The following is a 72089-nucleotide window of genomic DNA, read 5'->3' on the forward strand; positions in this document are numbered from 1 at the left end:
CGCATGCTGTTGAAGCTAAATCATGTACAAAACAAGTATTTGAATCTCAACCATTTGTGTCGCATGGATCTGAAGCTAAGCCTTCTACTTCGCATTGATTCGAAGCTAAATCAAGTGTTCCGATAGGATTTCAAATAAGCCGTCTACTTCGCTTTGATTTGAATCTAAATCATGTGTCTCGCATTGATTTGAAGCTAAATCATGTGTTTCGCATGGATTTAAAGCTAACTCGTTTGTTTCGCCTGCATTTGAAGCTATTTCATTTAAACCGCAAGTATTTGAAGGAAAATCATTTTCTTCGCCTGGATTTGAAGATAAGCCATCTACTTCGCATTGATTTGAAGCTAAATCATGTGTTTCGCTTGTATTTGATGCTAACTCGATTGCAACGCATGCAGTTGAGGCTAAATTATGTATATCACAAGTATTTGAAGCTAAACCATTTGTTTCGCATGGATTTGAAGATAAGCCTCCTACATCGCATTGATTTGAGCTAAATCATGTATTTCGCTTGTATTTGAAGCTAACTCGCTTGCTTCGCATTCAGTTGAAGCTAAATTATGTATATCACAAGTATTTGAAGCAAAACCATTTGTTTCGCATGGATTCGAATATCAGCCTTCTACTTCGCATGGATTTGAAGCTAGCTCGTTTGTTTCGCATGCAGTTGAAGCGAAATCATGAATATCACAAGTGCTTGAAGCTAAACCGGTTGATTCGCATGGATTTGAAGCTATTCCTTCTACTTCGCATTGATTTGAATATAAATGTTGTGTTTCGCTTGGATTTGAAGCTAACTCGTTTGTTTCGCTTGCTGTTGAATATAAATCATATATATCACAAGTATTTGAAGCTAAACCATTTGTTTCGCATGGATTAGAAGCTAAGCCATCTACTTCGCCTTGACTTGATACTAAATCATGTTTTTTGCTTGGATTTGAAGCAAACTCGTTTATTTCGCATGCATTTCAATCTATTTCATTTATATCGCAAGTATTTGAAGGTAACTCATTTATTTCGCTTGGATTTGATGCGAAGCCTTCTACTTCGCATTGATTTGCAGCTAAATCATATCTTTCGCATGGATTTGAAGCTAACTCGTTGGTTTCGCATGCAGTTGAAGCTAAATCATGTATAAAACAAATATTTGAATCTAAACCATTTGTTTCGCATGGATTTGAAGCCAAGCCTTCTACTTCGCATTGATTCGAAGCTAAATCAAGTGTTCCGATAGGATTTCAAATAAGCCGTCTACTTCGCTTTGATTTGAATCTAAATCATGTGTCTCGCATTGATTTGAAGCTAAATCATGTGTTTCGCATGGATTTAAAGCTAACTCGTTTGTTTCGCCTGCATTTGAAGCTGTTTCATTTAAACCGCATGTATTTGAAGGAAAATCATTTTCTTCGCCTGGATTTGAAGATAAGCCATCTACTTCGCATTGATTTGAAGCTAAATCATGTGTTTCGCTTGTATTTGATGCTAACTCGATTGCAACGCATGCAGTTGAGGCTAAATTATGTATATCACAAGTATTTGAAGCTAAACCATTTGTTTCGCATGGATTTGAAGATAAGCCTCCTACATCGCATTGATTTGAGCTAAATCATGTATTTCGCTTGTATTTGAAGCTAACTCGCTTGCTTCGCATTCAGTTGAAGCTTAATTATGAATGTCACAAGTATTTGAAGCTAAACCATTCGTTTCGCATGGATTTGAAGCTAAGCCTTCTACTTCTCATTGATTTGATGCTACATTATGTGTTTCGCATGGATTTGAAGCTAAATTATGTGTTTCGATTGGATTTGAAGCTAACTCATTTGTTTCGCATGCAGTTGAAGCTCAGTATTGTATATCACAAGTATTTGAAACTTATTCATTCAGTCCGCATGGATTTGAAGCTAAGCCTTCTACTTCGCATTGATTTCAAGCTAAACCATGTGTTTCGCATGGATTTGAAGCTAACTCATTTGTTTCGTCTGCATTTGAAACTATATCACTTATATCGCAAGTATCTGAAGTTGAACCATTTGTTTCGCATGGATTTGAAGCTACATCATGTGTTTCCCTTGGATTTGCAGCTAACTCGTTGTTTGGCATGCAGTTGAAGCTAAATCATGTATGAAACAAGTATTTGAAGCTATACCATTTGTTTCGCATGGATTTGAAGCTAAGCCTTCTACTTCGCATTGATTTGAAGCTAAATCATGTGTTTCGAAAGGATTTGTAGGTAACTCGTTTGTTTCGTCTGCATTTGAAGCTAAAGCATGTATATCATAAGTATTTGAAGCTGAACCATTTGATTGGCATGATTATTAAGCTAAACTATGTGTTTCGAATGAATTTGAAGCTAAATCATGTGTATCGAAAGGATTTGAAGCTAATTCGTTTGGTTTCGCATGCAGTTGAAGCTAAATCATGAGTATCACAAGTATTTGAAGCTGAACTATTTGTTTCGCATGGATTTGAAACTGTGCCTTCTACTTCGCATTGATTTGAAGCTGAATCATGTGTTTCGCTTGGATTTGAAGCAAACTCGTTTGTTTCGCATGCATTTCAATCTATTTCATTTATATCACAAGTATTTGAAGGTAACTCATTTATTTCGCTTGGATTTGAAGCGAAGCCTTCTACTTCGCATTGATTTGAAGCTAAATCATATCTTTCGCTTGGATTTGAAGCTAACTCGCTGGTTTCGCATGCTGTTGAAGCTAAATCATGTACAAAACAAGTATTTGAATCTCAACCATTTGTGTCGCATGGATCTGAAGCTAAGCCTTCTACTTCGCATTGATTCGAAGCTAAATCAAGTGTTCCGATAGGATTTCAAATAAGCCGTCTACTTCGCTTTGATTTGAATCTAAATCATGTGTCTCGCATTGATTTGAAGCTAAATCATGTGTTTCGCATGGATTTAAAGCTAACTCGTTTGTTTCGCCTGCATTTGAAGCTATTTCATTTAAACCGCAAGTATTTGAAGGAAAATCATTTTCTTCGCCTGGATTTGAAGATAAGCCATCTACTTCGCATTGATTTGAAGCTAAATCATGTGTTTCGCTTGTATTTGATGCTAACTCGATTGCAACGCATGCAGTTGAGGCTAAATTATGTATATCACAAGTATTTGAAGCTAAACCATTTGTTTCGCATGGATTTGAAGATAAGCCTCCTACATCGCATTGATTTGAGCTAAATCATGTATTTCGCTTGTATTTGAAGCTAACTCGCTTGCTTCGCATTCAGTTGAAGCTAAATTATGTATATCACAAGTATTTGAAGCAAAACCATTTGTTTCGCATGGATTCGAATATCAGCCTTCTACTTCGCATGGATTTGAAGCTAGCTCGTTTGTTTCGCATGCAGTTGAAGCGAAATCATGAATATCACAAGTGCTTGAAGCTAAACCGGTTGATTCGCATGGATTTGAAGCTATTCCTTCTACTTCGCATTGATTTGAATATAAATGTTGTGTTTCGCTTGGATTTGAAGCTAACTCGTTTGTTTCGCTTGCTGTTGAATATAAATCATATATATCACAAGTATTTGAAGCTAAACCATTTGTTTCGCATGGATTAGAAGCTAAGCCATCTACTTCGCCTTGACTTGATACTAAATCATGTTTTTTGCTTGGATTTGAAGCAAACTCGTTTATTTCGCATGCATTTCAATCTATTTCATTTATATCGCAAGTATTTGAAGGTAACTCATTTATTTCGCTTGGATTTGATGCGAAGCCTTCTACTTCGCATTGATTTGCAGCTAAATCATATCTTTCGCTTGGATTTGAAGCTAACTCGTTGGTTTCGCATGCAGTTGAAGCTAAATCATGTATAAAACAAATATTTGAATCTAAACCATTTGTTTCGCATGGATTTGAAGCCAAGCCTTCTACTTCGCATTGATTCGAAGCTAAATCAAGTGTTCCGATAGGATTTCAAATAAGCCGTCTACTTCGCTTTGATTTGAATCTAAATCATGTGTCTCGCATTGATTTGAAGCTAAATCATGTGTTTCGCATGGATTTAAAGCTAACTCGTTTGTTTCGCCTGCATTTGAAGCTGTTTCATTTAAACCGCATGTATTTGAAGGAAAATCATTTTCTTCGCCTGGATTTGAAGATAAGCCATCTACTTCGCATTGATTTGAAGCTAAATCATGTGTTTCGCTTGTATTTGATGCTAACTCGCTTGCTTCGCATTCAGTTGAAGCTTAATTATGAATGTCACAAGTATTTGAAGCTAAACCATTCGTTTCGCATGGATTTGAAGCTAAGCCTTCTACTTCTCATTGATTTGATGCTACATTATGTGTTTCGCATGGATTTGAAGCTAAATTATGTGTTTCGATTGGATTTGAAGCTAACTCGTTTGTTTCGCATGCAGTTGAAGCTCAGTCTTGTATATCACAAGTATTTGAAACTTATTCATTCAGTCCGCATGGATTTGAAGCTAAGCCTTCTACTTCGCATTGATTTCAAGCTAAACCATGTGTTTCTCATGGATTTGAAGCTAACTCATTTGTTTCGTCTGCATTTGAAACTATATCACTTATATCGCAAGTATCTGAAGTTGAACCATTTGTTTCGCATGGATTTGAAGCTACATCATGTGTTTCCCTTGGATTTGCAGCTAACTCGTTGTTTGGCATGCAGTTGAAGCTAAATCATGTATATCACAAGTATTGGAAGCTAAACAATTTGTTTCGCATGTATTTGTAGATAAGCCTTCTTCTTCGTATTGATTTCACGTTAAATCACGTGTTTCGCTTGGATTTGAAGCTAACTCGTTCGTTTCGCATGCAGTTGAAGCTAAATCATGTATATCGCAAGTATTTGAAGCTAAACCATTAGTTTCGCATGGATTTGAAGATAAGCCTTATACTTCGCATTGATTTGAAGCTAAATCATGTATTTCGTGTGGATTTGAAGCTAACTCGTTTGTTTCTACTGCATTTGAAGCAAAATCATGTATATCACACATATTTGAAGCTAATACATTTGTTTCGCATGGATTCGATGATCAGCCTTCTATTTCGCATAGATTTGAAGCTAAATCGTGTGTTTCGCATGGATTTGAAGCTAACTCGTTTGTTTCGCATGCAGTTGAAGCTAAGTCATGAATATCACAAGTATTTGAAGCTGAACCATATGTTTCGCATGAATATTAAGCATGTGCTTCGAATGAATTTGAAGCTAAATCAAGTGTTTCGCTTGGATTTGAAGCTAACTCGTTTGTTTCGCTTGCTGTTGAATATAAATCATGTATATCACAAGTATTTGAAGCTGAACCATTTGTTACGCATGGATTTGAAACCACGCCGTCTACTTCGCATTGATTTGAAGCTGAATCATGTGTTTCGCTTGTGTTTGAAGATAACTCGTTTGTTTCTCATGTAGTTGAAGCTAAATCATGTATATCACAAGCATTTGAAACTAAACCATTTGATTCGCATGGACTTGAAGCTATGCCTTCTACATCGCATTGATTTGAAGCTGAAACAAGTGTTTCGCTTGAATTTGAAGCAAAGTCGTTGGTTTCGCATGCAGATGAAGCTAAATCATGAGTATCACAAGTATTTGAAGCAGAACCATTTGTTTCGCATGGATTTGAAACTAAGCCTTCTACTTCGCCTTGATTTGAAGCTGAATCATGTGTTTCGCTTGTATTTGAAGCTAATTCGTTTGTTTCGCTTGCAGTTGAAGCTGAATCATGTGTATCACAAGTATTTGAAGCTAAACCTTCTGTTTCGTGTGGATTCGAAGATAAGCCTTCTACTTCGCATTGATTTGAAGCTAAATCATGTGTTTCGCATGCAGTTGAAGCTAAATCATGTATGAAACAAGTATTTGAAGCTATACCATTTGTTTCGCATGGATTTGAAGCTAAGCCTTCCACTTCGCATTGATTTGAAGCTAAATCATGTGTTTCGAAAGGATTTGTAGGTAACACGTTTGTTTCGTCTGCATTTGAAGCTAAAGCATGTATATCATAAGTATTTGAAGCTGAACCATTTGATTGGCATGATTATTAAGCTAAACTATGTGTTTCGAATGAATTTGAAGCTAAATCATGTGTATCGAAAGGATTTGAAGCTAATTCGTTTGGTTTCGCATGCAGTTGAAGCTAAATCATGAGTATCACAAGTATTTGAAGCTGAACTATTTGTTTCGCATGGATTTGAAACTGTGCCTTCTACTGCGCATTGATTTGAAGCTGAATCATGTGTTTCGCTTGGATTTGAAGCTAACTCGTTTGTTTCGCTTGCTGTTGAATATAAATCATGTATATCACAAGTATTTGAAGCTAAACCATTTGTTTCGCATGGATTTAAAGCTAACTCGTTTGTTTCGACTGCATTTGAAGCTATTTCATATAAACCGCAAGTATTTGAAGGAATATCATTTTCTTCGCCTGGATTTGAAGATAAGCCATCTACTTGGCATTGATTTGAAGCTAAATCATGTGTTTCGCTTGTATTTGAAGCTAACTCGCTTGCTTCGCATGCAGTTGAAGCCAAATTATGTATATCACAAGTATTTGAAGCAAAACCATTTGTTTCGCATGGATTCGAATATCAGCCTTCTACTTCGCATGGATTTGAAGCTAGCTCGTTTGTTTCGCATGCAGTTGAAGCGAAATCATGAATATCACAAGTGCTTGAAGCTAAACCGGTTGATTCGCATGGATTTGAAGCTATTCCTTCTACTTCGCATTGATGTGAATATAAATGTTGTGTTTCGCTTGGATTTGAAGCTAACTCGTTTGTTTCGCTTGCTGTTGAATATAAATCATATATATCACAAGTATTTGAAGCTAAACCATTTGTTTCGCATGGATTTGAAACTGTGCCTTCTACTTCGCATTGATTTGAAGCTGAATCATGTGTTTCGCTTGTATTTGAAGCTAACTCGTTTGTTTCGCATGCAGTTGAACCTGAATCATGTATATCACAAGTATTTGAAGCTAAACCATTTGTTTCGCATGGATTCGAAGATCAGGCTTCTAGTTCGCATTGATTTGGAGTTAAATCATATGTTTCGCATGGATTTGAAGCTAACTCGTTTGTTTCGTAAGCACTTGAATCTAAATCAAGAATAACACATGTATTTGAAGCTAAACCGTTTGATTGGCATGGATTTGAAGCTATTCCTTCTACTTCGCATTGATGTGAATATAAATGATGTGTTTCGCTTGGATTTGAAGCTAACTCGTTTGTTTCGCTTGCTGTTGAATATAAATCATGTATATCACAAGTATTTGAAGCTAAACCATTTGTTTCGCATGGATTAGAAGCTAAGCCTTCTACTTCGCATTGATTCGAAGCTAAATCAAGTGTTCCGATAGGATTTCAAATAAGCCGTCTACTTCGCTTTGATTTGAATCTAAATCATGTGTCTCGCATTGATTTGAAGCTAAATCATGTGTTTCGCATGGATTTAAAGCTAACTCGTTTGTTTCGCCTGCATTTGAAGCTATTTCATTTAAACCGCAAGTATTTGGAGGAAAATCATTTTCTTCGCCTGGATTTGAAGATAAGCCATCTACTTCGCATTGATTTGAAGCTAAATCATGTGTTTCGCTTGTATTTGATGCTAACTCGATTGCAACGCATGCAGTTGAAGCTAAATTATGTATATCACAAGTATTTGAAGCTAAACCATTTGTTTCGCATGGATTTGAAGATAAGCCTCCTACATCGCATTGATTTGAGCTAAATCATGTATTTCGCTTGTATTTGAAGCTAACTCGCTCGCTTCGCATTCAGTTGAAGCTTAATTATGAATGTCACAAGTATTTGAATTTAAACCATTCGTTTCGCATGGATTTGAAGCTAAGCCTTCTACTTCTCATTGTTTTGATGCTACATTATGTGTTTCGCATGGATTTGAAGCTAAATTATGTGTTTCGATTGGATTTGAAGCTAACTCGTTTGTTTCGCATGCAGTTGAAGCTCAGTCTTGTATATCACAAGTATTTGAAACTTATTCATTCAGTCCGCATGGATTTGAAGCTAAGCCTTCTACTTCGCATTGATTTCAAGCTAAGCCATGTGTTTCGCATGGATTTGAAGCTAACTCATTTGTTTCGTCTGCATTTGAAACTATATCACTTATATCGCAAGTATCTGAAGTTGAACCATTTGTTTCGCATGGATTTGAAGCTACATCATGTGTTTCCCTTGGATTTGCAGCTAACTTGTTGTTTGGCATGCAGTTGAAGCTAAATCATGTATATCACAAGTATTGGAAGCTAAACAATTTGTTTCGCATGTATTTGTAGATAAGCCTTCTTCTTCGTATTGATTTGACGTTAAATCACGTGTTTCGCTTGGATTTTAAGCTAACTCGTTTGTTTCGCATGCAGATGAAGCTAAATCATGAGTATCACAAGTATTTGAAGCAGAACCATTTGTTTCGCATGGATTTGAAACTCAGCCTTCTACTTCGCCTTGATTTGAAGCTGAATCATGTGTTTCGCTTGTATTTGAAGCTAATTCGTTTGTTTCGCTTGCAGTTGAAGCTGAATCATGTGTATCACAAGTATTTGAAGCTAAACAATCTGTTTCGTGTGGATTCGAAGATAAGCCTTCTACTTCGTATTGATTTGAAGCTAAATCATGTGTTTCGCATGCAGTTGAAGCTAAATCATGTATGAAACAAGTATTTGAAGCTATACCATTTGTTTCGCATGGATTTTTAAGCTAAACCTTCTACTTCGCATTGATTTGAAGCTAAATCATGTGTTTCGAAGGGATTTGTAGGTAACTCGTTTGTTTCGTCTGCATTTGAAGCTAAAGCATGTATATCATAAGTATTTGAAGCTGAACCATTTGATTGGCATGATTATTAAGCTAAACTATGTGTTTCGAATGAATTTGAAGCTAAATCATGTGTATCGAAAGGATTTGAAGCTAATTCGTTTGGTTTCGCATGCAGTTGAAGCTAAATCATGAGTATCACAAGTATTTGAAGCTGAACCATTTGTTTCGCATGGATTTGAAACTGTGCCTTCTACTTCGCATTGATTTGAAGCTGAATCATGTGTTTCGCTTGTATTTGAAGCTAACTCGTTTGTTTCGCATGCAGTTGAACCTGAATCATGTGTATCACAAGTATTTGAATCTAAACAATCTGTTTCGTGTGGATTCGAAGATAAGCCTTCTACTTCGCATTGATTTGAAGCTAAATCATGTGTTTCGCATGCAGTTGAAGCTAAATCATGTATGAAACAAGTATTTGAAGCTATACCATTTGTTTCGCATGGATTTGAAGCTAAGCCGTCTACTTCGCATTGATTTGAAGCTAAATCATGTGTTTCGAAAGGATTTGTAGGTAACTCGTTTGTTTCGTCTGCATTTGAAGCTAAAGCATGTATATCATAAGTATTTGAAGCTGAACCATTTGATTGGCATGATTATTAAGCTAAACTATGTGTTTCGAATGAATTTGAAGCTAAATCATGTGTATCGAAAGGATTTGAAGCTAATTCGTTTGGTTTCGCATGCAGTTGAAGCTAAATCATGAGTATCACAAGTATTTGAAGCTGAACCATTTGTTTCGCATGGATTTGAAACTGTGCCTTCTACTTCGCATTGATTTGATGCTGAATCATGTGTTTCGCTTGTATTTGATGCTAACTCGTTTGTTTCGCATGCAGTTCAACCTGAATCATGTATATCACAAGTATTTGAAGCTAAACCATTTGTTTCGCATGGATTCGAAGATCAGCCTTCTACTTCGCATTGATTTGCAGTTAAATCATATGTTTCGCATGGATTTGAAGCTAACTCGTTTGTTTCGTAAGCACTTGAATCTAAATCAAGAATAACACAAGTATTTGAAGCTAAACCGTTTGATTGGCATGGATTTGAAGCTATTCCTTCTACTTCGCATTGATGTGAATATAAATGATGTGTTTCGCTTGGATTTGAAGCTAACTCGTTTGTTTCGCTTGCTGTTGAATATAAATCATGTATATCACAAGTATTTGAAGCTAAACCATTTGTTGCGCATGGATTTGAAGCGAAGCCTTCTACTTCGCATTGATTTGAAGCTAAATCATATCTTTCGCTTGGATTTGAAGCTAACTCGCTGGTTTCGCATGCTGTTGAAGCTAAATCATGTACAAAACAAGTATTTGAATCTCAACCATTTGTTTCGCATGGATCTGAAGCTAAGCCTTCTACTTCGCATTGATTCGAAGCTAAATCAAGTGTTCCGCTAGGATTTGAAGATAAGCCATCTACTTGGCTTTGATATTAATCTAAATCATGTGTCTCGCATTGATTTGAAGCTAAATCATGTGTTTCGCATGGATTTAAAGCTAACTCGTTTATTTCGACTGCTTTTGAAGCTATTTCATTTAAACCGCAAGTATTTGAAGGAATATCATTTTCTTCGCCTGGATTTGAAGATAAGCCATCTACTTGGCATTGATTTGAAGCTAAATCATGTGTTTCGCTTCGATTTGCAGCTAACTCGTTGTTTGGCATGCAGTTGAAGCTAAATCATGTATATCACAAGTATTTGAAGCTAAACAATTTGTTTCGCATGGATTTGAAGCTAAGCCTTCTACATCGCATTGATTTGAGCTAAATCATGTATTCCGCTTGTATTTGAAGCTAACTCGTTTGTTTCGCCTGCATTTGAATCCGAATCACGTATATCACAAATATTTGGAGCTGAACCATTTGTTTCGCATGCATTTGTAACTAAGCCTTCTTCTTCGCATTGATTTGAAGCTGTATCATGTGTTTCGCTTGAATTTGAAGCGAACATGTTTGTTTCACATGCAGTTGAAGCTAAATCATGTATATCACAAGTATTTGCAGCTGAACCATTTGCTATGCATGAATATTAAGCTAAACCATGTGTTACGAATGAATTTGAAGCTGAATCATGTATTTCGCCTGCATTTGATGCTAAATCATGTATATCATAGGTATTTGAAGTTAAAGCATTTCTTTCGCATGGATTCGAAGGTAAGCCTTCTACTTCGCATTGATTTGAAGCTAAATCATGCATTTCGCTTGGATTTGAAACTAAACCATTTGTTTCGCATGGATTCGAAGATCTGCATTCTAGTTCGCATTGATTTGAAGCTAAATCACGTGTTTCGCATAGATTAGAAGCTAACTCGTTTGTTTCGCATTCATTTGAAACTATATCACTTCTATCGCAAGTATTTGAAGCTAAATCATGTGTTTCGCATGTATTTGAAGATAAGCCTTCTACTTCGCATTGATTTCAAGCTAAATCAAGTGTTTCGCATGCATTTGAACCTAACTCGATTGATTCGCATGCAGTTGAAGCTAAATCATGTATATCACAAGTATTTGAAGCTAAACCATTTGATTCCCATGGATTTGCTGCAAAGCCTACTACTTCGCATTGATTTGAAGCTAAATCATGTGTTTCGCATGGATTTGAAGCTAACTCGTTTGTTTCGCCTGCACTTGAAGCTATATCACTTATATCGTTATTATCTGAAGGTAAATCATTTGTTTCTCATGTATTTGTAGCTAAGCCTTCTACATCGCATTGATTTGAAGCTAAATCATGCGTTTCGCATGGATTTTAAGCTAACCCGTTTGTTTTGCCTGCATTTGAAGCTATATCACTTATATTCGCATGTATTTGAAGCTATATCACTTATATTCGCATGTATTTGAAGCAAAACCTTTCTTTTCGCATGGTTTTGAAGCTAAGCCTTCTACTTCGCATGAATTTATAGCTAAATCATGCGTTTCGCATGGATTTTAAGCTAACCCGTTTGTATTGCCTGCATTTGAAGCTATATCACTTATATCGCAATTATCCGAATATAAATCATTTGTTTCTCATGTATTTGTAGCTAAGCCTTCTACATCGCATTGATTTGAAGCTAAATCATGTGTTTCGCACGGATTTGAAGATAACTCGTCTGTTTCGCATGCAGTTGAAGCTATATCACTTATATTCGCAAGTATTTGCAACCAAATCATTCGGTTTGCAAGGTTTTGAAGGTAAGCCTTATACTTCGCATTGATTTGATGCTAAATCATGTGTTTCGCATGGATTTGAAGATAACTCGTTTATTTCGCATGCATTTGAAACTATATCACTTATATTCACAAGTATTTGAAGCCAAATCATTCGGTTCGCATGGATTTGAAGCTAAGCCTTCTACTTCGCATTGATTTGAAGTTAAATCATGTGTTACGCTTGGATTTGAAGCTCACTCGTTTGTTACGCCTGCATTTGAAGCTTAATCATGTATATCACAAGTATTTGAAGGAAAACCATTTGTTTTGTACCTAAATCATGTGTTTCGCTTGGATTTGAAGCTAACTCGTTTGTTTCGCCTGCATTTGAAACTATATCACTTATATCGCAAGCATTTGAAGCTAAATCGATCGTTTAGCATGGATTTGAAGCTAAGCCTTCTACATCGCATTGGTTTGAAGCTAAATCATGCATTTAGCATTGATTCGAAGCTAACTCGTTTGATTCGCTTGCTGTTGAATCAAAATCACGCATATCACAAGTATTTGAAACTAAACCATTTGTTTCGCATGGATTCGAAGATCAGCCTTCTAGTTCGCATTGATTTGAAGCTAAATCACGTGTTTCGCATGCATTTGAAGCTAACTCGATTTTTTTCGCATGCAGTTGAAGGTAAATCATGTACATCACAATTATTTGATGCTAAACCACTTGTTTCGCATGAATTTGAAGCTAAACCATCTACATCGCATTGATTTGTAGCTAAATCAAGTGTTTCGCTTGTATTTGAAGCTAGTTCGTTTGTTTTGCATGCAGTTGAAGCTAAATCATGTATATCACAAGTATTTGAAGCTAAACCATTAGTTTCGCATTTATTCGAAGATAAGCCTTCTACTTCGCATTGATTTGAAGCTATATCATGTGTTTGGCATGGATGTGAAGCTAACTCGTTTGTTTCGCATTCATTTGAAGCTATATCACTTCTATCGCAAGTATTTGAAGCTAAATCATGTGTTTCGCATGTATTTGAAGATAAGCCATCTACTTCGCATTGATTTCATGCTAAATCATGTGTTTCGCATGGATTTGAAGCTAACTCGTTTGTTTCGCCTGCACTTGAAGCTATATCACTTATATCGTTATTATCTGAAGGTAAATCATTTGTTTCTCATGTATTTGTAGCTAAGCCTTCTACATCGCATTGATTTGAAGCTAAATCATGCGTGTTGAGGACTCATCAGATGGATGACGGAGATCCTCTGATTATTGCACTTGGTGCCGACTACCTCGAAGGACCACCCACTGTAGTGGGACTATTTGTAACGCGCAACCTAACCGTTACGCGTATCTCTCTATGTGTTCTGTTCTGTTCTGTCTTGTCTGAGAGTGTTCTGTCTATCGCTCTAAGACTGTTCTGTCTGTCTGTACTCTCTGTATGTTCTGTGTGTACTTCTGAGACTGTTCTGTCTGTCTGTACTCTCTGTATGTTCTGTGTGTCTAAGAGTGTTCTGCCTGTACTGTTGAGAATGTTCTGTTTCTAGAGGACCGGAGTCATGTCTAAGATCACCTCGGTCCTCCCTACTTCTCTTAACCTAGGGTGGGCGGCAAGGAATTACGGTCCAATCACTGCAATCCCAAATCCAGCGAGACTGCCCCAAAACGGTGGGCCGGGAGTTAGGAGGGAGAGTGACAAAATCTGCTCCTGCGAGACCTCCCGCGCTGATGGGCCTACGTGCCCGAACAATGCCAGACCCAACCGTCATTGACTGGACCGTAATCAAGGACCAGGAGACGTTATGACGGTGCCACATGTGCCCGGGAACGGCCCGGGACAGACCCATACCGTCCGGGTACCCAAGCACATGGCCCCTGCCATAAATCCTGGCCACTTGGCCCTAACATACCGCCCACCTTGAACATGCATCGCATGTTCAACTATGTCTATATTTGATAATCCATATAAGTGTAAGCTTATGATATGATTACAATCTACGTATTCTGTGCGAATATTACAATATTTACAATGATCGAGATTTACACTATACATAGTTGCGCTACACCTCGTGTGACATTTCTAAGTGATCTAACGGTATTATACACAATTTTGTCACGGGTCGTTTAATTGTTCCGGTTGACGTTCTGACTGTTGCGACACGAATCACTCCATCTGTACCAGGGTGTACCTGGACGATTCTTCCCATGCTCCACTGTAACGGGGGTAGATTGTCCTCCTTGATGATGACCAAGGAATCCACGGCTAATTTCGACGTGGTGGAATGCTGCCATTTGTGTCGTTGCTGCAACTGTTGTATACATTCCCGCTGCCACCTTTGCCAGAAATGCTGGACCATTTGCTGGATTAGCTGGTATCTGTTAAGTCGAGTGACCTTGATATCTCGTAGGTCATGAGATGGCAGTGTTGTAAGGGCAGTACCAATTAAAAAATGCCCAGGAGTCAAAGGGTTTAGGTCTGTGGGATCTGAGGATAATGGTGAAAGTGGACGTGAATTTAAACAGGATTCTATTTGCGTCAGTAACGTATATAGCTCTTCGAACGTGAGCCTCTGATCTCCTATAACGCGTGTGAGGTGGTATTTAGTAGGCGGATTGCTCGTGTGTACCTTCTACAATGCGCGACATATGCCCTAACGTCTCATATTCTGACATGAATTCTGTATACTGCTGTCTTTTGGTCGTAGTCTATGGGTGCGTTGGATAGTCATCCGCCCACCCTGAGTAGTCCGCCATTGTCCAGAAATACATTTAGGGACCGTAGCGCACTGGAATTTGGAAGTGCTTGTTGCGTTTGTACTAATCTGATCTCTGTCGAAAATGCCTCCTTTTGCGCAAGTAATTCCAAACGTGTTCTCGCTGCATTGATTTCTATTGTTTGGGGTTAGTTCCTCTATGTCCCAAAACCTCTCTAATTGAGATTGCAGGTCATTGAGTGTGGCTAAACAACACTTATTCTCTTGTGGTAATTTCTTATCTGCCCAGGTAGGAGTGCCTCCCAAAACCCAACCGAGTTGGGTCTTTTGCAAGAGCAGGTTGGGAGTTGATTTGTGTTGACCGACACATAGCAATGTCCAAAATAGACCTGCTCCAATGAGCATATCTATTGGCCGTTGTAAATGGAATTCTGGATCGGCTAGCTCTATGTGACTTGGAATTTCTATTTTTTCTCTATGTATCTGAAAATTGGGCATGTCTGACGTGATGGTTTCTATTGATAGGCATTGTACCGTGTGTTGAGATTTATTATATCGCGAATGAATTGTTAATGTTGCTCTACCTTCTATGGAATTTACTGCCCTTCCTAATCCTGTCACTGTTGAACTTATTGCAGTCGGTTTGATGCCGAGTCGTTGGCAAAATGCCGTGGTTATAAAATTTGCTTGAGATCCCGAATCTAATAATACCCTGCATTTATGTGACTGACCACCCTTGTCCTTGACATAAACTATTGCTGTCGATAATACGGCATGCCCTATTGTATTTGCTACGTTAGCTGTGAGTACTGGGGGTTCTCGCGAATCTGATTCTCCTGTATCCGCGTAGCCTTCTTCTGCGCGTTTGAATTCGGGATTATGTAATAAGGAATGATGCTTCCTTCCACACTGTTTGCAATGACTCCGTGTACACGCCCGTACCCGATGTCCCGATGACAAACAATTGAAGCACAGCCGCGCTTCTTGCACTATCTTTGTTTTTGTATTTAAATCGCTGTTCTTAAATTTCTCACAGTTATATATCGCGTGATTGGCCTTACATGCGGGGCACCCGGCTGAGTTAACTACATGCGAAGCTATGTAGTTGTAACGAGGGGTATTATTTGTTCCTCGAGGTCGCTGGTCGACCCTGGGTGCAGCTACCTGAACACTGACCGCGATATTTGCTAAATATTTGGAACGTTCTTCTATAAACGCAGAGAATTGACCAAATGTAGGCATTTCCGACTGAGATATTATTCTCTTTTCCCATTCTCTCATGGACACTTGACCTAACTTTCTGGACAATAATGGAACTAACATGGTATCCCAAGTTTCAACCGATTCACCCAAAGACATTAACGCTATTCTATGATTTGTAGCTTCGTCCAGAAATTCCCGCAATGTGATGTCTGATTCCCTTTGAATGGATTTTAAATCAAGTAATGAATTTACATGGTGCCGCTTGAGACTTGTGGAATCTTCATATCGCGACTTGAGTAATTCCCATGCATGTCTGTAATTTGTTCCGGACACGCCTAACGCTTGAATCACACGAGCCGCTACCCCCTTGAGTGAGGTATTTAAATAATGGAACCGTTGTATGTCTGTTAATGAATTATTCTCATGAATCACTGATGTAAATGTGTCTTTAAATTTCACCCAATCACTGTAATTGCCATCAAAGGAAGGCAGTTGCAGTGTCGGTAATCTAATGTTTATTGCGGTATCTGCAGTCTGCGCGGATATCGGGCTGTTCGTGGTTATCCTACTCTGTTCCGGAGTGGCACGGGCAATGACTATTTCGACTTGATCTATCAGATCAAAATACGCCGTCTCGAATTCTTCGCGCTCGATCGCGTGCGCTGCTTCGGCGTCCGTTCCAGCTACGAGTATTTCGATTCTCGTTTGAACTCTATTAAAATTGTCAAGGAGACATACATTTGCATCTAACCGTTTCTTAAGAGAGCCCACCGAAGTCGTGGTCGCGAATTTGCAAATAAATGTCTTGAACCGCGTGAGTGCAGCCTTGACCGTTCCGCGCTCGATCATCAACGGTTTGAGATCTTCCGCCATAGTGATTTACTGACGCAAATGGGACTATAAAGGTACTTATCACTTGGGCTGGGATACTTGGTACTGCTGTCGATGCCTGTTGGCTGCACTGGGATGCTGCGTTGTTCTGCAATGATGTTGAGCTGCTGCGTGATTGTCCTGCTGTGGTGCTGGACTTCTGTGGTGTTGCACTGCTCTGAAGCTATATGCACTGCCTGCTCTGGATGCTGTAGCCTCCGGAAGAAACTTCTCGTCACTGAGCTCCTGAGATTCCTGATTGAAGCCAGGTGTTGGTGCTCTCGTGATACACTGTACTGCGTGGCTGTAGCCTCTGATGATCTGTCACTTCGTCTATGCGTTCTTAGATCCGGCTCGAAGGACCAAATGCTGCGTGGCTGTAGCCTCCGATGATCTGTCACTTCGTCTGTGCGTTCTTATATCCGGCTCGAAGGACCAAATGCTGCGTGGCTGTAGCCTCCGATGATCTGTCACTTCGTCTGTGCGTTCTTAGAATCCGGCTCGAAGGACCAAATGATCTGTCACTTCGTCTCTGCGTTCTTATATCCGGCTCGAAGGACCAAATGTTGAGGACTCATCAGATGGATGACGGAGATCCTCTGATTATTGCACTTGGTGCCGACTACCTCGAAGGACCACCCACTGTAGTGGGACTATTTGTAACGCGCAACCTAACCGTTACGCGTATCTCTCTATGTGTTCTGTTCTGTTCTGTCTTGTCTGAGAGTGTTCTGTCTATCGCTCTAAGACTGTTCTGTCTGTCTGTACTCTCTGTATGTTCTGTGTGTACTTCTGAGACTGTTCTGTCTGTCTGTACTCTCTGTATGTTCTGTGTGTCTAAGAGTGTTCTGCCTGTACTGTTGAGAATGTTCTGTTTCTAGAGGACCGGAGTCATGTCTAAGATCACCTCGGTCCTCCCTACTTCTCTTAACCTAGGGTGGGCGGCAAGGAATTACGGTCCAATCACTGCAATCCCAAATCCAGCGAGACTGCCCCAAAACGGTGGGCCGGGAGTTAGGAGGGAGAGTGACAAAATCTGCTCCTGCGAGACCTCCCGCGCTGATGGGCCTACGTGCCCGAACAATGCCAGACCCAACCGTCATTGACTGGACCGTAATCAAGGACCAGGAGACGTTATGACGGTGCCACATGTGCCCGGGAACGGCCCGGGACAGACCCATACCGTCCGGGTACCCAAGCACATGGCCCCTGCCATAAATCCTGGCCACTTGGCCCTAACAATGCGTTTCGCATGGATTTTAAGCTAACCCGTTTGTTTTGCCTGCATTTGAAGCTATATCACTTATATTCGCATGTATTTGAAGCTATATCACTTATATTCGCATGTATTTGAAGCAAAACCTTTCTTTTCGCATGGTTTTGAAGCTAAGCCTTCTACTTCGCATGAATTTATAGCTAAATCATGTGTTTCGCTTGGATTTGAAGCTAACTCGTTTGTTTCGCATATAGATGAAGCTCAGACATGTATATCACAAGTATTTGAACCCAAACCATTTGTTTCGCATGGATTTGAAGCTAAACCATTTGATTCGCTTGTATTTGAAGCTAACTCGTTTGTTTCGCACGCAGTTGAAGCTATATCACTTATATTCGCATGTATTTGAAGCAAAACCTTTCTTTTCGCATGGTTTTGAAGCTAAGCCTTCTACTTCGCATGAATTTATAGCTAAATCATGCGTTTCGCATGGATTTTAAGCTAACCCGTTTGTATTGCCTGCATTTGAAGCTATATCACTTATATCGCAATTATCCGAATATAAATCATTTGTTTCTCATGTATTTGTAGCTAAGCCTTCTACATCGCATTGATTTGAAGCTAAATCATGTGTTTCGCATGGATTTGAAGATAACTCGCCTGTTTCGCATGCAGTTGAAGCTATATCACTTATATTCGCAAGTATTTGAAACCAAATCATTCGGTTTGCAAGGTTTTGAAGGTAAGCCTTATACTTCGCATTGATTTGATGCTAAATCATGTGTTTCGCATGGATTTGAAGATAACTCGTTTATTTCGCATGCATTTGAAACTATATCACTTATATTCACAGGTATTTGAAGCCAAATCATTCGGTTCGCATGGATTTGAAGCTAAGCCTTCTACTTCGCATTAATTTGAAGTTAAATCATGTGTTACGCTTGGATTTGAAGCTCACTCGTTTGTTTCGCCTGCATTTGAAGCTTAATCATGTATATCACAAGTATTTGAAGGAAAACCATTTGTTTTGTACCTAAATCATGTGTTTCGCTTGGATTTGAAGCTAACTCGTTTGTTTCGCCTGCATTTGAAACTATATCACTTATATCGCAAGCATTTGAAGCTAAATCGATCGTTTAGCATGGATTTGAAGCTAAGCCTTCTACATCGCATTGGTTTGAAGCTAAATCATGCATTTAGCATTGATTCGAAGCTAACTCGTTTGATTCGCTTGCTGTTGAATCAAAATCACGCATATCACAAGTATTTGAAACTAAACCATTTGTTTCGCATGGATTCGAAGATCAGCCTTCTAGTTCGCATTGATTTGAAGCAAAATCACGTGTTTCGCATAGATTAGAAGCTAACTCGTTTGTTTCGCATTCATTTGAAGCTATATCACTTCTATCGCAAGTATTTGAAGCTAAATCATGTGTTTCGCATGTATTTGAAGATACGCCATCTACTTCGCATTGATTTCAAGCTAAATCATGTGTTTCGCATGCATTTGAAGCTAACTCGATTTTTTTCGCATGCAGTTGAAGGTAAATCATGTACATCACAATTATTTGATGCTAAACCACTTGTTTCGCATGAATTTGAAGCTAAACCATCTACATCGCATTGATTTGTAGTTAAATCAAGTGTTTCGCTTGTATTTGAAGCTAGTTCGTTTGTTTTGCATGCAGTTGAAGCTAAATCATGTATATCACAAGTATTTGAAGCTAAACCATTAGTTTCGCATTTATTCGAAGATAAGCCTTCTACTTCGCATTGATTTGAAGCTATATCATGTGTTTGGCATGGATGTGAAGCTAACTCGTTTGTTTCGCATGCAGTTGAAGCTAAATGATGTTTATCACAAGTATTTGAAGCTAAACCATTTGTTTCGTATGGATTCGAAGATAAGCCTTCTACTTCGCATTGATTTAAAGCAAAATCATGTGTTTCGCATGGATTTGAAGCTAACTCGTTAATTTCGCATGCAGTTGAATCTAAATCATGTATATCATAAGTATTTGAAGCTAAAACATTTGATTCGCATAGATTCGAAGATCAGCCTTCTTCTTCGCATTGATTTGAAGCTAAACCATGTGTTTCGCATGGATTTGAAGCTTACTCGTTTGTTTCGCTTGCATTTGAAGCTAAATCATGTATATCACAAGTATTTGAAGCTAAACCGTTTGTTTCGCCTGGATTCGAAGATAAGCCTTATACTTCGAAATGAATTGAAGCTAATTCATGTGTTGCGCACGGATTTTATGCTAATCCTTCTACTTCGCATTGATTTGAAGCTAAATCATGTGTTTCGAAAGGATTTGTAGTTAACTCGTTTATTTCGTCTGAATTTGAAGCTAATTCATGCATATCACAAGTATTTGAAGCTAAACAATCTGTTTCGTGTGGATTCGGAAATCAGCCTTCTGCTTCGCATTGATTTGAAGCTAAATCATGTGGTTCGCATGGATTTGAAGCTAACTCGTTTGTTTCGCCTGCATTTGAAGCTAAATCATGTATATGGCAAGTATTTGAAGCTAAACCATTTGTTTCGCATGGATTCGAAGATAAGCCTTCTACTTCGCATTGATTTGATGCTAAATCATGTGTTTCATTTGGATTTGAGGCTAACTCGTTTGTTTCGCATGCTGTTAAATGTAAATCATGTATATCACAAGTATTTGAAGCTAAACAATTTGTTTCGCACGGATTCGAAGATAAGCCTACTACTTCGCATTGATTTAAAGCAAAATCATGTGTTTCGCATGGATTTGAAGCTAAACAATCTGTTTCGATATGGATTCTGTGATCAGCCATCTACATCGCATTGATTTGAAGCTAAATCATGTGATTCGCTTGGATTTGGAGCTAACTCGTTTGTTTCGCATGCAGTTGAAGCTATATCATGTATATCACAGGTATTTGAAGCTAAACCATTAGTTTCGCATTTATTCGAAGATAAGCCTTCTACTTCGCATTGATTTGAAGCTACATCATGTGTTTCGAAAGGATTTGTAGTTAACTCGTTTGTTTCGCCTGAATTTGAAGCTAATTCATGTATATCACAAGTATTTGAAGCTAAACTATCTGTTTCGTGTGGTTTCGGAAATCAGCCTTCTGCTTCGCATTGATTTGAAGCTAAATCATGTGGTTCGCATGGATTTGAAGCTAACTCGTTTGTTTCGCCTGCATATGAAGCTAAATCATGTATATGACAAGTATTTGAAGCTAAACCATTTGTTTCGCATAGATTCGAAGATCAGCCTTCTTCTTCGCATTCATTTGAAGCTAAATCATGTGTTTCGAAAGGATTTGTAGTTAACTCGTTTGTTTCGCCTGAATTTGAAGCTAATTCATGTATATCACAAGTATTTGAAGCTAAACCATTTGTTTCGCATAGATCTGAAGCTAAGCCTTCTACTTCGCATTGATTCGAAGCTAAATCAAGTGTTCCGCTTGGATTTGAAGATAAGCCATCTACTTCGCTTTGATTTGAATCTAAATCATGTGTCTCGCATTGATTTGAAGCTAAATCATGTGTTTCGCATTAATTTGATGATAACTCGTTCGTTCGTCTGCATTTGAAGTTATTACATTTATATCGCAAGTATTTCAATCTAAATCATGTGTTTCGCTCGGATTTAAAGCTGAGCCTTCTACTTCCCATTGATTTGATGCTAAATCATATGTTCCGCTCGGATTTGAAGCTAACTGTTTGTTCCGCCTGCATTTGAAGCTATATCACATATATTGCAAGTATTTGAAGCTAAATCATTTGTTTCGCATGGATTTGAAGCTGACTCGTTTGTTTCGCATGGATTTGAAGCTAAGCCGTTAACTTCGCATTGATTTGAAGCTAAATCATGTGTTTCGCATGAATTTCAAGATAATTCGTTTGTTTCGCACGCGGTTGAAGCTAAATCATGTATATCACAAGTATTTTCAGCTAAACCATTTGATTCGCATGGATTTGAAACTAAGCCTTCCACTTCCCATTGATTTGAAGCAAAATCATGTGACTCGCATGGATTTGAACCTCACTCGTTCGTTTCAGCTGCATTTGAAACTAAATCATGTATATCACAAGTATTTGAAGCTATACCATTTGTTTCGCATGGATTTGAAGATAATCCTTCTAGTTCACATTGATATTTAGCTAACTCGATTGTTTCGCCTGCACTTGAAGCTATATCACTTATATCGCTATTATCTGAAGATAAATCATTTGTTTCTCGTGTATTTGTAGCTAAGCCTTCTAAATCGCATTGATTTGAAGCTAAATCATGCGTTTCGCATGGTTTTTAATCTAACCCGTTTGTTTTGCCTGCATTTGAAGCTATATCACTTATATCGCAAGTATTTCAAGCTAAATCATTTGTTTCGCATGTATTTGAAGATAAGACTTTGTCATCGCATTGATTTGAAACTAAATCATGTGTTTCACTTGGATATGAAGCTAAGCCTTCTACTTAGCATCGATTTGAAGCTAAATTACGTGTCTCGCATGGATTTAAAGTTAACTCGTTTGTTTCGACTGCATTTCAAGCTATATCACTTATATTCACAAGTATGTGATGCTAAATCATTCGTTTCGCATGGATTTGAAGCTAAGCCTTCAACTTCGCATTGATGTGAAACTAAATCATGTGTTTCGCTTGGATTTGAAGCTAAATCATTTGTTTCGCACGGATTCGAAGATAACCATCCTACTTCGCATTGATTTGAAGCTAATTCATGTGTTTCGCTTTGATTTTAAACTAAATCGTTTGTTTCGCATGCAGTTGAAACTCAGACATTTATATCGCAAGTATTTCAAGCTAAACCATTTGTTTCACATGGAATTGAATCTAAGCCTTCTACTTCGCATTGATTTGAAGCTAAATCATGTGATTCGCACGGATTTGAAGCTAAGCCTTCTACTTCGCATTGATTTGTAGCTAAATCATGAATATCACAAGTATTTGAAGCTACAACTTTTGATTCGCACGGATTTGAAGCTAAGGCTTCTACTTCGCATTTATTTGAGGCTAAATCATGTGTTTCGCTTGCATTTGAAGCTAACTCGTTTTTTTCGCATGCAGTTGAATCTAAATCATGTATATCACAAGTATTTGAAGCTGAACCATTTGTTTCGCATAGATTTGAAGCTAAGCCTTCTACATGACATTGATTGGAATTTAAATCATGTGTTTCGCATGGATTTGAAGCTAACTCGTTAGTGTCGCCTGCATTTGAAGCTATGTCACTTATATTCGGAAGTATTTGAAGCTAAACCATTCGTTTCGCACGGATTGGACGCTAAGCCTTTTGCTTCCCATTGATTTGATACTAAATCATGTGTTTCGCATGGATTTGAAGATAACTCGTTTGTGACGCCTGCATTTTAAGCTATATCACTTATATTCGCAAGTATTTGAAGCTAAACCATTCGTTTCGCATGGATTTGAAGCTAAGCCTTCTGCTTCGCATTGATTTGAAGCGAAATCATGTGTTTCGCTTGTATTTGAAGCTAACTGGTTCGTTTCGCCTGCATTTGAAGCAAAATCATGTATATCACAAGTAGTTGGTGCTAAACCAATTGATTCGCATGCAGTTGAAGATAAATCTTGTTCATCACAAGTATTTGAAGCTGAACCATATGTTTCGCATGGATACGATGATAAGCCTTCTACTTCGTATTGAATTGAAGTTAAATTATGTATTTCGCATGGATTTGAAGCTAACACGTTTGTTTCGGCTGCATTTGAAGCTAAATCATATATGTGACAAGTATTTGAAGCTAAACGATTTGTTTCGCATGCAGTTGAAGCTAAATCATGTTCATCACAAGTATTTGAAGCTGAACCATCTGTTTCGCATGCAGTTGAAGCTAAATCATGTATATCACAAGGGTTTGAAGCTAAGCCGTTTGATTCGCATGGATTCGAAGATCAGCCTTCTACTTCGCATTCATTTGAATATAAATCCTGTGTTTCGCATGGATTTGAACCCAACTCGTTTGTCTCGCATGCAGTTGAATCTAAATCATTTATATCACAAGTATTTGATGCCAAATCATTCGTTTCGCATGGATTTGAAGCTAAGCCTTCTACTTCGCATTGAGTTGAATCCAAATCATGTGTTTCGCTTGGATTTGAAGCTAAGCCTTCTATTTCCAATTGATTTGAAGCTAACCATATGTTTCTCATGTATTTGAAGCTAAGTCTTCTACTTCGCATTCATTTGAATATAAATCCTGTGTTTCGCATGGATTTGAACCTAACTCGTTTGTCTCGCATGCAGTTGGATCTATATCATTTATATCACAAGTATTTGAAGCCAAATCATTCGTTTCGCATGGATTTGAAGCTAAGCCTTCTACTTCGCATTGAGTTGAATACAAATCATGTGTTTCGCTTGGATTTGAAGCTACTCGTTTTTTTCGCATGCAGTTGAAGCTAAATCATGTATATCGCAGGTATTTGAAACTAAACCATTTGTTTCGCATGGATTTGAAGATAAGCCTTCTACGTCGCATTGATTTGAAGCTGAATCATGTGAGACCTTTGGAATTGAAGCTCTCTCGTTTCTTTCGCATGCTGTGGAAGCTAAATCTTGTATATCACAAGTATTTGAACCTAAACCATTTGATTCGCATGGATTTGAAGCTAAATCATGTATATCAGAAGTGTTTCAAGCTAAACCGTTTGATTTGCATGGATTTGAAGCTAATTCATTTTTGTCGCATGGATTTGAAGCTAAGCCTTCTACTTCACATTGATTTGATTCTAAATCACGCGTTTCGCTTGGATCTAAATCTAACTCGTTTGTTTCGCATGCAGTTGAAACTATATCATGTATATCACAAGTATTTGAAGCTGAACCATTTGTTTCGCATGGATTCGATGATAAGCCTTCTACTTCTTATTGAATTGAAGCTAAATCATGTATTTCGGATGGATTTGAAGCCAACACGTTTGTTTCGCATGCTGTTGAAGCTAAATCATGTATATCACAAGTATTTGAAGCTAAACAATCTGTTTCGTGTTTATCCGGAGATCAGCCTTCTACTTCGCATTGATTTGAAGCTAAATCATGTGTTTCGCATGGATTTGAAGCTAACTCGTTCGTTTCATATGCAGTTGAAGTTAAATCATAAATATCACAAGTATTTCAAGCTAAACGAATTGTTTCGCATGGATTTGAAGATAAGCCTCCTACTTCGCATTGATTTGATGCTAAATCATGTGTTTCGCATGGATTTGAGCCATCTCGTTTGATTCGCATGCACTTGACTATAAATCAAGTATATCACAAGTATTTGAAGCTAAACCGTTTGATTCGAATGAATTTGAAGCTAAATCATGCGTTTCGAAAGGTTTTCAAGCTAATTCGTTGGTTTCGCATGAAGTTGAAGCTAAATCACGTATATCACAAGTATTTGAAGCTGAACCATTTGTTTCGCATGGATTCGATGATAGGCCTTCTACTTCGCGTTGACTTGATGCTAAATTATGTTTTTCGCTTGGATTTGAAGCTAACACGTTTATTTCGCATGCTGTTGAAGCTAAATCATGTATATCACAAGTATTTGAAGCTAAATAATCTCTTTCGTGTGGATTAAAAAATCAGCCTTCTACTTCGCATTGATTTGATGCTAAATCATGTGTTTCGCATGGATTTGAAGCTATCTCGTTTGTTTCGCATGCACTTGAATATAAATCAAGTATATCACAAGTATTTGAAGCTAAACCATTTGTTTCGCATGGATTCGAAGATCAGCCTTCTACTTCGCATTGATTTGAAGTTAAATCATGTGTTTCGCATGGATTTCAATCTAACTCGTTTGTTTCACATGCAGTTGAAGTTAAATCATGTATATCACAAGTATTTGAAGCTAAACCATTTGTTTCGCATGGATTTGAAACTACGCCTTCTACTTCGCATTGATTTGAAGCTAAATTATTTGTTTCGCTAGGATTTGAAGCTAAGCCTTCTACTTCACGTCGATTTGACGGTAAATCATATTTTTCACTAGATTTGAAGCTAACTCGTTTGTTTCGCATGCTGTTGAAGCTAAATCATGTATATCACAAGTATTTCAATCTGAACCGTTTGATTAGCATGGATTCGAAGATCGCACTTATTCTTCGCATTTATTTGAAGCTAAATCATGTGTTTCGCATGGATTTGAATCTAACTCGTTTGTTTCGCATGGTGTTGAAGCTAAATCATGTATATCACGAGTATTTGCAGCTAAACCATTTGTTTCGCATGGATTCGTAGTTAAGCCTTCTACTTCGCATCGATTTGGAGCTAAATCATGTTATTCGCATGGTTTTTGAAGCTAACTCGTTTGTTTCGCATGCTGCTGAAGCTAAATCAAGTATATCACAAGTATTGGAAGCTAAACCACTTGATTCCTATGGATTTGAAGCTATGCCTTCTACTTCGCATTGATTTGGAGTTAAATCATGTGTTTCGCATGGATTTAAAGCTATCTCGTTTGTTTCGCATGCAGTTGAAGCTAAATCATGTATATCACAAGTGTTTGAAGCTAAACCGTTTGATTCGCATCGATTTGAAGCTAAGCCTTCTACTTCGCACTGATTTGAAGATAAATCTTGTGTGTCGCTTGGATTTGAAGTTCAGCCTTCTACTTCGCATTGATTTGAAGCTAAATCATGTGTTTCGCATGGATAGGAAGCTAACTCGGTTGTTGCGCCTGCATTCGAAGCTATATCATGTATATCACAAGTATTTGAATCTGAACCATTTGATTCCCATGAATAGTACGCTAAACCATGTCTTTCGAACGAATTTGAAGCTAAATCATGTATTTCGCTTGGATTTGAAGCTGACTCGTTTGTTTCGCCTGCATTTGAAGCTATATCATGTATATCACAAGTATTTGAATCTGAACCATTTGATTCCCATGAATAGTACGCTAAACCATGTCTTTCGAACGAATTTGAAGCTAAATCATGTGTTTCGCTTGGATTTGAAGCTAACTCGTTTGTGTCGCTTGCAGTTGAAGCAAAATCACGCATATCACAAGTATTTGAAGCTAAATCATTTGATTCGCATGGATTCGAAGATCAGCCTTCTACATCGCATTGATTTGAGGCTAAATCATGAGTTTCGCTTGCATTTGAAGCTAACTCGTTTTTTCGCATGCCGGTGAAGCTAAATCATGTACATCACAAGTATTTGAAGCTAAACCATTTGTTTCGCATGGATTCGAAGGTAAGCCTTCTACTTCGCATTGAATTGAAGATAAATCATGTGTTTCGCATGGATTTGAAGCTGACTCGTTTGTTTCGCCTGCATTTGAAGCTACATGATGTATATTACCAGTATTTGAATCTGAACCATTTGATTCCCATGAATAGTACGCTAAACCATGTCTTTCGAATGAATTTGAAGCTAAATCATGTGTTTTGAACGGATTTGATGCTAACTCGTTTGTTTCGCATGCATTTGAAGCTAAATCATGCATATCACATATAATTGAAGCTAAACCATCTGTTTCGTGTGGATTCGTAGGTAAGCCTCCTAATTCGCATTGATTTGAAGGTAAATCATGTCTTTTGCTTGGATTTAAAGCTAACTCGTTTGTTTCACCTGCATTTGAAGCTATATCAGAGATATTCGCAAGTATTTGAAGCTAAATCATTCGTTTCGCTGGATTTGAAGCTAAGCCTTCTACTTCGCATTGATTTGAATCTGAATCATGTGTTTCGCTTGGATTTGAAGCTAACTCGTTGGTTTTGCATGCAGTTGAAGCAAAATCACGCATATCACAAGTATTTGTTGCTAAATCATTTGATTCGCATGGATTTGGAGCTAAGCCTTCTACTTCGCATTGATTTGAAGCTAAATCATGTGTTTCGCATGGATTGGAACCAAACTCATTTGCTTCGCCCGCATTTGAAGCTATACCACTTATATCGCAATTATCTGAACATTATTGATTTGTTCCTCATTAACTTGAAGCTAAGTCTTCTACTTCGCATTGATTTGAATCTAAATCATGTGTTTCGCATGGATTTGAAGCTAACTCGTTTGTTGCGCCTGCATTTGAAGCTAAATCATGTATGTGACAAGTATTTGAAGCTAAACCATTTTTTTCGCATTGATTTGAAGCTAAATCATGTGTTTCGCATGGATTTGAAGCTTACTCATTAGTTTCGCCTGCATGTGAAGCTTACTCGTTCGTTTCGCCTGCATTTGAAGCAAAATCATGTATATCACACGTATTTGGTGCTAAACCAATTGATTCGCATGCAGTTGAAGTAAAATCATGTTCATCACAAGTATTTGAAGCTGAACCATCTGTTTCGCATGCAGTTGAAGCTAAATCATAAATATCACAAGTATTTGAAGCAACAACGTTTGATTCGCACGGATTTGAAACTAAGCCTTCTACTTCGCATTGATTTGAGGCTAAATCATGTGTTTCGCTTGCATTTGAAGCTAACTCGTTTTTTCGCATGCAGATGAAGCTAAATCATGAATATCACAAGTATTTGAAGCTACAACTATTGATTCGCACGGATTTGAAGCTAAGTCTTCTATATCGCATTGATTTGAAGCTAAATCATGTGTTTCGCATGGATTTGAATCTTACTCGTTTGTTTTGCATGCAGTTGAAGCTAAATCATGTATATCACAAGTGTTTGAAGCTAACCCATTTGATTCGCATGGATTCGAAGATCAGCCTTCTACTTCGCATTGATTTGAAACTAAATCATGAGTTTCGCATGGATTTGAAGCTAAATCATGTGTTTTGAATGGATTTGAAGTAAACTCGTTTCCTTCCCAAGCAGTTGAAGCTAAATCATGTATATCATAAGTATTTGAAGCTGAAGAACTTGATACGCATGGATTTCAAACTAAGCCTTCTACTTCGCATTGATTTGAAGGTAAATCATGCCTTTTGCATGGATTTAAAGCTAACTCGTTTGTTTCGCCTGCATTTGAAGCTATATCACTTATATTCGCAAGTATTTGAAGCTAAACCATTCGTTTCGCATGGATTTGACGCAAAGCCTTCTGTTTCACATTGATTTGAAGCTGAATCATGTGTTTCGCTTGTATTTGAAGCTAACTCGTTTGTTTCGCCTGCATTTGAAGCTATATCATGTATATCACAAGTATTTGAATCTGAACCATTTGATTCCCATGAATAGTACGCTAAACCATGTCTTTCGAATGAATTTGAAGCTAAATCATGTGTTTTTAATGGATTTGAAGCTAACTCGATTGTTTCGCATGCATTTGAAGCTAAATCATGTCTATCGCTAGGATTTGAAGCTAACTCGTTTGTTTCGCATACTGTTGAAGGTAAATCATGTATAACACAAGTATTTGAGCCTGAGCCATTTGTTTCGCATGGATTCGAAGATCAGCCTCCTAATTCGCGTTTATTTGAAGCTGAATCATGTGTTTCGCATGGATTTGAAGATCAGCCATCTACTTCGCATTTATTTGAAGCTAAATCATGTGTTTCGCATGGATTTGATGCTAAGTCGTTTGTTTCGCATGCAGTTGAAGCCAAATCATGTACATAATAAGTATTTGCAGCTAATGAAATTGATTCGCATGGATTTCAAATTAAGCCTTCTACTTCGCATTGATTTGCAACTAAATCATGTGTTTCGCATGGATTTGAAGCTAGATCGTTGTTTTCGCATGCAGTTGACGCTAAATCATGTATAAAACAAGTATTTGAAGCTAGACCATTCGTTTCGCATGCATTTGAAGCTAAGCCTTCTACTTCGCATGAATTGGTAGCTAAATCACGTGTTTGGCTTGGATTTGAAGCTAACTCGTTTGTTTCGCATGCAGTTGAACCTAAATCATGTATACCACAAGTATCTGAAGCTAAACCATTTGTTTCGCATGGCTTAGAAGATAATCCTACTACTTCGCATTGATTTGAAGCTAAATCATGTGTTTCACATGGATTTGAAGCTATGTCTTCAACTTCGTATTGATTTGAAGCTAAATCGTGTGTCGCATGGATTTGAAGCTAACTCGTTTGTTTCGGCAGCATTTGAAGCTATATCACTTATATTCGCAAGTATCTGAAGCTAAACCATTTGTTTCGCATGGCTTTCAAGATAATCCTTCTACTTCGTATTAATTTGAAGCTAAATCATGTGTTTCACATGGATTTGAAGCTATGTCTTCAACTTCGTATTGATTTGAAGCTAAATCGCGTGTCGCATGGATTTGAAGCTAACTCGTTTGTTTCGGCAGCATTTGAAGCTATATCACTTATATTCGCAAGTATCTGAAGCTAAACCATTTGTTTCGCATGGCTTTCAAGATAATCCTTCTACTTCGTATTAATTTGAAGCAAAATCATGTGATTCGCATGGATTTGAAGCTAACGCATTTGTGTCCCCTGCATTTGAAGCAATTTCATTTAAACCGAAAGTATTTGAAGGTAAATCATTTGCTTCGCGTGGATTTGAAGCTAAGCAATATACTTCGCACGAATTTGAAGCTAAATCATGTGTTTCGCTTGGATTTGAAGCTAACTCGTTTATTTCGCCTGCATTTGAAGCTACATCATTTATATCACAAGTATTTGAAGCTAAACCACTTGATTCGCATGGATTCGAAGATAAGCCTTCTACTTCGCATTGATTTTAATCTAAATCATGTGTTTCGCATGGATTTGAATCTAACTCGTTTGTTTCGCATGCAGTTGAAGCTAAATCATGTATATCACAAGTATTTGAATCTAAACCATTTGTTTCGCATTGATTTGATGCTATGCCATCTACTTCGCTTTTATTTGAAACTGAATCATGTGTTTCTATTGAATGTGAAGCTGACACGTTTGTTTCACATGCAGTTGAAGCTAAATCCTGTATATCACAAGTATTCGAAGCTGAACCATTTGTTTCGCATGAATATCAGGCTAAAGCATGTGTTTGGAATGAATTTGAAGCTAAATCTTGTGTTTCTCATAGATTTGGAGATAACTCGTTTGTTACGCATGCTGTTGAAGGTGCATCATGTATATCCCAAGTATTTGAAGCTCAACCATTTGATTCGCATGGATTTGAAGATAAGCCTTCTACTTCGCATTGATAAGAAGCTAAATCATGTGTTTCGCATGGATTTGAAGCTAACTCGTTCGTTTCACATGCAGTTGAAGCTAAATCATGTATGTCACAAGTATTTGAAGCTGAACCATATGTTTCGCACGAATATCAGGCTAAACAATGTGTTTGGAATGAATTTGAAGCTAAATCATGTGTTTCGTATGGATTTGAAGCTAACTCGTTCGTTTCGCTTGCATTTGAAGCTAAATCATGCACATCACAAGTATTTGAAGCTGAACCACTTGTTTCGCATGGATTTGAAGATAAGCCTTCTACTTCGCATTGATTTGAAGCTAAATCATGTGTTTCGCTTGGATTTCAAGCTAACTCGTCTGTTTCGCATGCAATTGAAGCTAAATCATGTATATCACAATTATTTGAAGCTAAACCATTTGATTCGCATGGATTTGAAGATAAGCCTTCTACTTCGCATTGATTTTAATCTAAATCATCTGTTTCGGATGGATTTAAAGCTATCTCGTTTGTTTCGCATGCAGTTGAAGATAAATCATGTATATGATAAGTATTTGAAGCTAATCAACTTGATATGCATGGATTTCAAACTAAGCCTTCTACTACGCATTGATTTCAAGGTAAATCATGTCTTTTGCATGGATTTAAAGCTAACTCGTTTGTTTCGCCTGCATTTGAAGCTATATCAGTGATATCGCAAGTATTTGAAGCTAAATCATTCGTTTCGCTAGATTTGAAGCTATGCCTTCTACCTCGCATTGATTTGATTCTAAATCATGTGTTTCGCTTGGATTTGAAGCTAACTCGTTGGTTTCGCATGCAGTTGAAGCTAAATCATGTATATCACAAGTAGTAGAAGCTAAACCATTTGTTTCGCATGAATATTAAGCTAAACCAAGTGTTTCGAATGAATTTGAAGCTAAATCATGTGTTTTGCATGGATCTGAAGCTAACTCGTTTGTTTTGCATGCAGTTGAAGCTCAATCATGTATATCACAAGTGTTTGAAGCTAACACGTTTGATTCGCATGGATTTGATGTTAAGCCTTCTACTTCGCATTGATTTGAAGCTAAATCATGTGGTACGCTTGGATTTGAAGCTCACGCGTTTATTTCGCATGCAGTTGAATCTAAATCATGTTTATCAAAAGTTTTGATGCTAAACCATTTATTTCGCATGAATATTAAGCTAAACCATGTGTTTCGCATGGATTTGAAACTAAGCCTTCTACTTCCAATTGATTTGATGCTAACCATATGTTTCTCATGTATTTGAAGCTGTCTTCTACTTCGCATTGATTTGAATCTAAATCATGTGTTTCGCATGGATTTGAAGCTTACTCGTTCGTTTCGCCTGCATTTGAAGCAAAATCATGTATATCACAAGTATTTGGTGCTAAAACAATTGATTCGCATGCAGTTGAAGCTAAATCATGTTCATCACAAGTATTTGGAGCTGAACCATCTGTTGCGCATGCAGTTGAAGTTAAATCATAAATACCACAAGTATTTGAAGCTACAACGTCTGATTCGCACGGATTTGAAGCTAAGCCTTCTACTTCGCATTGATTTGAAGCTAAATCATGAATGTCACAAGTATTTGAAGCTACAACATTTGATTCGCACGGATTTGAAGCTAAGGCTTCTACTTCGCATTGATTTGAGGCTAAATCATGTGTTTCGCTTGCATTTGAAGCTAACTCGTTTTTTTCGCATGCAGTTGAAACTAAATCATGAATATCATAAGTATTTGAAGCTGAACCTTTTTTTTGGCAAGAATATTAAGCTAAACCAAGTGTTTCGAATGAATTTGAAGCTAAATCATGTGTTTTGAAAGGATTTGAAGTTAACTCGTTTGCTTCCCAAGCAGTTGAAGCTAAATCATGTATAACATAAGTATTTGAAGCTAAAGAACTTGATTCGCATGGATTTCAAACTAAGCCTTCTACTTCGCATTGATTTGAAGCTAAATCATGTCTTTTGCATGGATTTGAAGCTAACTCGTTAGTGTCGTCTGCATTTGAAGCTATATTACTTATATTCGCAAGTATTTGAAGCTAAACCATTCGTTTCGCATGGATTTGAAGCTAAGGCTTCTACTTAGCATTGAGTTGAATCCAAATCATGTGTTTCGTTTGGATTTGAAGCTAAGCCTTCTACTTCCAATTGATTTTAAGCTAACCATATGTTTCTCATGTATTTGAAGCTAAGTCTTCTACTTCGCATTGATTTGAATCTAAATCATGTGTTTCGCTTGGATTTGTAGCTAAGCCTTCTACTTCCAATTTATTTGAAGCTAACCATATGTTTCTCATGTATTTGAAGCTAAGTCTTCTACTTCGCATTGATTTGAATCTAAATCATGTGTTTCGCATGGATTTGAAGCTAACTCGTTTGTTTCGGCTGCATTTGAAGCTAAATCATATATGTGACAAGTATTTGAAGCTAAACGATTTGTTTCGCATGCAGTTGAAGCTAAATCATGTTCATCACAAGTATTTGAAGCTGAACCATCTGTTTCGCATGCAGTTGAAGCTAAATCATGTATATCACAAGGGTTTGAAGCTAAGCCGTTTGATTCGCATGGATTCGAAGATCACCCTTCTACTTCGCATTCATTTGAATATAAATCCTGTGTTTCGCATGGATTTGAACCCAACTCGTTTGTCTCGCATGCAGTTGAATCTAAATCATTTATATCACAAGTATTTGATGCCAAATCATTCGTTTCGCATGGATTTGAAGCTAAGCCTTCTACTTCGCATTGAGTTGAATCCAAATCATGTGTTTCGCTTGGATTTGAAGCTAAGCCTTCTATTTCCAATTGATTTGAAGCTAACCATATGTTTCTCATGTATTTGAAGCTAAGTCTTCTACTTCGCATTCATTTGAATATAAATCCTGTGTTTCGCATGGAGTTGAACCTAACTCGTTTGTCTCGCATGCAGTTGGATCTATATCATTTATATCACAAGTATTTGAAGCCAAATCATTCGTTTCGCATGGATTTGAAGCTAAGCCTTCTACTTCGCATTGAGTTGAATACAAATCATGTGTTTCGCTTGGATTTGAAGCTACTCGTTTTTTTCGCATGCAGTTGAAGCTAAATCATGTATATCGCAGGTATTTGAAACTAAACCATTTGTTTCGCATGGATTTGAAGATAAGCCTTCTACTTCGCATTGATTTGAAGCTAAATCATGTGTTTCGCTTGGATTTCAAGCTAACTCGTCTGTTTCGCATGCAATTGAAGCTAAATCATGTATATCACAATTATTTGAAGCTAAACCATTTGATTCGCATGGATTTGAAGATAAGCCTTCTACTTCGCATTGATTTTAATCTAAATCATCTGTTTCGGATGGATTTAAAGCTATCTCGTTTGTTTCGCATGCAGTTGAAGATAAATCATGTATATGATAAGTATTTGAAGCTAATCAACTTGATATGCATGGATTTCAAACTAAGCCTTCTACTACGCATTGATTTCAAGGTAAATCATGTCTTTTGCATGGATTTAAAGCTAACTCGTTTGTTTCGCCTGCATTTGAAGCTATATCAGTGATATCGCAAGTATTTGAAGCTAAATCATTCGTTTCGCTAGATTTGAAGCTATGCCTTCTACTTCGCATTGATTTGATTCTAAATCATGTGTTTCGCTTGGATTTGAAGCTAACTCGTTGGTTTCGCATGCAGTTGAAGCTAAATCATGTATATCACAAGTAGTAGAAGCTAAACCATTTGTTTCGCATGAATATTAAGCTAAACCAAGTGTTTCGAATGAATTTGAAGCTAAATCATGTGTTTTGCATGGATCTGAAGCTAACTCGTTTGTTTTGCATGCAGTTGAAGCTCAATCATGTATATCACAAGTGTTTGAAGCTAACACGTTTGATTCGCATGGATTTGATGTTAAGCCTTCTACTTCGCATTGATTTGAAGCTAAATCATGTGGTACGCTTGGATTTGAAGCTCACGCGTTTATTTCGCATGCAGTTGAATCTAAATCATGTTTATCAAAAGTTTTGATGCTAAACCATTTATTTCGCATGAATATTAAGCTAAACCATGTGTTTCGCATGGATTTGAAACTAAGCCTTCTACTTCCAATTGATTTGATGCTAACCATATGTTTCTCATGTATTTGAAGCTGTCTTCTACTTCGCATTGATTTGAATCTAAATCATGTGTTTCGCATGGATTTGAAGCTTACTCGTTCGTTTCGCCTGCATTTGAAGCAAAATCATGTATATCACAAGTATTTGGTGCTAAAACAATTGATTCGCATGCAGTTGAAGCTAAATCATGTTCATCACAAGTATTTGGAGCTGAACCATCTGTTGCGCATGCAGTTGAAGTTAAATCATAAATACCACAAGTATTTGAAGCTACAACGTCTGATTCGCACGGATTTGAAGCTAAGCCTTCTACTTCGCATTGATTTGAAGCTAAATCATGAATGTCACAAGTATTTGAAGCTACAACATTTGATTCGCACGGATTTGAAGCTAAGGCTTCTACTTCGCATTGATTTGAGGCTAAATCATGTGTTTCGCTTGCATTTGAAGCTAACTCGTTTTTTTCGCATGCAGTTGAAACTAAATCATGAATATCATAAGTATTTGAAGCTGAACCTTTTTTTTGGCAAGAATATTAAGCTAAACCAAGTGTTTCGAATGAATTTGAAGCTAAATCATGTGTTTTGAAAGGATTTGAAGTTAACTCGTTTGCTTCCCAAGCAGTTGAAGCTAAATCATGTATAACATAAGTATTTGAAGCTAAAGAACTTGATTCGCATGGATTTCAAACTAAGCCTTCTACTTCGCATTGATTTGAAGCTAAATCATGTCTTTTGCATGGATTTGAAGCTAACTCGTTAGTGTCGTCTGCATTTGAAGCTATATTACTTATATTCGCAAGTATTTGAAGCTAAACCATTCGTTTCGCATGGATTTGAAGCTAAGGCTTCTACTTAGCATTGAGTTGAATCCAAATCATGTGTTTCGTTTGGATTTGAAGCTAAGCCTTCTACTTCCAATTGATTTTAAGCTAACCATATGTTTCTCATGTATTTGAAGCTAAGTCTTCTACTTCGCATTGATTTGAATCTAAATCATGTGTTTCGCTTGGATTTGTAGCTAAGCCTTCTACTTCCAATTTATTTGAAGCTAACCATATGTTTCTCATGTATTTGAAGCTAAGTCTTCTACTTCGCATTGATTTGAATCTAAATCATGTGTTTCGCATGGATTTGAAGCTAACTCGTTTGTTTCGGCTGCATTTGAAGCTAAATCATATATGTGACAAGTATTTGAAGCTAAACGATTTGTTTCGCATGCAGTTGAAGCTAAATCATGTTCATCACAAGTATTTGAAGCTGAACCATCTGTTTCGCATGCAGTTGAAGCTAAATCATGTATATCACAAGGGTTTGAAGCTAAGCCGTTTGATTCGCATGGATTCGAAGATCACCCTTCTACTTCGCATTCATTTGAATATAAATCCTGTGTTTCGCATGGATTTGAACCCAACTCGTTTGTCTCGCATGCAGTTGAATCTAAATCATTTATATCACAAGTATTTGATGCCAAATCATTCGTTTCGCATGGATTTGAAGCTAAGCCTTCTACTTCGCATTGAGTTGAATCCAAATCATGTGTTTCGCTTGGATTTGAAGCTAAGCCTTCTATTTCCAATTGATTTGAAGCTAACCATATGTTTCTCATGTATTTGAAGCTAAGTCTTCTACTTCGCATTCATTTGAATATAAATCCTGTGTTTCGCATGGAGTTGAACCTAACTCGTTTGTCTCGCATGCAGTTGGATCTATATCATTTATATCACAAGTATTTGAAGCCAAATCATTCGTTTCGCATGGATTTGAAGCTAAGCCTTCTACTTCGCATTGAGTTGAATACAAATCATGTGTTTCGCTTGGATTTGAAGCTACTCGTTTTTTTCGCATGCAGTTGAAGCTAAATCATGTATATCGCAGGTATTTGAAACTAAACCATTTGTTTCGCATGGATTTGAAGATAAGCCTTCTACTTCGCATTGATTTGAAGCTAAATCATGTGTTTCGCTTGGATTTCAAGCTAACTCGTCTGTTTCGCATGCAATTGAAGCTAAATCATGTATATCACAATTATTTGAAGCTAAACCATTTGATTCGCATGGATTTGAAGATAAGCCTTCTACTTCGCATTGATTTTAATCTAAATCATCTGTTTCGGATGGATTTAAAGCTATCTCGTTTGTTTCGCATGCAGTTGAAGATAAATCATGTATATGATAAGTATTTGAAGCTAATCAACTTGATATGCATGGATTTCAAACTAAGCCTTCTACTACGCATTGATTTCAAGGTAAATCATGTCTTTTGCATGGATTTAAAGCTAACTCGTTTGTTTCGCCTGCATTTGAAGCTATATCAGTGATATCGCAAGTATTTGAAGCTAAATCATTCGTTTCGCTAGATTTGAAGCTATGCCTTCTACTTCGCATTGATTTGATTCTAAATCATGTGTTTCGCTTGGATTTGAAGCTAACTCGTTGGTTTCGCATGCAGTTGAAGCTAAATCATGTATATCACAAGTAGTAGAAGCTAAACCATTTGTTTCGCATGAATATTAAGCTAAACCAAGTGTTTCGAATGAATTTGAAGCTAAATCATGTGTTTTGCATGGATCTGAAGCTAACTCGTTTGTTTTGCATGCAGTTGAAGCTCAATCATGTATATCACAAGTGTTTGAAGCTAACACGTTTGATTCGCATGGATTTGATGTTAAGCCTTCTACTTCGCATTGATTTGAAGCTAAATCATGTGGTACGCTTGGATTTGAAGCTCACGCGTTTATTTCGCATGCAGTTGAATCTAAATCATGTTTATCAAAAGTTTTGATGCTAAACCATTTATTTCGCATGAATATTAAGCTAAACCATGTGTTTCGCATGGATTTGAAACTAAGCCTTCTACTTCCAATTGATTTGAAGCTAACCATATGTTTCTCATGTATTTGAAGCTGTCTTCTACTTCGCATTGATTTGAATCTAAATCATGTGTTTCGCATGGATTTGAAGCTTACTCGTTCGTTTCGCCTGCATTTGAAGCAAAATCATGTATATCACAAGTATTTGGTGCTAAAACAATTGATTCGCATGCAGTTGAAGCTAAATCATGTTCATCACAAGTATTTGGAGCTGAACCATCTGTTGCGCATGCAGTTGAAGTTAAATCATAAATACCACAAGTATTTGAAGCTACAACGTCTGATTCGCACGGATTTGAAGCTAAGCCTTCTACTTCGCATTGATTTGAAGCTAAATCATGAATGTCACAAGTATTTGAAGCTACAACATTTGATTCGCACGGATTTGAAGCTAAGGCTTCTACTTAGCATTGAGTTGAATCCAAATCATGTGTTTCGTTTGGATTTGAAGCTAAGCCTTCTACTTCCAATTGATTTTAAGCTAACCATATGTTTCTCATGTATTTGAAGCTAAGTCTTCTACTTCGCATTGATTTGAATCTAAATCATGTGTTTCGCTTGGATTTGTAGCTAAGCCTTCTACTTCCAATTTATTTGAAGCTAACCATATGTTTCTCATGTATTTGAAGCTAAGTCTTCTACTTCGCATTGATTTGAATCTAAATCATGTGTTTCGCATGGATTTGAAGCTAACTCGTTTGTTTCTCATGCAGTTGAAGTTAAATCAGGTATATCACAAGTATTTGTAGCTGAACCATTTGTTCCGCATGAATATTAAGCTAAACCATGTGTCGCATGAATTTGAATCGAAATCATGTGTTTCGTATGGATTTTAATCTAACTGGTTTGTTTCGCATGCAGTTGAATCTAAATCATGTATATCACAAGTGTTTGAAGCTGAATCGTGTGTTTCGCTTGTATTTGAAACTAACTCGTTAGTTTCGCATGCATTTGAATCTAAATCATGTATGTCACAAATATTACAATCTTAACTTTTTGTTTCGCATGGATTTGAAGCTAAGCCTTCTATTTCGCATTGATTTGAGGCAGAATCATGTGTTTCGCTTGTATTTGAAGCTAACTCATTCACTTCGCCTGCATTTGAGGCTAAACCATGTATATCACAATTATTTGATGCTAAGTCTTCTACTTCGCATTGATTTGAATCTAAATCATGTGTTTCGCATGGATTTGAAGCTAACTCGTTTGTTTCGGCTGCATTTGAAGCTAAATCATATATGTGACAAGTATTTGAAGCTAAACGATTTGTTTCGCATGCAGTTGAAGCTAAATCATGTTCATCACAAGTATTTGAAGCTGAACCATCTGTTTCGCATGCAGTTGAAGCTAAATCATGTATATCACAAGGGTTTGAAGCTAAGCCGTTTGATTCGCATGGATTCGAAGATCACCCTTCTACTTCGCATTCATTTGAATATAAATCCTGTGTTTCGCATGGAGTTGAACCTAACTCGTTTGTCTCGCATGCAGTTGGATCTATATCATTTATATCACAAGTATTTGAAGCCAAATCATTCGTTTCGCATGGATTTGAAGCTAAGCCTTCTACTTCGCATTGAGTTGAATACAAATCATGTGTTTCGCTTGGATTTGAAGCTACTCGTTTTTTTCGCATGCAGTTGAAGCTAAATCATGTATATCGCAGGTATTTGAAACTAAACCATTTGTTTCGCATGGATTTGAAGATAAGCCTTCTACGTCGCATTGATTTGAAGCTGAATCATGTGAGACCTTTGGAATTGAAGCTCTCTCGTTTCTTTCGCATGCTGTGGAAGCTAAATCTTGTATATCACAAGTATTTGAACCTAAACCATTTGATTCGCATGGATTTGAAGCTAAATCATGTATATCAGAAGTGTTTCAAGCTAAACCGTTTGATTTGCATGGATTTGAAGCTAATTCATTTTTGTCGCATGGATTTGAAGCTAAGCCTTCTACTTCACATTGATTTGATTCTAAATCACGCGTTTCGCTTGGATCTAAATCTAACTCGTTTGTTTCGCATGCAGTTGAAACTATATCATGTATATCACAAGTATTTGAAGCTGAACCATTTGTTTCGCATGGATTCGATGATAAGCCTTCTACTTCTTATTGAATTGAAGCTAAATCATGTATTTCGGATGGATTTGAAGCCAACACGTTTGTTTCGCATGCTGTTGAAGCTAAATCATGTATATCACAAGTATTTGAAGCTAAACAATCTGTTTCGTGTTTATCCGGAGATCAGCCTTATACTTCGCATTGATTTGAAGCTAAATCATGTGTTTCGCATGGATTTGAAGCTAACTCGTTCGTTTCATATGCAGTTGAAGTTAAATCATAAATATCACAAGTATTTCAAGCTAAACGAATTGTTTGGCATGGATTTGAAGATAAGCCTCCTACTTCGCATTGATTTGATGCTAAATCATGTGTTTCGCATGGATTTGAAGCCATCTCGTTTGATTCGCATGCACTTGACTATAAATCAAGTATATCACAAGTATTTGAAGCTAAACCGTTTGATTCGAATGAATTTGAAGCTAAATCATGCGTTTCGAAAGGTTTTCAAGCTAATTCGTTGGTTTCGCATGAAGTTGAAGCTAAATCACGTATATCACAAGTATTTGAAGCTGAACCATTTGTTTCGCATGGATTCGATGATAGGCCTTCTACTTCGCGTTGACTTGATGCTAAATTATGTTTTTCGCTTGGATTTGAAGCTAACACGTTTATTTCGCATGCTGTTGAAGCTAAATCATGTATATCACAAGTATTTGAAGCTAAATAATCTCTTTCGTGTGGATTAAAAAATCAGCCTTCTACTTCGCATTGATTTGATGCTAAATCATGTGTTTCGCATGGATTTGAAGCTATCTCGTTTGTTTCGCATGCACTTGAATATAAATCAAGTATATCACAAGTATTTGAAGCTAAACCATTTGTTTCGCATGGATTCGAAGATCAGCCTTCTACTTCGCATTGATTTGAAGTTAAATCATGTGTTTCGCATGGATTTCAATCTAACTCGTTTGTTTCACATGCAGTTGAAGTTAAATCATGTATATCACAAGTATTTGAAGCTAAACCATTTGTTTCGCATGGATTTGAAACTACGCCTTCTACTTCGCATTGATTTGAAGCTAAATTATTTGTTTCGCTAGGATTTGAAGCTAAGCCTTCTACTTCACGTCGATTTGACGGTAAATCATATTTTTCACTAGATTTGAAGCTAACTCGTTTGTTTCGCATGCTGTTGAAGCTAAATCATGTATATCACAAGTATTTCAATCTGAACCGTTTGATTAGCATGGATTCGAAGATCGCACTTATTCTTCGCATTTATTTGAAGCTAAATCATGTGTTTCGCATGGATTTGAATCTAACTCGTTTGTTTCGCATGGTGTTGAAGCTAAATCATGTATATCACGAGTATTTGCAGCTAAACCATTTGTTTCGCATGGATTCGTAGTTATGCCTTCTACTTCGCATCGATTTGGAGCTAAATCATGTTATTCGCATGGTTTTTGAAGCTAACTCGTTTGTTTCGCATGCTGCTGAAGCTAAATCAAGTATATCACAAGTATTTGAATCTAAACCGTTTGATTCGCATGGATTTGAAGCTAAGCCTTCTACCTCGCATTGATTTGTAGCTAAATCATGTGTTTCGCATGAATTTAAAGCTAACTCGTTTGATTCGCATGCAGTTGAAGCTAAATCATGTATATCACAAGTGTGTGAGGCTAAACCAATTGTTTCGCATGGATTCGAAGATAACCCTTCTACTTCGCATTGATTTGATGCTAAATCATGTGTATCGCATGGATTTGAAGCTAACTCGTTTGTTTCGCATGCAGTTGAAGCTAAATCATGTATATCACAAGTGTTTGAAGCTAAACCATTTGTTTTGCATGGATTTGAAGATAATCCTTCTACTTCGCATTGATTTGAAGCTAAATCATGTGTTTCGCTTGGATTTGAAGCTAACTCGTTTGTTTCGCATGCAGTTGAAGCTAAATTATGTATATCACGAGTATTTGAAGCTAAACCATTTGTTTCGCATTGATTCAAAGATCAGTCTTCCACTTCGCATTGATTTGAATCTAAATCATGTGTTTCGCATGGATTTGAAGCTAACTTGTTTGTTTCGCATGCAGTTGATGCTGAATCATGTATATCACAAGTATTTGCAGCTAAACCATTTGTTTCGCATGGATTCGTAGTTAAGCCTTCTACTTCGCATCGATTTGGAGCTAAATCATGTTTTTCGCATGGTTTTTGAAGCTAACTCGTTTGTTTCGCATGCTGTTGAAGCTAAATCAAGTATATCACAAGTATTTGAAGCTAAACCGTTTGATTCGCATGGATTTGAAGCTAAGCCTTCTACCTCGCATTGATTTGTAGCTAAATCATGTGTTTCGCATGGATTTAAAGCTAACTCGTTTGATTCGCATGCAGTTGAAGCTAAATCATGTATATCACAAGTTTGTGAGGCTAAACCAATTGTTTCGCATGGATTCGAAGATAACCCTTCTACTTCGCATTGATTTGAAGTTAAGTCATGTGCTTCCCCTGGATTTGAAGCTCTCTCGTTTGTCTCTCATGCAGTTGAAGCTAAATCCTGTACATCACAAATATTTGAAGCTAAAACATTTGTTTCGCATGGATTTGAAACCAAGCCTTCTTCTTCGCATTGATTTGAAGTTAAATAATGTGTTTCGCTTGGATTTGAAGCGAAGCCATCTAATTCGCTTTGATTTGAATCTAAATCATGTGTTTCGCATGGATTTGAAGCTAACTCGTTTATTTCGCATGCAGTTGAAGCTAAATCATGTATGTCACAAGCATTTGAAGCTAAAACATTTGATTCGCATGGATTTGAAACTCGGCATTCTACTTCGCATTAATTTGAAGCTAAATCATGTGTTCCGTATGGATTTGAAGCTAACTCGTTCGTTTCGCATGCAGTTGAAGCTAAATTATGTATATCACAAGCATTTGAAGCTAAACCATTTGTTTCGCATGGATTCGAAGATAATCCTCCTACTTCGCATTGATTTGAAGCTAAATCATGTGTTTCGCATGGATTTGAAGCTAACTCGTTTGTTTCGCATGGAGTTGAAGCTAAGTCAAGTATGTCACAAGTATTTGAAGCTAAACCATTTGTTTCGCATGGATTCGAAGATCAGCCTTCTACTACCCATTGATTTGAAGCTAAATCATGTGTTTTGCTTGGGTTTGAAGCGAACTCGTTTGTTTCGCATGCAGTTGAAGCTAAATTATGTATATTACAAGTATTTGAAGCTAAACCATTTGTTTCGCATGGATTTGAAACTACGCCGTCTAGTTCGCATTGATTTGAAGCTAAATAATTTGTTTCGCTTGGATTTGAAGCGAACTCCTTTGTTTCGCATGCTGTTAAGGCTAAATAATTTATATCACAAGTATTTGAAGCTAAACCATTTGTTTAGCATGGATTCGAAGATCAGTCTTCTTCTTCGTATTGGTTTGAATCTAAATAATGTGTTTCGCTTGGATAATAAGCTAACTCGTTTGTTTCGCATGCATTTGAAGCTAAATCATGCACATCACAAATATTTGAAGCTGAACCACTTGTTTCGAATGGATTTGAAGATAAGCCTTCTACTTTGCATTGATTTGAAGCTAAATCATGTGTTTCGCATGGAGTTGAAGCCAACCCGTTTGTTTAGCTTGCTGTTGAAGCTAATTCATGTATATCACAAGTATTTGAAGCTAAACCATTTGTTTCGCATGGATTCGAAGATCAGCATTGTACTACGCATTGATATGAAGTTAAATCATTTGTTTCGCATGGATTTGAAGCAATCTCGTTTGTTTCGCATGCAGATGAAGTTAAATCATGTATACCACAAATATTTGAAGCTAAACCATTTGTTTTGCATGGATTTGAAGATAATCCTTCTACTTCGCATTGATTTGAAGCTAAATCATGTGTTTCGCTTGGATTTGAAGCTAACTCGTTTGTTTCGCACGCACTTGAATCTAAATCAAGTATATCACAAGTATTTGAAGCTAAACCGTTTGATTCGCATGGATTTGAAGCTAAGCCTTCTAGTTCGCATTGATTTGAAGATAAATCAAGTGTGTCGCTTGGATTTGAAGCTCAGCCTTCTACTTCGCATTGGTTTGAAGCTAAATAATGTGTTTCGCTTGGATTTTAAGCTAACTCGTTTGTTTCACATGCAGTTGAAGTTAAATCATGAATATCACAAGTATCTGAAGCTAAACGAATTGTTTCGCATGGATTTGAAGACAAGCCTCCTACTTTGCATTGATTTGATGCTAAATCATGTGTTTCGCATGGATTTGAAGGTAACTAGTTTGTTTCGCATGCAGTTGAAGCTAAATCATGTATATCACAAGTATTTGAAACTAAACGATTTGTTTCGCATGGATTTGAAGATAAGCCTTCTACTTCGCATTGATTTGAAGCTAAATCATGTGCTTCGCATGGATTTAAAGCGATCTCGTCTGTTTCGCATGCAGTTGAAGCTAAATCATGTATATCACATGTCTTTGAAGCTAAACCATTTGTTTCGCATGGATTCGAAGATAACCCTTCTACTTCGCATTGATTTGAAGTTAAGTCATGTGCTTCCCCTGGATTTGAAGCTCTCTCGTTTGTCTCTCATGCAGTTGAAGCTAAATCCTGTACATCACAAATATTTGAAGCTAAAACATTTGTTTCGCATGGATTTGAAACCAAGCCTTCTTCTTCGCATTGATTTGAAGTTAAATAATGTGTTTCGCTTGGATTTGAAGCGAAGCCATCTAATTCGCTTTGATTTGAATCTAAATCATGTGTTTCGCATGGATTTGAAGCTAACTCGTTTATTTCGCATGCAGTTGAAGCTAAATCATGTATGTCACAAGCATTTGAAGTTAAAACATTTGATTCGCATGGATTTGAAACTCGGCATTCTACTTCGCATTAATTTGAAGCTAAATCATGTGTTCCGTATGGATTTGAAGCTAACTCGTTTGTTTCGCATGCAGTTGAAGCTAAATTATGTATATCACAAGCATTTGAAGCTAAACCATTTGTTTCGCATGGATTCGAAGATAATCCTCCTACTTCGCATTGATTTGAAGCTAAATCATGTGTTTCGCATGGATTTGAAGCTAACTCGTTTGTTTCGCATGGAGTTGAAGCTAAGTCAAGTATGTCACAAGTATTTGAAGCTAAACCATTCGTTTCGCATGGATTCGAAGATCAGCCTTCTACTACCCATTGATTTGAAGCTAAATCATGTGTTTTGCTTGGGTTTGAAGCGAACTCGTTTGTTTCGCATGCAGTTGAAGCTAAATTATGTATATTACAAGTATTTGAAGCTAAACCATTTGTTTCGCATGGATTTGAAACTACGCCGTCTAGTTCGCATTGATTTGAAGCTAAATAATTTGTTTCGCTTGGATTTGAAGCGAACTCCTTTGTTTCGCATGCTGTTAAGGCTAAATAATTTATATCACAAGTATTTGAAGCTAAACCATTTGTTTAGCATGGATTCGAAGATCAGTCTTCTTCTTCGCATTGGTTTGAAGCTAAATAATGTGTTTCGCTTGGATAATAAGCGAACTCGTTTGTTTCGCATGCATTTGAAGCTAAATCATGCACATCACAAATATTTGAAGCTGAACCACTTGTTTCGAATGGATTTGAAGATAAGCCTTCTACTTTGCATTGATTTGAAGCTAAATCATGTGTTTCGCATGGAGTTGAAGCCAACCCGTTTGTTTAGCTTGCTGTTGAAGCTAATTCATGTATATCACAAGTATTTGAAGCTAAACCATTTGTTTCGCATGGATTCGAAGATCAGCATTGTACTACGCATTGATATGAAGTTAAATCATTTGTTTCGCATGGATTTGAAGCAATCTCGTTTGTTTCGCATGCAGATGAAGTTAAATCATGTATACCACAAATATTTGAATGTAAAGTATTTGTTTCGCATGGATTTGAAGCTAAGCCTTCTACTTCGCAATTGATTTGAGGCTAAATCACGCGTTTCGCTTGGATTTGAAGCTAACTCGTTTTTTTCGCATGCAGTTGAAGCTAGATCATGTATATCACAGGTCTTTGAAGCTAAACCATTTGTTTCGCATGGATTCGAAGATAACCCTTCTACTTCTCATTGATTTGATGCTAAATCATGTGTATCGCATGGATTTGAAGCTAACTCGTTTGTTTCGCATGCAGTTGAAGCTAAATCATGTATATCACAAGTGTTTGAAGCTAAACCATTTGTTTTGCATGGATTTGAAGATAATCCTTCTACTTCGCATTGATTTGAAGCTAAATCATGTGTTTCGCTTGGATTTGAAGCTAACTCGTTTGTTTCGCACGCACTTGAATCTAAATCAAGTATATCACAAGTATTTGAAGCTAAACCGTTTGATTCGCATGGATTTGAAGCTAAGCCTTCTAGTTCGCATTGATTTGAAGATAAATCAAGTGTGTCGCTTGGATTTGAAGCTCAGCCTTCTACTTCGCATTGGTTTGAAGCTAAATAATGTGTTTCGCTTGGATTTTAAGCTAACTCGTTTGTTTCACATGCAGTTGAAGTTAAATCATGAATATCACAAGTATCTGAAGCTAAACGAATTGTTTCGCATGGATTTGAAGACAAGCCTCCTACTTTGCATTGATTTGATGCTAAATCATGTGTTTCGCATGGATTTGAAGCTAACTAGTTTGTTTCGCATGCAGATGAAGCTAAATCATGTATATCACAAGTATTTGAAACTAAACGATTTGTTTCGCATGGATTTGAAGATAAGCCTTCTACTTCGCATTGATTTGAAGCTAAATCATGTGCTTCGCATGGATTTAAAGCGATCTCGTCTGTTTCGCATGCAGTTGAAGCTAAATCATGTATATCACATGTCTTTGAAGCTAAACCATTTGTTTCGCATGGATTCGAAGATAACCCTTCTACTTCGCATTGATTTGAAGTTAAGTCATGTGCTTCCCCTGGATTTGAAGCTCTCTCGTTTGTCTCTCATGCAGTTGAAGCTAAATCCTGTACATCACAAATATTTGAAGCTAAAACATTTGTTTCGCATGGATTTGAAACCAAGCCTTCTTCTTCGCATTGATTTGAAGTTAAATAATGTGTTTCGCTTGGATTTGAAGCGAAGCCATCTAATTCGCTTTGATTTGAATCTAAATCATGTGTTTCGCATGGATTTGAAGCTAACTCGTTTATTTCGCATGCAGTTGAAGCTAAATCAAGTATGTCACAAGCATTTGAAGCTAAAACATTTGATTCGCATGGATTTGAAACTCGGCATTCTACTTCGCATTAATTTGAAGCTAAATCATGTGTTCCGTATGGATTTGAAGCTAACTCGTTTGTTTCGCATGCAGTTGAAGCTAAATTATGTATATCACAAGCATTTGAAGCTAAACCATTTGTTTCGCATGGATTCGAAGATAATCCTCCTACTTCGCATTGATTTGAAGCTAAATCACGTGTTTCGCATAGATTAGAAGCTAACTCGTTTTTTTCGCCTGCATTTGAAGCTATATCACTTATATCGTAAGTATCTGAATCTAAATCATTTGTTTATCATGGATTTGAAGCTAAACCATCAACATCGCATTAATTTGAAGCTAAATCATGTGATTCGCTTGGATTTGAAGCTAACTCGTTTGTTCCACATGCAGTTGAAGCTAAATCATGTATATCACAAGTATTTGAAGCTGAACCATTTGTTTCGCATGGCTTCGAAGATCAGCCATCTACCTCGTATTGATTTAAAGCTAAATCATGTGTTTCTCATGGATTTGAAGCTAACTCGTTTGTATCGCATGCAGTTGAAGCTAAATCATGTATATCACAAGCATTTGAAACTAAACCATTTGATTCGCACGGATTTGAAGCTAAGCCTTCTACTTCGCATTGATTTGAAGTTAAATCATTTGTTTCCCTTGGAATTGAAGCTAACTCGTTTGCTCCGCATGCAGTTGAAGCTAAATCGTGTATATCACAAGTATTTGAACATATACCATTTGTTTTGCATGGATTCGTAGACAAGCCTTCTACTTCGCATTGATTTGAAGCGAAATCATGTGTATCGCTTGGATTTGAAGCCAACACGTTTGTTTCGTCTGCATTTGAAGCTATATCACTTATATCGCAAGTATATGAAGCGAAATAATTCTTTTCGCATGGATTATAAGCTAAGCCTTCTACTACGCATGAATTTGAAGCTAAATCATGTGTTTCGATTGGATTTGAAGCTAACTCGTTTGTTTAGCATGCAGTTGAATCTATATCACTTATATTCGCAAGCATTTGAAGCTAAATAATTCGTTTGGCATGGATTGGAAGCTAAGCCTTCTACTTTGCATTGATTTGAAGTCAAATCATGTGTTACGCTTGGATTTGAAGCTCACTCGTTTGTTTCGCCTGCATTTGAAGATATATCACTTACATCGCAAGTATATGAAGCTAAATCATTCGTTTCGCATGGATTTGGAGCTAAGCCTTCTACTTCGCATTGATTTGAAGCTAAATCATGTGTTTCGCATGGATTCGAGGCTAACTCGTTTGATTCGCATGCAGTTGAAGCTAAATCATGTTTATCACAAGTATCTGAATCTAAACCATCTGTTTCGCATGAATATTAAGCTGAGCCATGTGTTTCTCATGAATTTGAAGCTATATCATGTGTTTCGCATGGATTTGAACCTAACTCGTTTATTTCGTCTGCATTTGAAGCAAAATCATGTATATCACAAGTATTTGAAGCTGAACCATTTGTTTCTCACGTATTTGAAACTGAGCCTTCTACTTCGCATTGATTTGAAGCTGAATCATGTGTTTCGCTTGCATTTGAAGCTAACTCGTTTGTTTCGCATAGATTTGAAGCTAAATCATGTGTTTCGCATGGATTTGAAGCTACCTCGTTTGTTTCGTCTGCATTTGAAGCTACATTACTTCTATTCGAAAGTATTTGATGATAAATCATTCGTTTCGCATGGATTTGAAGCTAAGCCTTCTACTTCGCATTGATTTGAATCTAAATCATGTGTTTTGCATGGATTTGAAGCTAACTCGTTTGTTTCGCCAGCATTTGAAGCTATATCACTTATATTCGAAAGCATTTGAATGTCAATCATTCGTTTCGCATGGATTTGAAGCTAAGCCTTCTACTTCGCATTGATTTGAGGCTAAATCATGTGCTTTGCATGGATTTGCAGCTAACTCGTTGGTTTCGCATGCAGTTGAAGCTAAATCATGTATATCACAAGTATTTGAAGCTAAACCACTTGTTTCGCATGGATTCGAAGATAAGCCTTCTACTTCGCCTTGATTTGATGCTAAATCATGTGTTTCGCATGGATTTGATGCTAACTCGTTTGTTTCGCTTGCTGTTGAATGTAAATCATGTATATCACAAGTATTTGAAGCTAAAACATTTGATTCGAATGGATTTGAAGCTAAGCCTTCTACTTCGCACTGATTAGAAGCTAAACCATTTGTTTCGCATGGATTCGAAGATAAGCCTTCAACCACGCATTGAATTGAAGCTAAATCATGTGTTTCGTATGGATTTGAAGTTAACACGTTTGTTTCGCATGCTGTTGAAGCTAAATCATGTATATTACAAGCATTTGAAGCTAAACCATTTGTTTCGCATGGATTCGAAGATAAGCCTTCTACTTCGCATTGATTTAAAGCTAAATCAAGTGTTTGGCATTGATTTGGAGCTATCTCGATTATTTCGCCTGCATTTGAATCTGTATCACTTATACCGCAATTATCTGGAGATAAATCATTTGTTTCTCATGTATTTATATGCTATATCATGTGCTTCGCATGGATTTGAAGCTGACTCGGTTGTGTCACACTTAGTTGAAGGTAAATCTTGTATATAACAACTATTTGAAGCTAAACCATATGCTTCGCATGAATTTTAAGCTAAATCATGTGTTTCGCATGGATTTGAAGCTAAGCCTTCTACTTCGCATTGATTTGAATCTAAATCATGTGTTTTGCATGGATTTGAAGCTAACTCGTTTGTTTCGCCAGCATTTGAAGCTATATCACTTATATTCGCAAGCATTTGAATGTCAATCATTCGTTTCGCATGGATTTGAAGCTAAGCCTTCTACTTCGCATTGATTTGAGGCTAAATCATGTGCTTTGCATGGATTTGCAGCTAACTCGTTGGTTTCGCATGCAGTTGAAGCTAAATCATGTATATCACAAGTATTTGAAGGTAAACCACTTGTTTCGCATGGATTCGAAGATAAGCCTTCTACTTCGCCTTGATTTGATGCTAAATCATGTGTTTCGCATGGATTTGATGCTAACTCGTTTGTTTCACTTGCTGTTGAATGTAAATCATGTATATCACAAGTATTTGAAGCTAAAACATTTGATTCGAATGGATTTGAAGCTAAGCCTTCTACTTCGCACTGATTTGAAGCTAAACCATTTGTTTCGCATGGATTCGAAGATAAGCCTTCAACCACGCATTGAATTGAAGCTAAATCATATGTTTCGTATGGATTTGAAGTTAACACGTTTGTTTCGCATGCTGTTGAAGCTAAATCATGTATATTACAAGCATTTGAAGCTAAACCATTTGTTTCGCATGGATTCGAAGATAAGCCTTCTACTTCGCATTGATTTGAAGCTGAATCATGTGTTTGGCATGTATTTGAATCTAACTCGTTTATTTCGCATGCAGTTGAAGCTAAATCATGTATATCACAAATATTTGAAGCTAAAACATTTCATTCGCATGGATTCGAAGATCAGCCTTCTGCTTCGCATTGATTTGAAGATAAATCATGTGTTTAGCATTGATTTGAAGCTAACTCGTTTGTTTCGCATGCAGTTGAAACTAAATCATGTATATCACAAGTATTTGAAGCTAAACCATTTGTTCCGCATGGATTCGAAGATAATCCTTCTACTTCGCATTGATTTGAAGCTAAATCATGTGTTTGGCATGGATTTGAAGCTAACTCGTTTGCTTCGTCTGCATTTGAAGCTATATCACTTATATTCGCAAGTATTTGAAGGTCAATCATTCGTTTCGCATGGATTTGAAGCTAATCCTTCTACTTCGGATTGTTTTGAAGCTAAATCATGTGTTTCGCATGGATTTGAAGCTAAGCCTTCTACTTCGCATTGATTTGAATCTAAATCATGTGTTTTGCATGGATTTGAAGCTAACTCGTTTGTTTCGCCAGCATTTGAAGCTATATCACTTATATTCGCAAGCATTTGAATGTCAATCATTCGTTTCGCATGGATTTGAAGCTAAGCCTTCTACTTCGCATTGATTTGAGGCTAAATCATGTGCTTTGCATGGATTTGCAGCTAACTCGTTGGTTTCGCATGCAGTTGAAGCTAAATCATGTATATCACAAGTATTTGAAGGTAAACCACTTGTTTCGCATGGATTCGAAGATAAGCCTTCTACTTCGCATTGTTTTAAAGCTAAATCAAGTGTTTGGCATTGATTTGGAGCTATCTCGATTATTTCGCCTGCATTTGAATCTGTATCACTTATACCGCAATTATCTGGAGATAAATCATTTGTTTCTGATGTATTTATATGCTATATCATGTGTTTCGCATGGATTTGAAGCTGACTCGGTTGTGTCGCACTTAGTTGAAGGTAAATCTTGTATATAACAAGTATTTGAAGCTAAACCATATGCTTCGCATGAATTTTAAGCTAAATCATGTGTTTCGCATGGATTTGAAGCTAAGCCTTCTACTTCGCATTGATTTGAATCTAAATCATGTGTTTTGCATGGATTTGAAGCTAACTCGTTTGTTTCGCCAGCATTTGAAGCTATATCACTTATATTCGCAAGCATTTGAATGTCAATCATACGTTTCGCATGGATTTGAAGATAAGCCTTCTACTTCGCATTGATTTGAGGCTAAATCATGTGCTTTGCATGGATTTGCAGCTAACTCGATGATTTCGCTTGCAGTTGAAGCTAAATCATGTATATCACAAGTATTTGAAGCTAAACCACTTGTTTCGCATGGATTCGAAGATAAGCCTTCTACTTCGCCTTGATTTGATGCTAAATCATGTGTTTCGCATGGATTTGATGCTAACTCGTTTGTTTCGCTTGCTGTTGAATGTAAATCATGTATATCACAAGTATTTGAAGCTAAAACATTTGATTCGAATGGATTTGAAGCTAAGCCTTCTACTTCGCACTGATTTGAAGCTAAACCATTTGTTTCGCATGGATTCGAAGATAAGCCTTCAACCACGCATTGAATTGAAGCTAAATCATGTGTTTCGTATGGATTTGAAGTTAACACGTTTGTTTCGCATGCTGTTGAAGCTAAATCATGTATATTACAAGCATTTGAAGCTAAACCATTTGTTTCGCATGGATTCGAAGATAAGCCTTCTACTTCGCATTGATTTAAAGCTAAATCAAGTGTTTGGCATTGATTTGGAGCTATCTCGATTATTTCGCCTGCATTTGAATCTGTATCACTTATACCGCAATTATCTGGAGATAAATCATTTGTTTCTCATGTATTTATATGCTATATCATGTGTTTCGCATGGATTTGAAGCTGACTCGGTTGTGTCACACTTAGTTGAAGGTAAATCTTGTATATAACAAGTATTTGAAGCTAAACCATATGCTTCGCATGAATTTTAAGCTAAATCATGTGTTTCGCATGGATTTGAAGCTAAGCCTTCTACTTCGCATTGATTTGAATCTAAATCATGTGTTTTGCATGGATTTGAAGCTAACTCGTTTGTTTCGCCAGCATTTGAAGCTATATCACTTATATTCGCAAGCATTTGAATGTCAATCATTCGTTTCGCATGGATTTGAAGCTAAGCCTTCTACTTCGCATTGATTTGAGGCTAAATCATGTGCTTTGCATGGATTTGCAGCTAACTCGTTGGTTTCGCATGCAGTTGAAGCTAAATCATGTATATCACAAGTATTTGAAGCTAAACCACTTGTTTCGCATGGATTCGAAGATAAGCCTTCTACTTCGCCTTGATTTGATGCTAAATCATGTGTTTCGCATGGATTTGATGCTAACTCGTTTGTTTCACTTGCTGTTGAATGTAAATCATGTATATCACAAGTATTTGAAGCTAAAACATTTGATTCGAATGGATTTGAAGCTAAGCCTTCTACTTCGCACTGATTTGAAGCTAAACCATTTGTTTCGCATGGATTCGAAGATAAGCCTTCAACCACGCATTGAATTGAAGCTAAATCATGTGTTTCGTATGGATTTGAAGTTAACACGTTCGTTTCGCATGCTGTTGAAGCTAAATCATGTATATTACAAGCATTTGAAGCTAAACCATTTGTTTCGCATGGATTCGAAGATAAGCCTTCTACTTCGCATTGATTTGAAGCTGAATCATGTGTTTGGCATGGATTTGATGCTAACTCGTTTGTTTCGCTTGCTGTTGAATGTAAATCATGTATATCACAAGTATTTGAAGCTAAACCACTTGTTTCGCATGGATTCGAAGATAAGCCTTCTACTTCGCCTTGATTTGATGCTAAATCATGTGTTTCGCATGGATTTGATGCTAACTCGTTTGTTTCGCTTGCTGTTGAATGTAAATCATGTATATCACAAGTATTTGAAGCTAAAACATTTGATTCGAATGGATTTGAAGCTAAGCCTTCTACTTCGCACTGATTAGAAGCTAAACCATTTGTTTCGCATGGATTCGAAGATAAGCCTTCAACCACGCATTGAATTGAAGCTAAATCATGTGTTTCGTATGGATTTGAAGTTAACACGTTTGTTTCGCATGCTGTTGAAGCTAAATCATGTATATTACAAGCATTTGAAGCTAAACTATTTGTTTCGCATGGATTCGAAGATAAGCCTTCTACTTCGCATTGATTTGAAGCTGAATCATGTGTTTGGCATGGATTTGATGCTAACTCGTTTGTTTCGCTTGCTGTTGAATGTAAATCATGTATATCACAAGTATTTGAAGCTAAACCACTTGTTTCGCATGGATTCGAAGATAAGCCTTCTACTTCGCCTTGATTTGATGCTAAATCATGTGTTTCGCATGGATTTGATGCTAACTCGTTTGTTTCGCTTGCTGTTGAATGTAAATCATGTATATCACAAGTATTTGAAGCTAAAACATTTGATTCGAATGGATTTGAAGCTAAGCCTTCTACTTCGCACTGATTTGAAGCTAAACCATTTGTTTCGCATGGATTCGAAGATAAGCCTTCAACCACGCATTGAATTGAAGCTAAATCATGTGTTTCGTATGGATTTGAAGTTAACACGTTTGTTTCGCATGCTGTTGAAGCTAAATCATGTATATTACAAGCATTTGAAGCAAAACCATTTGTTTCGCATGGATTCGAAGATAAGCCTTCTACTTCGCATTGATTTAAAGCTAAATCAAGTGTTTGGCATTGATTTGGAGCTATCTCGATTATTTCGCCTGCATTTGAATCTGTATCACTTATACCGCAATTATCTGGAGATAAATCATTTGTTTCTCATGTATTTATATGCTATATCATGTGCTTCGCATGGATTTGAAGCTGACTCGGTTGTGTCACACTTAGTTGAAGGTAAATCTTGTATATAACAACTATTTGAAGCTAAACCATATGCTTCGCATGAATTTTAAGCTAAATCATGTGTTTCGCATGGATTTGAAGCTAAGCCTTCTACTTCGCATTGATTTGAATCTAAATCATGTGTTTTGCATGGATTTGAAGCTAACTCGTTTGTTTCGCCAGCATTTGAAGCTATATCACTTATATTCGCAAGCATTTGAATGTCAATCATTCGTTTCGCATGGATTTGAAGCTAAGCCTTCTACTTCGCATTGATTTGAGGCTAAATCATGTGCTTTGCATGGATTTGCAGCTAACTCGTTGGTTTCGCATGCAGTTGAAGCTAAATCATGTATATCACAAGTATTTGAAGGTAAACCACTTGTTTCGCATGGATTCGAAGATAAGCCTTCTACTTCGCCTTGATTTGATGCTAAATCATGTGTTTCGCATGGATTTGATGCTAACTCGTTTGTTTCACTTGCTGTTGAATGTAAATCATGTATATCACAAGTATTTGAAGCTAAAACATTTGATTCGAATGGATTTGAAGCTAAGCCTTCTACTTCGCACTGATTTGAAGCTAAACCATTTGTTTCGCATGGATTCGAAGATAAGCCTTCAACCACGCATTGAATTGAAGCTAAATCATATGTTTCGTATGGATTTGAAGTTAACACGTTTGTTTCGCATGCTGTTGAAGCTAAATCATGTATATTACAAGCATTTGAAGCTAAACCATTTGTTTCGCATGGATTCGAAGATAAGCCTTCTACTTCGCATTGATTTGAAGCTGAATCATGTGTTTGGCATGTATTTGAATCTAACTCGTTTATTTCGCATGCAGTTGAAGCTAAATCATGTATATCACAAATATTTGAAGCTAAAACATTTCATTCGCATGGATTCGAAGATCAGCCTTCTGCTTCGCATTGATTTGAAGATAAATCATGTGTTTAGCATTGATTTGAAGCTAACTCGTTTGTTTCGCATGCAGTTGAAACTAAATCATGTATATCACAAGTATTTGAAGCTAAACCATTTGTTCCGCATGGATTCGAAGATAATCCTTCTACTTCGCATTGATTTGAAGCTAAATCATGTGTTTGGCATGGATTTGAAGCTAACTCGTTTGCTTCGTCTGCATTTGAAGCTATATCACTTATATTCGCAAGTATTTGAAGGTCAATCATTCGTTTCGCATGGATTTGAAGCTAATCCTTCTACTTCGGATTGTTTTGAAGCTAAATCATGTGTTTCGCATGGATTTGTAGCTAACTCGTTTGTTTCACACGCAGTTGACGCTAAATCGTGTATATCACGATTATTTGAAGCTATTCCATTTGATTCGCATGGATTTGAAACGAAGCCTTCTGCTTCGCATTGAGTTGAAGCTAAAACATGCATTTCGCATGGATTTGAAGCTAACTCGTTTTTTTCGCCTGCATTTGGAGCTATATCACTTATATTCGCAAGTATTTGAAGGTCATTCATTCGTTTCGCATGGATTTGAAGCTAATCCTTCTACTTCGCATTCATTTGAAGCTAAATCATGCGTTTCGCACGGATTTGTAGCTAACTCGTTTGATTCGCCTGCATTTCAAGCTATATCACTTATATGGCAAGTGTTTGAAGCTAAATCATTTGTGTCGCATGGGTTTGAAGCTAAGCCTTCTACTTCGGATGGATTTGAAGCTAAATCATGCGTTTCGCTTGGATTTAAAACTAACTTGTTTGTTTCGCATGCAGTTGAAACTAAATCATGTATATCACAAGTATTTGAAGCAGAACCATTTGTTTCGCATGAATATTAAGCTAAACCATGTGTTTCGAATGAATTTGAAGCTAAATCATGTGTTTCGCAGGGATTCGAAGCTAACTCGTTTGTTTCGCATGCATTTGAAGCTAAATCATGTACATGACAAGTATATGCAGCTAAACCATTTGATTCGCATGGATTTGAAACTAAGCCTTCTACTTCGCATTGATTTGAAGCTGAATCATGTGTTTCGCTTGCATTTGAAGCTAACTCGTTTGTTTCGCATAGATTTGAAGCTAAATCATGTGTTTCGCATGGATTTCAAGCTATATCACTTATATTCGCAAGTATTTGAAGTTCAATCATTCGTTTCGCATCGATTCGAAACTAATCCTTCTACTGCGGATTGTTTTGAAGCTAAATCATGTGTTTCGCATGGATTTGTAGCTAAGTCGTTTGATACGCCTGCATTTGAAGCTATATCACTTATATGGCAAGTGTTTGAAGCTAAATCATTTGTGTCGCATGGGTTTGAAGCTAAGCCTTCTACTTCGGATGTATTTGAAGCTAAATCATGCGTTTCGCTTGGAGTTAAAACTAACTTGTTTGTTTCGCATGCAGTTGAAACTAAATCATGTATATCACAAGTATTTGAAGCAAAACCATTTGTTTCGCATGAATATTAAGCTGAACCATGTATTTCGATTGAATTTGAAGCTTAATCATGTGTTTCGCTTGGATTTGAAGCTAACTCGATTGTTTCGCATGCAGTTGAATCTAAATCTTGTATATCACAAGTATTTGAAGCTGGGCCACTTGTTTCGCATGGATTTGAAACTAACTCGTTTGTTTCGCCTGCATTTGAAGCTAAATCATGTATATCACAATTATTTGAAGCTGATCCATTTGTTTCGCGTGAATTTTAAGCTAAACCATGTGTTTCGAATGAATTTGAAGCTAAATCATGTGTCTCGCATAGATTTGGAGTTAACTCGTTTGTTACGCATGCAGTTGAGTATGAATCACGAATAACCCAAGTATTTGAAGCTCATCCATTTGATTCGCATGGATTTCAAAATAAGCCTTCTACTTCGCATTGATTTGAAGCGAAATCATGTGTTTCGCTTGGATTTCAAGCTAACTCGTTTGTTTCGCATGCAATTGAAGCTAAATAATGTATCAAACAAGTATTTGAAGCTAAACCATATGCTTCGCATGAATTTTAAGCTAAATCATGTGTTTCGCATGGATTTGAAGCTAAGCCTTCTACTTCGCATTGATTTGAATCTAAATCATGTGTTTTGCATGGATTTGAAGCTAACTCGTTTGTTTCGCCAGCATTTGAAGCTATATCACTTATATTCGCAAGCATTTGAATGTCAATCATACGTTTCGCATGGATTTGAAGATAAGCCTTCTACTTCGCATTGATTTGAGGCTAAATCATGTGCTTTGCATGGATTTGCAGCTAACTCGATGATTTCGCTTGCAGTTGAAGCTAAATCATGTATATCACAAGTATTTGAAGCTAAACCACTTGTTTCGCATGGATTCGAAGATAAGCCTTCTACTTCGCCTTGATTTGATGCTAAATCATGTGTTTCGCATGGATTTGATGCTAACTCGTTTGTTTCGCTTGCTGTTGAATGTAAATCATGTATATCACAAGTATTTGAAGCTAAAACATTTGATTCGAATGGATTTGAAGCTAAGCCTTCTACTTCGCACTGATTTGAAGCTAAACCATTTGTTTCGCATGGATTCGAAGATAAGCCTTCAACCACGCATTGAATTGAAGCTAAATCATGTGTTTCGTATGGATTTGAAGTTAACACGTTTGTTTCGCATGCTGTTGAAGCTAAATCATGTATATTACAAGCATTTGAAGCTAAACCATTTGTTTCGCATGGATTCGAAGATAAGCCTTCTACTTCGCATTGATTTAAAGCTAAATCAAGTGTTTGGCATTGATTTGGAGCTATCTCGATTATTTCGCCTGCATTTGAATCTGTATCACTTATACCGCAATTATCTGGAGATAAATCATTTGTTTCTCATGTATTTATATGCTATATCATGTGTTTCGCATGGATTTGAAGCTGACTCGGTTGTGTCACACTTAGTTGAAGGTAAATCTTGTATATAACAAGTATTTGAAGCTAAACCATATGCTTCGCATGAATTTTAAGCTAAATCATGTGTTTCGCATGGATTTGAAGCTAAGCCTTCTACTTCGCATTGATTTGAATCTAAATCATGTGTTTTGCATGGATTTGAAGCTAACTCGTTTGTTTCGCCAGCATTTGAAGCTATATCACTTATATTCGCAAGCATTTGAATGTCAATCATTCGTTTCGCATGGATTTGAAGCTAAGCCTTCTACTTCGCATTGATTTGAGGCTAAATCATGTGCTTTGCATGGATTTGCAGCTAACTCGTTGGTTTCGCATGCAGTTGAAGCTAAATCATGTATATCACAAGTATTTGAAGCTAAACCACTTGTTTCGCATGGATTCGAAGATAAGCCTTCTACTTCGCCTTGATTTGATGCTAAATCATGTGTTTCGCATGGATTTGATGCTAACTCGTTTGTTTCACTTGCTGTTGAATGTAAATCATGTATATCACAAGTATTTGAAGCTAAAACATTTGATTCGAATGGATTTGAAGCTAAGCCTTCTACTTCGCACTGATTTGAAGCTAAACCATTTGTTTCGCATGGATTCGAAGATAAGCCTTCAACCACGCATTGAATTGAAGCTAAATCATGTGTTTCGTATGGATTTGAAGTTAACACGTTCGTTTCGCATGCTGTTGAAGCTAAATCATGTATATTACAAGCATTTGAAGCTAAACCATTTGTTTCGCATGGATTCGAAGATAAGCCTTCTACTTCGCATTGATTTGAAGCTGAATCATGTGTTTGGCATGGATTTGATGCTAACTCGTTTGTTTCGCTTGCTGTTGAATGTAAATCATGTATATCACAAGTATTTGAAGCTAAACCACTTGTTTCGCATGGATTCGAAGATAAGCCTTCTACTTCGCCTTGATTTGATGCTAAATCATGTGTTTCGCATGGATTTGATGCTAACTCGTTTGTTTCGCTTGCTGTTGAATGTAAATCATGTATATCACAAGTATTTGAAGCTAAAACATTTGATTCGAATGGATTTGAAGCTAAGCCTTCTACTTCGCACTGATTAGAAGCTAAACCATTTGTTTCGCATGGATTCGAAGATAAGCCTTCAACCACGCATTGAATTGAAGCTAAATCATGTGTTTCGTATGGATTTGAAGTTAACACGTTTGTTTCGCATGCTGTTGAAGCTAAATCATGTATATTACAAGCATTTGAAGCTAAACTATTTGTTTCGCATGGATTCGAAGATAAGCCTTCTACTTCGCATTGATTTGAAGCTGAATCATGTGTTTGGCATGGATTTGATGCTAACTCGTTTGTTTCGCTTGCTGTTGAATGTAAATCATGTATATCACAAGTATTTGAAGCTAAACCACTTGTTTCGCATGGATTCGAAGATAAGCCTTCTACTTCGCCTTGATTTGATGCTAAATCATGTGTTTCGCATGGATTTGATGCTAACTCGTTTGTTTCGCTTGCTGTTGAATGTAAATCATGTATATCACAAGTATTTGAAGCTAAAACATTTGATTCGAATGGATTTGAAGCTAAGCCTTCTACTTCGCACTGATTTGAAGCTAAACCATTTGTTTCGCATGGATTCGAAGATAAGCCTTCAACCACGCATTGAATTGAAGCTAAATCATGTGTTTCGTATGGATTTGAAGTTAACACGTTTGTTTCGCATGCTGTTGAAGCTAAATCATGTATATTACAAGCATTTGAAGCAAAACCATTTGTTTCGCATGGATTCGAAGATAAGCCTTCTACTTCGCATTGATTTAAAGCTAAATCAAGTGTTTGGCATTGATTTGGAGCTATCTCGATTATTTCGCCTGCATTTGAATCTGTATCACTTATACCGCAATTATCTGGAGATAAATCATTTGTTTCTCATGTATTTATATGCTATATCATGTGCTTCGCATGGATTTGAAGCTGACTCGGTTGTGTCACACTTAGTTGAAGGTAAATCTTGTATATAACAACTATTTGAAGCTAAACCATATGCTTCGCATGAATTTTAAGCTAAATCATGTGTTTCGCATGGATTTGAAGCTAAGCCTTCTACTTCGCATTGATTTGAATCTAAATCATGTGTTTTGCATGGATTTGAAGCTAACTCGTTTGTTTCGCCAGCATTTGAAGCTATATCACTTATATTCGCAAGCATTTGAATGTCAATCATTCGTTTCGCATGGATTTGAAGCTAAGCCTTCTACTTCGCATTGATTTGAGGCTAAATCATGTGCTTTGCATGGATTTGCAGCTAACTCGTTGGTTTCGCATGCAGTTGAAGCTAAATCATGTATATCACAAGTATTTGAAGGTAAACCACTTGTTTCGCATGGATTCGAAGATAAGCCTTCTACTTCGCCTTGATTTGATGCTAAATCATGTGTTTCGCATGGATTTGATGCTAACTCGTTTGTTTCACTTGCTGTTGAATGTAAATCATGTATATCACAAGTATTTGAAGCTAAAACATTTGATTCGAATGGATTTGAAGCTAAGCCTTCTACTTCGCACTGATTTGAAGCTAAACCATTTGTTTCGCATGGATTCGAAGATAAGCCTTCAACCACGCATTGAATTGAAGCTAAATCATATGTTTCGTATGGATTTGAAGTTAACACGTTTGTTTCGCATGCTGTTGAAGCTAAATCATGTATATTACAAGCATTTGAAGCTAAACCATTTGTTTCGCATGGATTCGAAGATAAGCCTTCTACTTCGCATTGATTTGAAGCTGAATCATGTGTTTGGCATGTATTTGAATCTAACTCGTTTATTTCGCATGCAGTTGAAGCTAAATCATGTATATCACAAATATTTGAAGCTAAAACATTTCATTCGCATGGATTCGAAGATCAGCCTTCTGCTTCGCATTGATTTGAAGATAAATCATGTGTTTAGCATTGATTTGAAGCTAACTCGTTTGTTTCGCATGCAGTTGAAACTAAATCATGTATATCACAAGTATTTGAAGCTAAACCATTTGTTCCGCATGGATTCGAAGATAATCCTTCTACTTCGCATTGATTTGAAGCTAAATCATGTGTTTGGCATGGATTTGAAGCTAACTCGTTTGCTTCGTCTGCATTTGAAGCTATATCACTTATATTCGCAAGTATTTGAAGGTCAATCATTCGTTTCGCATGGATTTGAAGCTAATCCTTCTACTTCGGATTGTTTTGAAGCTAAATCATGTGTTTCGCATGGATTTGTAGCTAACTCGTTTGTTTCACACGCAGTTGACGCTAAATCGTGTATATCACGATTATTTGAAGCTATTCCATTTGATTCGCATGGATTTGAAACGAAGCCTTCTGCTTCGCATTGAGTTGAAGCTAAAACATGCATTTCGCATGGATTTGAAGCTAACTCGTTTTTTTCGCCTGCATTTGGAGCTATATCACTTATATTCGCAAGTATTTGAAGGTCATTCATTCGTTTCGCATGGATTTGAAGCTAATCCTTCTACTTCGCATTCATTTGAAGCTAAATCATGCGTTTCGCACGGATTTGTAGCTAACTCGTTTGATTCGCCTGCATTTCAAGCTATATCACTTATATGGCAAGTGTTTGAAGCTAAATCATTTGTGTCGCATGGGTTTGAAGCTAAGCCTTCTACTTCGGATGGATTTGAAGCTAAATCATGCGTTTCGCTTGGATTTAAAACTAACTTGTTTGTTTCGCATGCAGTTGAAACTAAATCATGTATATCACAAGTATTTGAAGCAGAACCATTTGTTTCGCATGAATATTAAGCTAAACCATGTGTTTCGAATGAATTTGAAGCTAAATCATGTGTTTCGCAGGGATTCGAAGCTAACTCGTTTGTTTCGCATGCATTTGAAGCTAAATCATGTACATGACAAGTATATGCAGCTAAACCATTTGATTCGCATGGATTTGAAACTAAGCCTTCTACTTCGCATTGATTTGAAGCTGAATCATGTGTTTCGCTTGCATTTGAAGCTAACTCGTTTGTTTCGCATAGATTTGAAGCTAAATCATGTGTTTCGCATGGATTTCAAGCTATATCACTTATATTCGCAAGTATTTGAAGTTCAATCATTCGTTTCGCATCGATTCGAAACTAATCCTTCTACTGCGGATTGTTTTGAAGCTAAATCATGTGTTTCGCATGGATTTGTAGCTAAGTCGTTTGATACGCCTGCATTTGAAGCTATATCACTTATATGGCAAGTGTTTGAAGCTAAATCATTTGTGTCGCATGGGTTTGAAGCTAAGCCTTCTACTTCGGATGTATTTGAAGCTAAATCATGCGTTTCGCTTGGAGTTAAAACTAACTTGTTTGTTTCGCATGCAGTTGAAACTAAATCATGTATATCACAAGTATTTGAAGCAAAACCATTTGTTTCGCATGAATATTAAGCTGAACCATGTATTTCGATTGAATTTGAAGCTTAATCATGTGTTTCGCTTGGATTTGAAGCTAACTCGATTGTTTCGCATGCAGTTGAATCTAAATCTTGTATATCACAAGTATTTGAAGCTGGGCCACTTGTTTCGCATGGATTTGAAACTAACTCGTTTGTTTCGCCTGCATTTGAAGCTAAATCATGTATATCACAATTATTTGAAGCTGATCCATTTGTTTCGCGTGAATTTTAAGCTAAACCATGTGTTTCGAATGAATTTGAAGCTAAATCATGTGTCTCGCATAGATTTGGAGTTAACTCGTTTGTTACGCATGCAGTTGAGTATGAATCACGAATAACCCAAGTATTTGAAGCTCATCCATTTGATTCGCATGGATTTCAAAATAAGCCTTCTACTTCGCATTGATTTGAAGCGAAATCATGTGTTTCGCTTGGATTTCAAGCTAACTCGTTTGTTTCGCATGCAATTGAAGCTAAATAATGTATCAAACAAGTATTTGAAGCTAAACAATTTGTTTCGCATGGATTCGAAGATCAGCCATCTACCTCGTATTGATTTAAAGCTAAATCATGTGCTTCGCATGGATTTGAAGCTAACTCGTTTGTATCGCATGCAGTTGAAGCTAAATCATGTATATCACAATTATTTGAAGCTAAACCATTTGATTCGCATGTATTCGAAGATAAGCCTTCTACTTCGCATTGATTTGAATCTAAATCACGTGTTTCGTTTGTATTTGAGGCTAAATCGTTTGTTTCGCATGCTGTTGAATGTAAATCATGTATATCACAAGTATTTGAAGGTAAACCATTTGTTTCGCATGGATTCGAAGATAAGCCTTCTACTTCGCATTGATTTAAAGCAAAATCATGTGTTTCGCATGGATTTGAAGCTAAACAATCTGTTTCGAGTGGATCCTGAGATCAGCCTTCTACATCGCATTGATTTGAAGCTAAATCATGTGATTCGCTTGGATTTGAAGCTAACTCGTCTGTTTCGCATGCAGTTGAAGCTAAATCATGTTCATCACAAGTATTTGAAGCTGAACCATCTGTTTCGCATGCTGTTGAAGCTAAATCATGTGTTTCGCATGGATTTGAAGCTAAGCCTTCTACTTCCAATTGATTTGAAGCTAACCATATGTTTCTCATGTATTTGAAGCTAAGTCTTCTACTTCGCATTGATTTGATTCTAAATCATGTGTTTCGCTTGGATCTAAAGCTAACTCGTTTGTTTCGCATGCAGTTGAAACTAAATCATGTTTATCACAAGTATTTGAAGCTAAACCATTTGTTTCGCATGGATTCGAAGATCAGACTTCTGCTTCGCACTGATTTGAAGCGGAATCGTGTGTTTCGCTTGTATTTGAAACTAACTCGTTAGTTTCGCATGCATTTGAATCTAAATCATGTATGTCACAAATATTACAATCTTAACTTTTTGTTTCGCATGGATTTGAAGCTAAGCCTTCTATTTCGCATTGATTTGAGGCAGAATCATGTGTTTCGCTTGTATTTGAAGCTAACTCATTCACTTCGCCTGCATTTGAGGCTAAACCATGTATATCACAATTATTTGATGCTAAACCATTTGTTTCCGCATGGATTCGAAGATCAGACTTCTGCATCGCATTGATTTGACGCTAAATCATGTGTTTCGCATGGATTTGAAGCTTACTCGTTTGTTTTGCATGCAGTTGAAGCTAAATCATGTATATCACAAGTGTTTGAAGCTAACCCGTTTGATTCGCATGGATTTGATGATAAGCCATCTACTTCGCATTGAATTAAAGCTAAATCATGTGTTTCGCTTGAACTTGAAGCTAACGCGTTTGTTTCGCATGCAGTTGAAGCTAAATCATGTACATCACAACTATTTGAAGCTAAATCATCTGTTTCGTGTGGATTCGAAGATCAGCCTTCTACTTCGCATTGATTTGAAGCTAAATCATGTGTTTCGCATGGATTTGAAGCTAAGCCTTCTACTTCGCATTGATTTGAATCTAAATCATGTGTTTTGCATGGATTTGAAGCTAACTCGTTTGTTTCGCCAGCATTTGAAGCTATATCACTTATATTCGCAAGCATTTGAATGTCAATCATTCGTTTCGCATGGATTTGAAGCTAAGCCTTCTACTTCGCATTGATTTGAGGCTAAATCATGTGCTTTGCATGGATTTGCAGCTAACTCGTTGGTTTCGCATGCAGTTGAAGCTAAATCATGTATATCACAAGTATTTGAAGCTAAACCACTTGTTTCGCATGGATTCGAAGATAAGCCTTCTACTTCGCCTTGATTTGATGCTAAATCATGTGTTTCGCATGGATTTGATGCTAACTCGTTTGTTTCACTTGCTGTTGAATGTAAATCATGTATATCACAAGTATTTGAAGCTAAAACATTTGATTCGAATGGATTTGAAGCTAAGCCTTCTACTTCGCACTGATTTGAAGCTAAACCATTTGTTTCGCATGGATTCGAAGATAAGCCTTCAACCACGCATTGAATTGAAGCTAAATCATGTGTTTCGTATGGATTTGAAGTTAACACGTTCGTTTCGCATGCTGTTGAAGCTAAATCATGTATATTACAAGCATTTGAAGCTAAACCATTTGTTTCGCATGGATTCGAAGATAAGCCTTCTACTTCGCATTGATTTGAAGCTGAATCATGTGTTTGGCATGGATTTGATGCTAACTCGTTTGTTTCGCTTGCTGTTGAATGTAAATCATGTATATCACAAGTATTTGAAGCTAAACCACTTGTTTCGCATGGATTCGAAGATAAGCCTTCTACTTCGCCTTGATTTGATGCTAAATCATGTGTTTCGCATGGATTTGATGCTAACTCGTTTGTTTCGCTTGCTGTTGAATGTAAATCATGTATATCACAAGTATTTGAAGCTAAAACATTTGATTCGAATGGATTTGAAGCTAAGCCTTCTACTTCGCACTGATTAGAAGCTAAACCATTTGTTTCGCATGGATTCGAAGATAAGCCTTCAACCACGCATTGAATTGAAGCTAAATCATGTGTTTCGTATGGATTTGAAGTTAACACGTTTGTTTCGCATGCTGTTGAAGCTAAATCATGTATATTACAAGCATTTGAAGCTAAACTATTTGTTTCGCATGGATTCGAAGATAAGCCTTCTACTTCGCATTGATTTGAAGCTGAATCATGTGTTTGGCATGGATTTGATGCTAACTCGTTTGTTTCGCTTGCTGTTGAATGTAAATCATGTATATCACAAGTATTTGAAGCTAAACCACTTGTTTCGCATGGATTCGAAGATAAGCCTTCTACTTCGCCTTGATTTGATGCTAAATCATGTGTTTCGCATGGATTTGATGCTAACTCGTTTGTTTCGCTTGCTGTTGAATGTAAATCATGTATATCACAAGTATTTGAAGCTAAAACATTTGATTCGAATGGATTTGAAGCTAAGCCTTCTACTTCGCACTGATTTGAAGCTAAACCATTTGTTTCGCATGGATTCGAAGATAAGCCTTCAACCACGCATTGAATTGAAGCTAAATCATGTGTTTCGTATGGATTTGAAGTTAACACGTTTGTTTCGCATGCTGTTGAAGCTAAATCATGTATATTACAAGCATTTGAAGCAAAACCATTTGTTTCGCATGGATTCGAAGATAAGCCTTCTACTTCGCATTGATTTAAAGCTAAATCAAGTGTTTCGTATGGATTTGAAGTTAACACGTTCGTTTCGCATGCTGTTGAAGCTAAATCATGTATATTACAAGCATTTGAAGCTAAACCATTTGTTTCGCATGGATTCGAAGATAAGCCTTCTACTTCGCATTGATTTGAAGCTGAATCATGTGTTTGGCATGGATTTGATGCTAACTCGTTTGTTTCGCTTGCTGTTGAATGTAAATCATGTATATCACAAGTATTTGAAGCTAAACCACTTGTTTCGCATGGATTCGAAGATAAGCCTTCTACTTCGCCTTGATTTGATGCTAAATCATGTGTTTCGCATGGATTTGATGCTAACTCGTTTGTTTCGCTTGCTGTTGAATGTAAATCATGTATATCACAAGTATTTGAAGCTAAAACATTTGATTCGAATGGATTTGAAGCTAAGCCTTCTACTTCGCACTGATTAGAAGCTAAACCATTTGTTTCGCATGGATTCGAAGATAAGCCTTCAACCACGCATTGAATTGAAGCTAAATCATGTGTTTCGTATGGATTTGAAGTTAACACGTTTGTTTCGCATGCTGTTGAAGCTAAATCATGTATATTACAAGCATTTGAAGCTAAACTATTTGTTTCGCATGGATTCGAAGATAAGCCTTCTACTTCGCATTGATTTGAAGCTGAATCATGTGTTTGGCATGGATTTGATGCTAACTCGTTTGTTTCGCTTGCTGTTGAATGTAAATCATGTATATCACAAGTATTTGAAGCTAAACCACTTGTTTCGCATGGATTCGAAGATAAGCCTTCTACTTCGCCTTGATTTGATGCTAAATCATGTGTTTCGCATGGATTTGATGCTAACTCGTTTGTTTCGCTTGCTGTTGAATGTAAATCATGTATATCACAAGTATTTGAAGCTAAAACATTTGATTCGAATGGATTTGAAGCTAAGCCTTCTACTTCGCACTGATTTGAAGCTAAACCATTTGTTTCGCATGGATTCGAAGATAAGCCTTCAACCACGCATTGAATTGAAGCTAAATCATGTGTTTCGTATGGATTTGAAGTTAACACGTTTGTTTCGCATGCTGTTGAAGCTAAATCATGTATATTACAAGCATTTGAAGCAAAACCATTTGTTTCGCATGGATTCGAAGATAAGCCTTCTACTTCGCATTGATTTAAAGCTAAATCAAGTGTTTGGCATTGATTTGGAGCTATCTCGATTATTTCGCCTGCATTTGAATCTGTATCACTTATACCGCAATTATCTGGAGATAAATCATTTGTTTCTCATGTATTTATATGCTATATCATGTGCTTCGCATGGATTTGAAGCTGACTCGGTTGTGTCACACTTAGTTGAAGGTAAATCTTGTATATAACAACTATTTGAAGCTAAACCATATGCTTCGCATGAATTTTAAGCTAAATCATGTGTTTCGCATGGATTTGAAGCTAAGCCTTCTACTTCGCATTGATTTGAATCTAAATCATGTGTTTTGCATGGATTTGAAGCTAACTCGTTTGTTTCGCCAGCATTTGAAGCTATATCACTTATATTCGCAAGCATTTGAATGTCAATCATTCGTTTCGCATGGATTTGAAGCTAAGCCTTCTACTTCGCATTGATTTGAGGCTAAATCATGTGCTTTGCATGGATTTGCAGCTAACTCGTTGGTTTCGCATGCAGTTGAAGCTAAATCATGTATATCACAAGTATTTGAAGGTAAACCACTTGTTTCGCATGGATTCGAAGATAAGCCTTCTACTTCGCCTTGATTTGATGCTAAATCATGTGTTTCGCATGGATTTGATGCTAACTCGTTTGTTTCACTTGCTGTTGAATGTAAATCATGTATATCACAAGTATTTGAAGCTAAAACATTTGATTCGAATGGATTTGAAGCTAAGCCTTCTACTTCGCACTGATTTGAAGCTAAACCATTTGTTTCGCATGGATTCGAAGATAAGCCTTCAACCACGCATTGAATTGAAGCTAAATCATATGTTTCGTATGGATTTGAAGTTAACACGTTTGTTTCGCATGCTGTTGAAGCTAAATCATGTATATTACAAGCATTTGAAGCTAAACCATTTGTTTCGCATGGATTCGAAGATAAGCCTTCTACTTCGCATTGATTTGAAGCTGAATCATGTGTTTGGCATGGATTTGAAGCTAACTCGTTTGCTTCGTCTGCATTTGAAGCTATATCACTTATATTCGCAAGTATTTGAAGGTCAATCATTCGTTTCGCATGGATTTGAAGCTAATCCTTCTACTTCGGATTGTTTTGAAGCTAAATCATGTGTTTCGCATGGATTTGTAGCTAACTCGTTTGTTTCACACGCAGTTGACGCTAAATCGTGTATATCACGATTATTTGAAGCTATTCCATTTGATTCGCATGGATTTGAAACGAAGCCTTCTGCTTCGCATTGAGTTGAAGCTAAAACATGCATTTCGCATGGATTTGAAGCTAACTCGTTTTTTTCGCCTGCATTTGGAGCTATATCACTTATATTCGCAAGTATTTGAAGGTCATTCATTCGTTTCGCATGGATTTGAAGCTAATCCTTCTACTTCGCATTCATTTGAAGCTAAATCATGCGTTTCGCACGGATTTGTAGCTAACTCGTTTGATTCGCCTGCATTTCAAGCTATATCACTTATATGGCAAGTGTTTGAAGCTAAATCATTTGTGTCGCATGGGTTTGAAGCTAAGCCTTCTACTTCGGATGGATTTGAAGCTAAATCATGCGTTTCGCTTGGATTTAAAACTAACTTGTTTGTTTCGCATGCAGTTGAAACTAAATCATGTATATCACAAGTATTTGAAGCAGAACCATTTGTTTCGCATGAATATTAAGCTAAACCATGTGTTTCGAATGAATTTGAAGCTAAATCATGTGTTTCGCAGGGATTCGAAGCTAACTCGTTTGTTTCGCATGCATTTGAAGCTAAATCATGTACATGACAAGTATATGCAGCTAAACCATTTGATTCGCATGGATTTGAAACTAAGCCTTCTACTTCGCATTGATTTGAAGCTGAATCATGTGTTTCGCTTGCATTTGAAGCTAACTCGTTTGTTTCGCATAGATTTGAAGCTAAATCATGTGTTTCGCATGGATTTCAAGCTATATCACTTATATTCGCAAGTATTTGAAGTTCAATCATTCGTTTCGCATCGATTCGAAACTAATCCTTCTACTGCGGATTGTTTTGAAGCTAAATCATGTGTTTCGCATGGATTTGTAGCTAAGTCGTTTGATACGCCTGCATTTGAAGCTATATCACTTATATGGCAAGTGTTTGAAGCTAAATCATTTGTGTCGCATGGGTTTGAAGCTAAGCCTTCTACTTCGGATGTATTTGAAGCTAAATCATGCGTTTCGCTTGGAGTTAAAACTAACTTGTTTGTTTCGCATGCAGTTGAAACTAAATCATGTATATCACAAGTATTTGAAGCAAAACCATTTGTTTCGCATGAATATTAAGCTGAACCATGTATTTCGATTGAATTTGAAGCTAAATCATGTGTTTCGCTTGGATTTGAAGCTAACTCGATTGTTTCGCATGCAGTTGAATCTAAATCTTGTATATCACAAGTATTTGAAGCTGGGCCACTTGTTTCGCATGGATTTGAAACTAACTCGTTTGTTTCGCCTGCATTTGAAGCTAAATCATGTATATCACAATTATTTGAAGCTGATCCATTTGTTTCGCGTGAATTTTAAGCTAAACCATGTGTTTCGAATGAATTTGAAGCTAAATCATGTGTCTCGCATAGATTTGGAGTTAACTCGTTTGTTACGCATGCAGTTGAGTATGAATCACGAATAACCCAAGTATTTGAAGCTCATCCATTTGATTCGCATGGATTTCAAAATAAGCCTTCTACTTCGCATTGATTTGAAGCGAAATCATGTGTTTCGCTTGGATTTCAAGCTAACTCGTTTGTTTCGCATGCAATTGAAGCTAAATAATGTATCAAACAAGTATTTGAAGCTAAACAATTTGTTTCGCATGGATTCGAAGATCAGCCATCTACCTCGTATTGATTTAAAGCTAAATCATGTGCTTCGCATGGATTTGAAGCTAACTCGTTTGTATCGCATGCAGTTGAAGCTAAATCATGTATATCACAATTATTTGAAGCTAAACCATTTGATTCGCATGTATTCGAAGATAAGCCTTCTACTTCGCATTGATTTGAATCTAAATCACGTGTTTCGTTTGTATTTGAGGCTAAATCGTTTGTTTCGCATGCTGTTGAATGTAAATCATGTATATCACAAGTATTTGAAGGTAAACCATTTGTTTCGCATGGATTCGAAGATAAGCCTTCTACTTCGCATTGATTTAAAGCAAAATCATGTGTTTCGCATGGATTTGAAGCTAAACAATCTGTTTCGAGTGGATCCTGAGATCAGCCTTCTACATCGCATTGATTTGAAGCTAAATCATGTGATTCGCTTGGATTTGAAGCTAACTCGTCTGTTTCGCATGCAGTTGAAGCTAAATCATGTTCATCACAAGTATTTGAAGCTGAACCATCTGTTTCGCATGCTGTTGAAGCTAAATCATGTGTTTCGCATGGATTTGAAGCTAAGCCTTCTACTTCCAATTGATTTGAAGCTAACCATATGTTTCTCATGTATTTGAAGCTAAGTCTTCTACTTCGCATTGATTTGATTCTAAATCATGTGTTTCGCTTGGATCTAAAGCTAACTCGTTTGTTTCGCATGCAGTTGAAACTAAATCATGTTTATCACAAGTATTTGAAGCTAAACCATTTGATTCGCACGGATTTGAAGCTAAGCCTTCTACTTCGCATTGATTTGAATCTAAATCATATGTTTCGCTTGGATTTGAAGCTAACTCGTTTGTTTCGCCTGCATTTGAAGCTATATCAGTGATATTCGCAAATATTTGAAGCTAAATCATTCGTTTCGATGAATTTGAAGCTAAACTTCCTACTCCGCATTGATTTGAAGCTGAATCATGTGTTTCGTTTGGATTTGAAGCTAACTCGTTTGTTTCGTATAGTGTTGAAGCTAAATCATGTATAACACAAGTATTTGAGCCTGAGCCATTTGTTTCGCATGGATTCGAAGATAAGCCTCCTACTTCGCAATGATTTGAATCTAATCCATGTGTTTCGCATGGATTTGAAGCTGACTCGTTTGTTTCGCCTGCATCTGAAGCTATATCATGTTAATCACAAGTATCTGAAGCTAAACCATTTGCATCGCATGAATTTTAAGCTAAGCCTTCTACTTCGCATTGATTTGAAGCTAAATCGGGTGTTTTGCATGGATTTGAAGCTAAATCATATATATCACAAGTATTAGAAGCTAAACCATTTAATTCCCATGGATTTGAAGCTAAGCCTTCTACTTCGCATTGATTTGGAGCTAAATCATGTCTTTCGCTAGGATTTGAAGCTAA

At 37.0% G+C, this 72089-nt stretch overlaps 1 protein-coding gene across 1 annotated transcript; it reads right to left on the bottom strand.

The window, feature by feature from the left end:
* Nucleotides 1-14037: 14037 nt before the first annotated feature.
* LOC143263423 (uncharacterized) lies at nucleotides 14038-16767 on the bottom strand. The gene is made up of 2 exons (XM_076528408.1): nucleotides 14634-16767; nucleotides 14038-14555 (listed from the first exon to the last, which is right to left on the bottom strand). Exons 1-2 carry the CDS (start codon nucleotides 16765-16767, stop codon nucleotides 14038-14040), a joined length of 2652 nt encoding a protein of 883 aa, XP_076384523.1.
* Between the last annotated feature and the right edge of the window lie 55322 nt (nucleotides 16768-72089).

This window comes from Megalopta genalis, unplaced genomic scaffold (genome assembly GCF_051020955.1).
Source record: "Megalopta genalis isolate 19385.01 unplaced genomic scaffold, iyMegGena1_principal scaffold0587, whole genome shotgun sequence".
In the NCBI taxonomy this organism is placed as follows: Eukaryota; Metazoa; Arthropoda; class Insecta; order Hymenoptera; family Halictidae; genus Megalopta; species Megalopta genalis.

Coding starts and splice junctions, on each gene's coding strand:
- LOC143263423 (XM_076528408.1), bottom strand. CDS start 16,767: ATGGCGGAAGATCTCAAACCGTTGATGATCGAGCGCGGAACGGTCAAG. Junction 14,556..14,633: donor TTCATGTCAGAATATGAGAC/GTTAGGGCATAT, acceptor CACGCGTTATAG/GAGATCAGAGGCTCACGTTC.